This window comes from Cervus elaphus, chromosome 6, assembly GCF_910594005.1.
Source record: "Cervus elaphus chromosome 6, mCerEla1.1, whole genome shotgun sequence".
Taxonomy (NCBI): Eukaryota; Metazoa; Chordata; class Mammalia; order Artiodactyla; family Cervidae; genus Cervus; species Cervus elaphus.
In genome coordinates, this window is record NC_057820.1 from 29,839,503 (window position 1) to 29,911,591 (window position 72,089).

Genomic DNA, 72,089 nt, shown 5'->3' on the forward strand with positions numbered 1-72,089 from the left:
AAATGAGCATTGTTTCATGGGTTTACAATTCTGAAAGGTATGATTGGGTAAGCAAATACAGGGTCTGCTTTAATACTGTCAAATTGAAACATGGCAGCTGATATCCAGCAGCCAGCAGTTTCTAACTGCAAGTTTGAATTTATGAAATAGCTGAACGTAATGAGATAATATATGTATTATAGACATAATCTGTAACTTATATGTTAAACCCTGGTAGCTTGGGTAAGTAAGGACTAAAAGAAAAAGTTGACATAAAATACAATTGGAACCTTAAAGGGCTTTACTTCTTTCCTTTTCCTTCTCTCTGCTTCATTAATTTTTCCAGGTACAACAAACACCATATTATGTTTCATTTGAGTATGTTGTTATCTAGGTAATAACATTAAGAATCCATGTTTGAACATTTTTAATGGGCTCATGCCTTGAAATGATTAATCTTTTGATTTAATTATATAGAATAAATGTAAAATAAAAAGTGATTGTACCAGAACATAGTTTTGGGGAATATTTTGGAAGAAACTACGTAAATCTGAGCCATAATATCTTTCCAGTGCAGCATTTAAATTGCAGAGTTCAACCGCAGTTGTGATCTTAGTTTGTTAGCTGCCTGGAGTGTTATTTTAAGAAAGCAGAAGCCCCATCATTTGCACACTCCTTATAGATCACACACCTTAACCCTGACTTCTTAGCTCCAGTTTTTCAAAAGAAGTGAAGTCAAGATGAAGAATTGTTTGCTTTTTTGGGGAGTCCTGGCCATTTTTGTTAAGGCTGTTCTTGCGACAGGTATGTGATATTTTGAGCATGAATCCAGATAAAAAAAAAAAATAGAATACAGATCTGTTCTTCAGATTAAACATTTATGTTTGTGTTTTGGTTGGACAGCTAGCTGGCTGTTTTTCTAACATGTCTTAATCTTTGTGTGGGCAGTGGTCTTTAACATGGAGAAGACTCATTGTAATTCTTTTTATTCTTTTTCTCTTATATGTCTGCCTATTAAAACCTAGAAAATAAGAAAATAGGTAATTTTTAGATAAGTATAGATAGTTATACTATTCAAATACCCATATTGAATCTTGAAAATCAGAATTCTCTCCTTGAGTGTCTCAAATTTATATTCTGGAGAAATGAAGTAATAATTGTTGTAAATACAGTATAGAGTGCATTGAGATTTTATTTCCCCAGAGAGGCTGGTATTAGTTCTAATAACTTTCCTGGATCCAAGCCTACAAATTTATTATGACCCTTTAACAATGTTTAGTGTTGTACAGATTTCCTGGAACTTGATGGCTGAGCTTCAGTTATCTTGTTTATTAACTTTTCAAACTATTGTAGAAAATGGATTATTTTCTGATATAAAAGTATAGTTTTAATAATCTTCATCTAGAACGGTATGTGAATTAGAAATGATATAATTTGATATATATTGTTTTAAGACTTACTGAGTTTATTCCTTTTTTTTTGAGCTTATTATTTCAGGACAGTATGATGTAATTAAGAATAGTAATTTTACATATACTTTTCACTAATTTAGTATTAAGAATAATGAATTTCTAATAATATTTAAAACATAAAGGTAGCAGTAGCAAACCATATATAATAAATGTACCTATATATAAAAGTATATGTGTTTATGAACACATTTATATACCTATAAGCATATACATGGAACATATATAGCCATTTATATATAGAAGAGCTGTAACTTATTGAGTACATACTATATTCTAGACATTATGCTAACTGCTTTACATATTCTGTTCCATTTAATTCTCACAGTAACCGTTTGAGGGTAAGTACTCTCATTATTTCTGACATATCCTTGAGCCCATTGAAGTTTAAAGAGGTGAAGTAACTTGCCTAAGGTCACACGACAGGCATGTGGTAGGTGGAGCTCAGGCCATCTGACACCATAGCCCACACTCCTATCTAATCTCCTGTTCTCCCTGTATGAGAGAATCACCTTTTTGGTAAACTCATTACATTCATAACTAGTACATGTTAAATCTGTTTTCTTACTTGAACTGAATTAAGTTGTTTAACAAACATTTATTGAGCCACCTACTCTGTCTCAGGTGCTCTTGGAATAAAGTAAGGTATAGTCTATAATAACAGGTGTATTAGGAAAAATATTTCCTGTTGATGAAACAGAAGTTAGACTCTTATAAGTCTTGGTGAATTGAATGTATTTTCACATTTTCCTGGTAGGTATATTAGGCTACCTAGTATTCTTATATAATAACAGTAAAGATATTTCCGCCCTAGGTTTCTGGCAAGAAATATAATATGTGCCATAAACAAAGCATATATATTTTCTATTTAAGACTTAATAGTCATGTCACATACTCAACTCCACCTATATTTTTGGTCAGGTATTGCCTGCTTATTAATGAGAAAAACATTTAAAAGTCACTAATACAGGAGTAGGGAAGAGGATACCTTTTAAATCATCTTTTTTAAAAAAATTAAGAATTATATCATTATTTTAAATTGACTTCATAATGGTTTTTCTCCAATACCGTAAGACTTTTATCAGAAGATTTATCAAGAACTTATGAATAATGACATAATAATGCATTATAAAGTACTTAAAACAATTATAAGTACCATAACAATGATCTTAAATTGTTTTTGTAATGACTGTATCATTAAGACTGAAATACTGTAGTTAGGTCCTTTCTGCTCTGAGATCATCTGTGGAATAATTTGATGTCCAGTTACAATTTATTTCCTTATTATTTAACCTTTATAACTTGAATTCATGTGCTAAGTCTTTTTTTTTTTTTGAGATTTGATGGAAGGAAACTTTAAAGCTCACTTAGCTAAAATTATAGGAATGAAAAAGATATTTAACATCATTATTATTGTTTAATTATCACTATTAAATAAAGTTATTTATTGTTACTTCCTGAAATATATGTTAGTTGATCTAAGTCCAGATAATAAGAAATTTTGTTAATTCTTTGCAGCACTTACCAGACATTTTATCTAATATTCAGATTGGACAGTAAATGTTGACATTTACAGTTACAATTTTAATAGTTATTTGTATATTCACTCATTTGATATTTTTTTCTGTACACATGCATGTTATATGAAATAGAACTTGTACCTAACAACATATTCTAAACTGTTTTAGCAAGTTTATAGCACTTTACGTCTAGAGATACTGTATCTTTAAAAATAAGTCTTATAAGAAATATTAATAAATATAGAACTTAATGGATTAAATCATTATGCCATGATAACCTGATTGTTATTATGAAAAGGAAGAATATAATTAAGTTTAGGGAAATTTTAATGGAGAATTTTAGTCTTACAAAATAAGGTTATCTTGGGGAAAATGTGCATGTTTTTAGCATAAGGGAAAAAAAGTATGAATGGGTGTTCAGGAAGGGTGTTTTTATTATAAAAAACCGGTTTATTTGTTCACTTTTGAATACATTTCTCTAGTCTGAGAGAAATTCAGTCTAGATGTTTGTTTCCTCTCTCATTTTGGCATTTGGCACTAATTTTTTTTTTTTACAAAGCTCTATCATTCAGAGGGTTGTGCCTCCATTAAAAGCAGTTGATTAAAACCAGAATTCTTTCAGTTCAGGTTCCCATAGACTGGTCCAAGGAAAAGTGAGAAAATTCCTTTTGGAATTCATTTGTATTTCCTTCACTATGCTGTGAGATTTCACTTAGCTACTTTAGGTTAGGAAAGAGAACAAATGGAGAAAGCTGAAACTGATCAATCAAAAAACTTTAAGTTTTCTGCTGGGAAGGGTGATAAATTAACTTGATACAAAGTATGAAATTAGACTTTTGGTTACCTTTCTTCTTAAAATATTTATCTTTCAAGCCCAAGATGAAAATGAAAGGATTGTTCTTGTTGACAACAAATGTAAGTGTGCCCGGATTACTTCCAGGATCATCCCTTCTGCTGAAGATCCTAGTCAAGACATTGTGGAGAGAAACATCAGAATTATGTATGTGATATTTCATGCTTCATTATTTCATTTTGTGAGCAGATACTTTCTGATATTAGTGGTTGTTTGCATATGATACCTATATCTTTGCTCCTCTTTTCTGTGGTTAACACCTTGGTGGTAGTTGTTTAGTTGCTAAGTCATTTCTGACTCTTGTGACCCCATGGACTGTAGCCTGTCAGGCTCCTCTGTTCATGGGATTCTCCATGCAAGAATACTGGAGTGGGTTGCCATTTCCTCCTCCAAGAGATCTTCCTGACCCAGAGATAGAACCCACGTCTCTTGTGTCTCCTGCCTTGACAGGTGGGTTCTTTACCACTAGTGCCACCTGGGAAGCCTAAGTATAACAGCTTACATGAGGTTGAATCGGGGTAATGGGCTTAAGCCAATTATGTACTTGGGAGCAGAGACAGAGGTTTGCAGGCAACCTAAAACCAGTCAGCTACATCCAATAATAACTGGAGGTTCGAATCTAGACATCAACATGCCCTGTTTATATGGAGTTATTTCAGTTTGAATCAGAACTTACAGTTGCCCTTGATCAGTTCAAAGTGAAACTTGAGATAATTTTGAAGGGCTTGTTTTGCACCACATATGGACCACAAAGTTCTTCACCTTGTATTCAACTTCATCTGTCTGCATAAAAGTAAGGTAGACTAATTAAATTTACTACATTGATTTCATCTCCACTTGTGCATTGGACTTCAGATACTCATTTCATTTCACGCATAGTCTCAAGTTTTAAGCCATGAGTCTTATTCAACAGCAAAAACACTAATAATATTTAAAAACTGAGATTTCTATTGGATCCAGTCATTAATGTCTCTCTTGTGAAGTACTTCTACTACTTTCAATAGTTTCCCTCCTGAATCAAATACCTCTTATTGAAATAGAATATAGCATTCAATCCCATGTAATCAATAGGAGAAGTATAACATGCTTAAGAATTTGTTTTGAGTTCTGGCTGTCACTAAATATTAGTAGCCATGTGCTATGGCATGCTAGTTACTTAACCCTTCTAAACTTGAACTTTCTCATCTCTAAATATTAATAGGAAAATAATATGTATTCATAGGGTTATTGTAAAGATAAATTGAGATCTATTCCTTTTAAAGACTATGTAGTTCCTGGCACACTTTCAAAAAATATTTACCGTTATTTATTCACCCAACCTATGTGCCAGTTATCATTATGCCACTACCCTTCTTAAAATCCTTTTGCTGGTACCCCAGTGTTGTTACTAGGATAAATTATGAATGTTTCAGCCTAACCTACAGTGCTCAGCATAACTCTCAAGCTCTTCCATGGCCACTTCTTTTTCACCTTATGTTTGAAAAATCAGTATGTTGCAGTACCTCTTTCATCCTCTTCTGCCTTTGCATAATCCATTCCTCTGCTTGAAGGACTCTTTCTTGCACCCCTCTTAGCCTGGTTAACTCCTCAGCCTGCATGTCTTAGCTTAGACATCACTTCTTTGAGCAAGTTTTCTTTGACCACTCAAGTCCATACCATTTAGTTCCCTGTTAAGTAAGTAAGTAAGTAAGTAAGTTAAGTAAGTAAGTAAGTAAGTGTTAGTCACTCAGTCGTGCCCGACTCTTTGTGACCCCATGGACTGCAGCCCACCAGGCTCATGTGCCCATGAGATTTTCCAGTCAAGGATACTGGAGTGGGTTGCCATTTCCTTCTCCAGGGGATCTTCCCAACCCAGGGATTGAACCTGGATCTCCTGCACTGCAGGCAGATTCTTTACCAACTGAGCTACAAGGGAAGCCCCAGTTCCCTGTTAAGGATAGAATAATTGGAGAAGCGTGTATCTTAACAGAATGGCATCAATGACACTGGCACCTAAACAGTGTTGAAGAGGAGTCTCTTCAATATAAGTCTCTCTTATATTTAAATCTCCAAGGGCAGATTTAAAATGATACTCTGGGATTCTCTGATTTATCTTTTTTTTTTTTTTAATGACATGATCCTTTCTACGATATTATGTTTACTGAAATCAGGCAGTTAAGTAACTTCATGCCATTTCCCTGACGTATATTGATGCTTCTTTAATCTTATTTCTGAAAGTTCTGTTACCGTTGCTGTGTCATTATGGCATTATTCCCAACTCCATCACTTGATGATGATATGACTTTGGGCAAGTTACTTAACTAATTTGAGCCTGTTCCCTAAACTAAAAAAAGGGATGTATATATACATATCGTAAGGTTGTGAGGATTAAATATGATAATATATAAAAGCACTTAGAACAGTGGCCCCCAGTGAAATACTCATGTGTGTCTGTTCTCTTACTTTTTCTCATTATTTAAAGCATTTTCTGGTATTACTAGAGATTTTGTAATGTAATAAATAATAGATATGTTCATTCATTCATTTATTAATTTGACAAACATTTATCGAGTGCTTCTGAAAGCCACTGAGGATTGGAGCTAGGGATACAATAATTTATATAAAACACAGTCCGTGCCATCAAAGAATTTACAGTCTAGTAGGGAACTGTAAATAATTGAAAGGCAATTACAATGCAGTATTGTAAATGCTGTGACAGGAATAGGTATAGGATGTTATAGGAGCACAAGGGAGGGGCCCCGAGTCCAGTCCCTGGGGAAAGTGGGAGAGAGTCAGGGGGAGGCTGGAGAGGGTATTTGGAGTAAGTGGTAGAAATGTGTGTGGGTGATGACAGAGTTGATAGGGGTTGCAGATAATTCCAAGAAAAGGAAACAGTTTCTGTGACAATTGTATGAGATCATCATGTTAACATGTTCATCACAGTACCAGGCACACTGTAAGTTTTTAGTAAAGTGAAAGTGAAGTCACTCAGTCATATCCAACTCTTTTTGACTCCATGGACTGTAGCCTACCACACTCCTCTGTCCATGGGATTTTCCAGGCAAGAGTACTGGAGTGGGTTGCCATTTCCTTCTCCAGAGGATCTTCCCAACCCAGGGATCGAACCTGGGTTTCCCCCGTTGTAGGTAGACGCTTTACCATCCAAGCCACAAATGTTAGGGCTATTCCTGTTTTTGTTATCTTTAGCACTTAGAGATGAGAATATCCTGGTAAGTTTTGTGTGATAGCAAACAGTTGTTTACATCTGACACATGGTGTAAAGAGGGTGGTGTGGTGAGAGATGAGGCTGGAGAGTCAGAGGTGCCTCATGCAGTGCCTTCTGTGCCATTTTATTGATACCTTGTTTTCTGTGGGGAGACACTGTAGGCTTTAAGCAGAGAAGGAAATTAGGCTTGTAGTTTAAAAAGACTGTTTTGGCAATAACGTGGCCAACGCATGGGAGGGGTCAAGACTGAAGGAAGGTATTGCTACAAATTAGGAGCAAAGGGTGGTGTCCTGAATCAAGTTCAAAGATGCAAAGTATTAGAGTCGACTGAACTGTGAGATGGATTTAGACCTAGGTGGTGACAGAGAGGGAAGACTGAGGGACAGAATCCAACTTTTTAGCTTGGATATATATGTGGATAACATTGCTAAATATTGAGTTAGGAAAACCTGAGGTTTTTGGGGATCTTTTGGTAGGGAGCAGTGCATATCAAGAGGAATGATGACATAGATAAAAAAATGTAAAGTTAATGAAATTGCCTGAACTAGTTGATATGTTATCTAATTTTTCATGGAAAACCTCCAACTCAAAAGGTCTGAATTCCAGTTCCAACTTTACTTCTTAGTACTTGTGTGAACTTGGGTAGGTCACCAACCTCTCTGATTTGTAATTACTACATTTCTAAAATGTGATCCTTAGTATATGTCTGTCCATTCATTCACAAATATTGGACATATTCTATATGTCACACCTATAGCAAGGCACTGGGATGTGTAAATGTTTTTGGCTCAAGGAATTTATAGAATCTAGAAACAGCTACTGTGTAGGTAAGCAACTATAATATGGCAGTATAGTAAAGGTATATCAACTATTAATGAGACTACAGATGAGAAGTTTATTGAGGGGTGGAAATGGGATCCAGGTAAAACTCGCAAAGAAAGTAAAACTTGAGCTTATTTTTAAAGGAAAAGCAGGGACTTACTAAGTAATAAAAGATTATTGATAGGAGTTGTTGTGAGGTTTATTTTGAATGAAATTGTTTAAAATGTAGCAATTACTGTGAAATGTGAGTAATAGTGTTACTAAAGAGTGTTTATAGAGACCTAAATGTCCTAAATGTCTGAATGAAATAGTAAGTACTGTCCTAGCAATATACCTATTACCAAAAACAGCAGTATCTGCTAATTTCATTATTCTTCATTTTCTTTTCTTTTTTTTTTTTAGTGTTCCTCTGAACAGCAGGGAGAATATCTCTGATCCTACCTCTCCAATGAGAACCAAGTTTGTGTACCATTTGTCTGACCTGTAAGAGATTTTCCTTCACATTAATAAAGATACCTAAGTCAATAACTTTTCATTAAACTTGTTAGTAAGAATGTTTTTGAAAACATATTGGGGTATAAACATTTACCAATATCATTTGAACTTTTGAATACATTAATTCATATCTTAATTATTGCTGTGCTGTCCTGTCCTTAGTCACTCAGATGTGCCCAACTCTTTGCAACCCCATGGACTGTAGCCCGCCAGGCCCCTCTGTCCCTGGGGATTCTCCAGGCAAGAGTACTGGAGTGGGTTGCCATGCCATCCTTCAGGGGATCGTCCCCACCCAGGGACTGAATCCAGGTCTCCCGCACTGCAGTCGGATTCTTTACTGTCTGAGCCGCCAGGGAAGCCCACGTTAATTATTAGACATCAGAAATTCATAAAATTTTATAAATAAAGGTTAGCTCTAAATATATTCTAAAGAAATAATTATTGCCACTAGTACAAGAAGGACCAATTTGTCTTTTTAGTTCAGTAATTCAGACCCATTAACTTGCAGGTATTTCTTTGGAAACCATAGAATCCAACATTAAAAAAACCCTCCCTTCTTCATTACTGTAAATAATTAATTTAATCCTACTATACAGTTGGGAATAAATTTAACAGAGTGGAAGTTACTGAATAGTGTACATAATCATATATATTAATTCTATTGCTTACTTTCAGTTAAAGGTTGAAAAATCACATAAATAATTCTGTATTATAGAGAAGTTGAAGTCTGAAAGGAGTCATCCTTTGTCAGAACTAACTGATTTTGGATAGAAATGTATAGTCACTCAGATTCTGAGACAACATTTGATGGGGAGTGTCTGATGTGTGTATTTGTTTTTCAGGTGCAAAAAATGTGACGCTACAGAAGTGGAGCTGGAAGATCAAATAGTTACTGCCAGCCAGAGCAATATCTGTGATAGAGACATTGAGACCTGTTACACCTATGACAGAAACAAGTGCTACACAAACAGGGTCAAACTTGATTATCGTGGTCAGACCAAAATAGTGGAAACAGCTCTGACCCCGGATTCCTGCTATCCTGACTAATTCAACTCATGCTGACTGCACAACTGCTTATTTTGAAGGGCTCTCCATTTTGATCCCAGGTAGTTAATATATTTACTCCTGATAAATTTGAAACCATGATTTTTTTGGGGGGGATAATATAAAATAAACTACCCCACCCCTACCACTGGCAAATAATGGAAATAGTAACACTGTTACATTTTTAAGGTAAATTTCTAGCATTTAAAAAATAGATGAGGGGAGAAAGTAAAATTCAAAAAGTAAAAAATCAGGAGGCATAATTAAATTTTGCTTTTTTTTTTTGGTTTTGCCGTAGAGAGCCTGAGCTTTTGCGCTTTCCATACTAGTCTCTTAAAAAAAAATCACTGTGCAGAGAATATTTATATGTAAATATAGGTCAATTATTTGTCTTCACTAGAAAAATAATAATTAGAAAACATGTTTTGGAAATATTCATAAAATAATTTAAAATGAGATCTCTAATATTTATGAAATAAATTAGCTGAAAGTGACATAATTAAATGTGTAATTGAAAAATACATTTTGACATAACAGATTTGGGAGCAAATGATACGGATTTTTTTTAATAAAAATTTCTTTGATAAGTAGAACAGTATAAGAAATTCCCATTGAAATCACCTCTGTTGTAACTAAATCTAACAAATTATGTACTCCAAAATATGTATTCTCTAGCACAGTTTGAACAATTAAATAGATTCATAAGCATATACCTGCGTGAAATAATTTATTGGGAAAAAGTTTGCTTGTGTTAACTTTGCTGTATGTAAGCTAAAATATCATTTATTACTGAGAAACAGGTTGTAAGTATGATATAATTATGCATTAATCACTAAGTTCAAACATGATATTTGAGATAGCTTTGTCATTTTATACCTAAAATTAAATAAAAAGACAAAGTCCCTTCTGACAAATATGTTTATCATGGCACATAAACTTTATGGCAGAAAGTCAAGACCAATTTGGCATAAATATATAAGGGTACTGTGGAAAGTAAATGCTGACTCTGAATTTAAAATAATGAGAGGCTGATTAGTAAAATCAGTTGCTTGAAGAGACATTGTTATGTTTTCTTTTTTCCCCCAAGGGTAATAGTCATTTTTAATAACTTCCACTGTGCTCATACTGATTAGTGTTTTCTTTTAGGGATAAGGCTCTGACACTGGTGCTTCAGTAGGAATCATAGTTTTGACATGCTAAAGACAGATCATTCTTGTCCAGTCTTCAATTTGGTATGTTGTTTTAGACAAGACCTTGAACTTTATTTAATCAGCAAACAATTATTGATTATTTACCACATGCAGGGAACTCTGCTAGATTTTTGGTGATTGAGCTGTGATGGTCACTGTCACCACTCACTTTCTAGAACTCTGCTCAGTTGGACCCCAGTTCGTTTTGGTGATGATTTTTTCCACGAAACTCATCCTGACCACTTTTAAAAAATTGCTAATCCCATTCCCTTATCTTGGTTTATTCCACCCCATGTACTTATCACCCTCTGGCAGACAACATAATTTACTTATATATTATGTTTATGTTGTCTCCCCTAACAACTGCATAAGCTCCACAAAGACAGTCATTTTTATTTTGCCCATTGATATGTCCCCAGCACAGGGAAGGGTGAAAGGGTGTCTGGTGTGTAATGGAGCTCAATAAATATTTGTTGAATGGATGAATATAAGTACAGCTTAGATGAGGAAAAAAGACATATGCATAATTACAGTCACTTGGCAGAATTGCATAAAACAAAGAAATAGGTTTCAAAATGTTCTGAGAATTTATGGGAGACTTCTTCCCCAGTTTTATTTAGATATTTTAAGGTATACAACAGAAGGACTTCACATACTTACCCATTGTGAAATGGTTACCATGATAAGTTTAGTTAACATCCATCACCTCATATAGTTAGTTTTTTTTTTTTTCTTATGATGCAAACTTTTAGAGGAAGACTGTTTCTGAAGAGGCTTCTCTGTTTTATTTCCATCTTGGCCTTAGTTTCTCTGCATACCCAACAGGAAAAGTTTTTGGGGCCATGCTGAAGATTCTTATAGAAGAGATCTCTGTGCCACTATAATTGCCTCATTAAATGCCAACTGGAAATCTTCCTTCTTTGTGAAATTTAATTATACTCTAGGATTATCATATTAACGATTTCACACTTACACCAACTGCTAGGCACTAGGCTAGGTGCTTTATTAAGAAATAACTCATTCAGTATAAATCTAGAGTAGTTGGTGACTCTTAAATGAGAGCTACTGAAGAGTGATTAAAGCCTTTTCTGTTTGTTGTTTAGTTGCTCAGTTATGTCCAACTCTTTGCGACCGCATGGATTGCAGCATACCAGGCTTCCCTGTCCTTCACTATCTCTTGGAGTTTGCTCAAACTCATGTCCATTGAATCGGTGATGTCATCCAACCATCTCATTTTTTGTCGACCGCTTCTCCTCTGCCCTGAATCTTTCCCAGCATCAGGGTCTTTTCTAATGAGTCAGCTCTTCACATCAGGTGGCCAAAGTATTGGAGTTTTAGCTTCAGCCTAAATCCTTCTAATGAATATTCAGGATTGATTCCCTTTAGGATTGACTGGTTTGATCTCCTTGCACTCCAATGGACTCTCAAGACTCTTCTCCAACACCACAGCTCAAAAGCATCAGTTTTTTGGCCTTCAGCCTTCTTTATGGTCCATGTCTCATGTGACTACAGGAAAAACCATAGCTTTGACTAGACAGACCTTTGTTGGCAAAGTAATGTCTCTGCATTTTAATATGCTGTCTAGGTTGGTCATAGTTTTTCTTCCACGGAGCATGCATCTTAATTTCATGGCTGCAATCACTATCTTCAGTAATTTTGGAGCCCAAGAAAATAAAGTCTCACTGTTTCCATTATTTCTCCATCTATTTGCCATGAAGTGATGGGACCAGATGCTATGATCTTTGTTTTTTGAATGTTGAGTTTTAAGCCAACTTCTTCACTCTCCTGTTTCACCTTCATCAAGGCTCTTTAGTTCTTCTTCCCTTTGTGCCACAAGGGTGGTGTCATCTGCATTTGTGAGGTTATTGACATTTCTCCCGGCAGTCTTGAGTCCAGCTTGTACTTCATCCAGTCCAGCATTTTGCTTGATGTACTCTGCATGTGAGTTAAATAAGCAGGGTGATGATATACAGCATTGACATACTCCTTTCGCAGTTTGGAAGCAGTCTTTTGTTCCATGTCTGGTTTTAACTTGCTTCTCTTCTGCAAAGGAGGCAGGTAAGGTGGTCTGGTATTCCTATCTCTTTAAGAATTTTCCACAGTTTGTTGTGTTCCACACAGTCAAAGGCTTTAGAGTAGTCAATGAAGCAGAAGTAGATGTTTTTCTGGAATTCTCTTGCTTTTTCTATGATCCAGCAGATGTTGGCAGTTTGATTTCTGGTTCCTCTGGCTTTTCTAAATCCAGCTTGAACATCTGAAAGTTCTTGGTTCATGTACTGTTGAAGCTTGATTTAGGGAATTTTGAGAATTACTTTGCTAGCATGTGAAATGAGTGGAATTGTGCAATAGTTTGAATATTCTTTGTCATTGCCCTTCTTTGAGATTGGAATGAAAACTGACCTTTTCACATCCGTACGTGACTACTGGAAAAACCATAGCTCTTACTATATGGACTTTTGTCGGCAGAGTGATGTCTCTGCTTTTAAATATGCTGTCTAGTAGTTTCATTCATACATATAAGTGAGAAATTTAGTAGGAATTCATAAGGAGTCAATGCAGATGAAGCAGCTGTGAAAGGAACCTCTGCTTTGTCTTTGCCTTTGTATGAGGTTCCATGGTCTGCTCCCAGTCATTGATGATTGAGTGGGGCGAGAATACTAAGACAGGCTTTGGGGGTGGCAGTGTAGTATGGTGGGAAAATTCATGGCCTAGCTTAGAGTACTCTATGCTTAGAGTACTGAGGGAATAATGATAAGTCACTAACGGTCAAGTTTATTCAATTTCAGGTTGAAAAATGGAAGTAAAAATAGTTCTCTCATAAAATATCTCATAAAATAACTGTCTTATAAAAATAAGGATATATGCCATTGTGTATGTTTATCATTAAGCACAAATTTATATAGCACTCACTAACCTTCTGTAAATTCTAGTTGGTATTATGTGTTAATTGTCTTTTGGCTTTTCTCTGCCCAGGCAACAAATCAGAGAAAAATGTGGACATGTATTAATTCAGTGATTCTCAAACTTTAGTGTGTGTGAGACTCACTTGGAGAACTCCTTAGGACAGATAATTGAGCCTCACTCTCAGAGATGGGATTAAGCAGTTCTCGGATACCACAGGAGAAATCGGAGGGTGCAGAAACCCCAAATGCTGCTGCTGCCTGGGAATTGCTTTAGAACCTCTCCTTTAGAATTATTACTATAAACCTTCATCTCCACCTAGTGGTTGATTTATGAAATACAATGCATATGCATTTTATTACATTTCATTTAATCCTTGTTAAGTACCTCATAAAATAAGTACTCTCTTCATTTACAAATCATGAAACTGAGAGAGTCAATTCCTAGGCAGATTGATAAGAAGTCCAGTGGTCCCCAAGGAAAGAGGGGTCTGGAATTCTCAAGGGGGAAGGAAGGACAAACTTCCCTCTACATTCCTTAGGATTATATAACAATAATGTGTCCTGCTTGAGGACAGTCTCTGGAAAAAACCTTCTGGCTAATCCTATTATCTTAAAATGTAAATTATGGGAGTAGGTCTAGTGAGGTCTTTACAATCTCCAGACATTCTTTTGATTCACTGTAATAACTAATTAGAGAGTATATCACGCCATGGCTAACACTAGCAGGGGGGTACTCTTTCTGCCCCCTTCTGATGCCCATGTCAGAAGCTTTCTCCATCTCCTTTATACTTTAATAAAACTTTATTACACAAAAGCTCTGAGCAATCAAGCCTTGCTTCTGGCCCCGGATTGAATTCTTCTCCTCCGGAGGCCAAGAATCCCGGCGTCTTTTCGTGGGTCAGCAACAACCTTTCAAAACTAAGATGCAAAGAGATAAAGTGATTTTATTAAAGTTTGACAAATAGTACATGGAGAACTGCTAATTGGATCCAGACTGTGAGGCTCCAAAGCTGATGCTCTCTTTCAGTTTGTTATGTCTAAAATACATTTTCCAGATCATTTCCTCCAGTAATTCCACTTCTGAGGAAGTAATCAGAAATATGGACAAAGAGGCATAAAGATATTTATCACAACATTATTTATTATAGTGAAAATTCATAAGAAACTTTAAGTCCATCATTGAAGGGAATGATGATATAGTATATACTTCAGAATATTTTACAGGCAACAAAAATGAAACTTTAAATATTTTTAATTGTATGGAAATTTCTTGCATAATGTCAAGAGGGAAATGTTGGCTAATTCATAAAATAATTACTTCAAAATCCTCCCTCCAATATACATATAAAAGAGAAAATAGGCCAAAATATTAACATTGGGTAGTGAAATTATGTGTTATTTTTATTTGTTTACCTTTTCATTATTTGCCAAATAGTCTATGATGAGAATGTATTTTGGTAATGAGAAAAATTCTTATTTTAAATCAATAACATTAAAATTTGGGAAATTCTAAATTTCTATCCATTTACAACATGTAAAGGAAAAGTGACATTTATTTAGCATCTGCTCTGTGCTCAGCAAAATGGCAGTTGTGAGGAATGGTTACATGAGATGAATAAGAACTGAGTCTCACTTTCTCTCTTCTATAGATAGGTAGAACTAACAGGGAAAAAACAGCACATGGTATAGAACAGTGAGGGATTAAATATAAAAAACTATGTGCTGTGAGCCTTGAGGGAAGCTGGGGAGTTTAGGGCTGGTTCATCTTGGAGGAGCTATAGCATTAACGGAATAGGGCCTTCATGGATAGAAGTAGAACTTTTTAGAATAGAACTACATGAGCCAAGCAAAGAGACAGAAAGAAGCATAACATACTTGCAGGAACAGAGACAGGATTGGCCTGCCCCTCTTTCCTTGTGTCCTCTTATCAAGCCTGTCACTTGCATGTTTCATTTATACACATCCCCTCAAATTAGTAATATTCTGTGTTTTCTGTGATCAACACCTTTCTGTTTCTTTTCTGGTGAGTGCTTAGTTATCCCTTAATTATAGGAAATAGCCTAGGACTTTGCCACTCCAGCTTTGATCTATTGATACCAACTGGCTGATTTATTATCACCTGGGAGTATTTTCATAATACAGAATTGCAGACCCCACTCCAGATCACAGAATCAAAGCCTGCATTTTAACAAGACCCATGTGCACATTAATGCCTCAGAAACTCCGGGGTAGCATGCGACACTGTCAAGAGCAGCTTGAATCCTAGGTAAAGGAGTCAGTTACCAACATGGTTTAATGGCTGAGGGACTGACAAGGTCCTGACCAAACAAAGTTTTCTACCAATATCCTTCTCTAAATATGCCGTGATCTGACTCACTCTTTAAGGGCATGACTACATATTAACCAACACTGGAGAAGGAATGTTTTTGCCAGGTTAACCACAGCAAATACCTGCTTTATACAGTGCAGAAAGGAATGAGGCACAGTTATGTGATTAAGTGCAGAGGAAATTACTGTCCCATTTTGATGAAGCACAGACATGGAGGATGTGTGTCCTAAGGGAGTTGACATGGAGCGCTATGATGGCAGAGGGTCTTTGACTGGGGAGGTGATGGGACACTGAGGACAGCTTCATCTGTTTCACAGTTATATCTGTGTTGACCAACAGCTTAGTTTCCTCCTTGCTCCTTTATTTGAAGAGTTCTGCTCCATCAGTATGGTGTTCTGTTTGTTACCTGTTTATTCGTGGTGAATTCAAAGAGAGAGAAGATCCAGTGACTGAGATTTCTGGGCTAGGGATTAGGTGCAGAGGCATGGAAGAACAGGTAGACAAACCAAGAACTATAACTCATTGTGAAATGATGATTACCTATTTTCTACCAAGTGCAGTTCTTCTGAGTTTTAGCTGGATACTTGGCCTGAGTCACAGTGAAACCTTTGAGGTTTTGTGAAGGAGACAGCTGTTGATTTCAAGTCCTTTATTTCTAGTTCCCTTTTGGGTTTTTAGAAATAAAGTTTGGTTTCCTGAGGGCAAGATGAATCTTCTTTATAGTCCTCAGGGTCACGACTGAGGGAGACCAGTTAAGTGAGGCCAGAGACATGTCAAAACAAATGATAAAAGACATGTCATGTCTTGTAAATTTCTTTTAAGATATATAAAGTTAAGACTGATGTTAGTTCAGGGAATCCAAAAAGCCAGGGAATAATCTCTGTGATAATGGCTACTAGGCTGAAGTTTAAGAGGTGGTTCGACCGTGTATTTCATCATCCTGTTTTGCTTTTTGCTCAAAGTAAAAATATATATATCTTCCTCTGGCCAACTGGCTCATTGCCCAGGTACCCCTAGAGAAATCTGTTATAGGCTGTGAGACAGAAAAACTTATAAGGCAAGTGTTTGTTAGCCTCGCTGAATTATTTCCCATGTTTGTTATCCTCAGATATTGTTTTCTTCTTCTTTAATTTATCAATGAGTCATCACCAGGATATATCTAGTTATTTTAGAATCAGTAGGTGATGACCACTAGACATAGGAACTCAGCACAGAAATTGGGCCATGGAGGTGGGATGGGGGCACTCAAGACAAGAGGGCGTCACTTTCAAGGCCTGCCATCACCACTGTGTGCACCTTCATCTTAGAGCTGATTTTTTGCTTAGCAAGGGCACACAAAATAATTTCTTTACTGTAAGAAACTCAGCCCTGGTGTCTGAGTTTATGGAAGAATACCTGTGGTAGTAGTGATGATGGTGGTGAGATGAAGAGTCGTCTTACAGAGATGTTCCCTCCCCCCTTTCTCACTCTACATTCTCAAATTCAGTAGATGTTTTTGTTCCACTGTGCTTTTACATTTTATATTACAGATGTCTCAGATGATAAGTTAAAGCTGTGGTGCCTCATAGATAAAGATCAGTCGACATATCTGCCAAAAAAATATATGATCTGTGCATTTTGAGGAAATACTGGAGTGAATGAATGTTTTACAGTGAAAGTATTCGTGTCTAGATTAAAGAAATCATTTGAAAAGAAGTAGTGAAACATAACAATGTAGTTTTATTTTGATGAGGATAATTCTTGAGAGAGAGACAGTTTTATATAGAATAAGTTAATAATTTTTCAACATGTGATTAAAATCTGGTGGTAGTGCTGGTGGATTTAAGCAACTGGTGGATTGGTGTAGATAATCTACCTCTAAACCCTGATGTTCTATAATGCAAACGTTGCTGAGTATATAAAGCTATGGAGTATGGCGGCTCATTTAGCATCCCAGATGGTGTACCCACAGGACAAGCTTACTGTGGTATTTTCATGGGAGCTTTCAACGCTGTTTAAAAACCAATAAATATTTATTGGCTATCTACTATGTGCAAGACACTGTGCCAGGGACTCAAGAAGACTCAAGGGGAAAGATTCCTTTTCTCAGGAAGTTTTCAATGTATTTTCCCAAGTGTCTGAGATCTTACACAATCTGTCCCAGGAAACTTTCTCCTAATAAACTCCTAAGAGCCAACAGGTAACTTTCTGGATAATTTGGAGAATTCTTCCTCTCTGGGAAGGAATATACAGAAAGTAGGCCAAAGTGCCATTAATAAAAACAACACAAAACACCTAGATGTATTCTAAGCAAGGCAGTATAGAAATATCTACTTCACAAAATAATTTACACTATTTAATCAAGATACAAAGAGAGTGTAATTTTGAATAATTCTACCAGGGCATGAAGAATAAGTCTATGTTAGTAGTAGACTACACTGGTAGGACCACTTATACTGTACTACTAAAGAAATTAACCTTTGGGTGTTTCTCTTGTTAGGATAGTGTTACCCTAAAGATACTCTCTAGATCCTGCAGATTATGAGTTGATGATGGGGTACGGCAAGTCCTACTTTTTTATCTGGATGCTCAGTTGAAGAGAGGGAGTCCTTCCTTCTTTACCTTCCCAAGTCTTGTCCCCAGGCTACTAGGTCTGGGTAAATATCCTCTTTTCCCTTATTCTTCTTTTTGAATGTGTTCCTCTCACTGAGCTGTGTCTACTTGGTAAAGACCATACAAAAGTTAAAAATAAAAATAGGTATCAGTGTCTACTATTTCCAAAATATGTTCTGCAGTGATGGTTAGGCTGGGCCAAGAAAAAAAAAATCAGTATGGAATTTAGAGTAAACACAAGGAGGGAGTGAGATGTGTATGCAGTCTTAAGTTATGCAAATGATATAGCAGAGAGAAAAATGAAGAAAGGAGTCAGAAGAAAGAGATTGACAAGTGATACACTGGGAAACAGAACAGAAAGCTGAGAAGAAAAGACAAAATTGAGAAATTGGATATAAAGACTAGTGATAGTTAAAGGTATCTTAGTACATAAAAAGAGAGTGAAAAATGGGGAAGGAGAAATAAAAAGCTACACACAGAGAGGTTGATAGAAATAAAGAAGGAAGATTAAAAAAGGAAATGATAAAGGTGAAGAAGGAGGTAGTGGAAGAAAAGTTCTGAAGGAGAATATTAACCAGGAAAAAGACCAACACAAGGAAGTAAAAAGTACAGTGCATTAGGACTATATTGATGTATAGATCTCCATACATAAAATGGCAAGTTCATCTGCTTTTCTGTCTTTCAAATGCAGACAATTTTGCAAGTATGGAACTTTGAGAGGGAAAGGAAGAATCAGCAAGCACAAAGAAACTAATCCAGACAAGTGGATTACAAGTTTCAGGGCAATGGTGGTCAGAGCCTTCCTTTTTTTTTTTTTTTTTTTAAAGTCTGTGCTAATTAGTGACAATACTGAATCTAGCAAACCCCAGAGGCCCAGCCTCCTGTGCTGGAGTGGGGAAAAACTTAGGGATCACGAAAAGGTGAGATACTTAATCAAGTCTTGGGGGAGAAAATGTCTGGAAACCACTGTAGCACAGCAGGTATTTTCCTTCCCCAGAGAATACTTGCTGGAGATGATTCCTAGGCCTGAAGTAATAAGCAGTCTTGAACCTGGTCCTGTGGATTGGTCCCTACTTGAAGAGGATCAAATGGAGTGTGATCATCTGCATTGAGTGGGTCTACATTTATATTCTGAAACTGTGCCCCAGTGGCTAATTCAGCCAATGAGTTAGGAATTTCAGTAGGCATAATTGAATCCCCATCAAATGAGCCTTGCCTTCCAAGACTAGATGGAGTCCCAGTGCTGGAGGTGTAATACTTCCTTAATTTGGAGTCAAAACATGGTAACTGTAGGATCGTAGATGGTCTTTGTTGCTGCCTTTTGCCCTCATTTCCTTGCACTTCACTTGGAATTCCTTCTGGCTTGGGACCTTCGTCAGGTGTATCCATAACAAGCTGCTCAGGAGTAAGATCAACAGGTCTTTCATTGAGCTGGTTGCCTTCAAATGTTTGTTCCAAAACATGGTTTCCATCTCCTCCAAGATCACTTTTGAGGCAAGGTATATTCTTTGATTGAAGGGAACTGGCTTCAGGAAGGGGCCTAATTCCCCTTTGGCTCAATTGGTTATTTATAGAACATGGTGTGTTCCTCCTCAGAGTGGACACATCATCTCTGAAAGGACTTGGGTTTTGACTTTCTCCAGGCAGTCTTTTCTCTGAGCTGTTTCTTTGGCCAGGTAGGATGCTTGTTGGGGAAATAGTATGTCTTTCATGCTTAGTATGACTGTCTTCTGTATAGAGAGGGCTGGTGTCTTGGTTCACCCCTGGTGCAAGACCAAAAGATAGAATATAGTCTTGTAGAGCATGTGGATTGTCCCTGGGCCCTGTGGAGCCACCAGCACAGCAAGAGCCTCTCTGGCTTAGGTGAAATAGACGTGTTTCTTTTTGACTTCCTGGGTAATGTGGAGGAATTAAGTCTGGAAAAGCCAAATGTTCTCCCTCTGGTGAATTTAACCTAGTGATTTGCATGCCATAATTCAAATTCTCACCTTCATGCCATGTTGGATTTTTCTGAAACCCAGTTGGGGAATTACTGGAATAAGGCTGGTTCTCCTTGTGGTATGGTGGACTAGCAGGGGCTTTGGGTAGATTCATTGGCTGACCCCAGAAAGTTCTGGTAAAATATGGCCTTCTTTCTTTCTGCCCTTGGACTTGAACCATGTGGTCCCAGGAATTCCAAGAAGGAAACATAGTGTTTTCTTCTTGTCCAACAGCATTATTAGGATAATAGGCCCTGTTCTCCACAAGCAGTGGTATAGTGGGAGCAGAATTATGTGGTGGAAAATTCTCATCTGGGCTCCAGGGGTAAAATTCACCATAAGGAAAATACTCCCTGGGCTTTGATAGATTATCTAAGGAATAGGGAGGGTATTCCTTTGGTTGGTTTGAGGTATATTGCTTGCCTTCATACCTAGCTGTTGGGTCTCTCTTAAAGTTCAACTCCACACCCCATCTTGTTTGTCCTGGGAAAGGTTCATCTCCAGTTGGATCAGTTGGGTCTTCTTCATTATAAGGGATTGTCTCTTTTGGATCTGGAGTAGTCATGGGATAGTGTGGATTTTCAGGTTGCCCCATTGTATTGGGAGGACCATTTCTTTCATCCCAGGTATTACTTCTAAGGTATGGTGGGTTTTCCCTGCGGTTATAGGGGTTGTAGTCAGGGTAGTAAATAAGTCCTCTAGAGCCATGGGAAGGATGAGATAAGTGTTCTTCCTTCCTTCCAGGATCTTCCTTAAAAAGTGGAGAGATTTCTTGTTGGTTCCAAGTATTTCTTCCAGCAGGAAAATGTTCCCTTGCAGGGGAAGGAGATCCCACAGGGTACACAGGCTGATATGTACTGTGCTTTATTTCTGGCTGATTAATTTCTGATTCATATGGGATTCTTCTTGGTTCTAAAATAATCCCTTTGGGCAAATTCTGGCTTTGAGTTTGTCCATTAGAATTTGGGGTTCCTCTGGAATCTCCTCTTGGGTAATAAGAGTTTTCACGTTGATCAATAGAATTAAAATTTGGGACTAGAATGTTACCTTCACGGTGAGGCAGTTTATAGTTTGATTTACTAACTCCATAGTCTTGAGAGTTTCTCCAGGGGCCATTTGGATCCCTCGTAGGAATAACTATTCTTTCTTTTTGACTTACTGGCTTCTCTTTTGGATTTTGGATGTTTTCATTGTGGCCAGTAGTACCATGTTTGGGATCCAGAGGGGCAATGGTTCCCGCAGGTTGTTTACTGGGCCCCTCAGGCTTTCTTCTGAAATTTGCTGGATTTCCTGCATAATTGGGATAATTGCCCCTTGCGGTGGAGGCATAAGCTCTGCGATATACTGGGTATCCTGGAAGAATTGCTTGTTTGCCTTCCAAAACAAAGGCGTTCCACCGAGGACCCCTTTGAATTTGTTGATTTCGGTAAAAAGGCCCATTACGTCTATGCCCCATAGAGGTACCAGCAGGACGCCATTGTCTTCCTGCAGGAAAATTTCGGATGTTAGGATGTGGATAATTTTCATGAATATTTGTCTGACTTGGTCTCCATGGGGTTTGACTTCTTGGAACTCCTTGGCCTGAAACATTTACTACAGGGTTGTTTTGAACTGTAGGGTTGCCCACAGTGTTAGGCCCCTGACCATTGTTTCCTACTGGGCTGGTGTCATTTCCGCCTTGACCCGCTCTGGGACTGGGTGCATTTGGCTGGGTAGAGTTAGTCTCAGGAATTGTTGAATTAACTGAAGGATCAGTGGCTGGAGTCTCTGTTTTAGGAGGATCTTCTTCTTTTGGTTTTTCATAATCTTCAAACATCTCTTCTGAATAATAAGGAGGACGGCCCCCAAATCCATGATATCCAAAATATCCAAAGAAAGGGTTCTGTAGGAAGAAGATGGAAATTAATAATTACTCTCTGTTTCCCACTGTGGTGCTGCTTGGAATTTTTTTGAAGGGATAGAAAAATCTATTAGTGATATACTTTTAAAATTACCACTGGTTATGCTTTCTTTCTTGAAATTTAATTCTTCCTTGGTTTCCATCACCTTTCTCCCTTCTGGTACTCTTATTCTCTGAGCAGTAAGTAGTTTTCTCTTCTTAGACCTGGATTCTAAATCTAAGTTTTTTGTTTGTTTGTTTGTTTTTTTAAGAAATCCATCCTCTATCCACCTTATTCTGTTTTCATTTAACACACCTGCTTTGCACAATTTATTGCAGGCCAATTTTTCAATATGGATACATGCTAGTGACTCATAAAGCCATAATTCCGGTGCATGACTCTCTCCTGAGGTTGAGACAGCAAGACTGCTACACTTAAGATCTTATGAGTACCTCTAACTGTATGTACCCAGACTAGACTCATTTCCCCCACACCTCATTCTCCAGTGTTCTATATGTAATCGGCGTTCAGCACTATCTACCCAGTTTCCTAAGTTTCCACTCTGTTTCCCCTTGACAATTAACGACCAAATCTTTAAAATCTGAGCTTCCCTGGTGGTTCAGCTAGTAAAGAATATGTCTGCCAAGTAGGAGATCAGGTTCAGTCCCTGGATCCGGAAGATCCCCTGGAGAAGGAAATAGCAACTGACTCCACTGTTCTTGCCTGGGAACTCCCATGGACAGAGGAGCCCGGAAGGCTTCAGTCCATGGGGTTGCGAAAGAGTTGAACATGACTTAGCGACTAAACAACAAACAACCCAGTTTCCCAAGTTTTCACTCTGTTCCCCCTAGACCAAATCTATAAAATTTAAACCTCTGCCTTTGCCCCACCCCCTTTGTCCCCAATACCCCTGTGCTATTGCAACAGGTTTCTCACTGGTTACTCTGGATAAAATTTTACTTTCCTCTAATCTTGCCTCTCCATTGCCACCAGAGTAGTAGAGGTTGGGGGTGGGTGTTTGGGAAAGTTCTGTCATTTTCCTCAAATACTAATTAAAGTTGCCCTTACCTTACAGGATAAACTCTAAACTCATAGCATAACATACAAACCATGGTGCTAAAGAGTGGGGCTTTAGACAAATATAGGTTAAAATGTCTATTCCACAAGTCCTAATAATATGACTCTGGGCTAACCTCAGTTTATTCATTTGTAAAAGGGAAATAATAAAATAATAGCTACCTCCTAGATTATAATGCATCAAGTGAGGTCAGGCACTTAAATGTTATACTATATATTATTATATTAAGCAGTATACTATATAATATAGTTATATATATACATATATATATATATAAAACACTTGTCAGGCACTTACTGAGTACTAGGCACTGAGTTTTATATATGTTACCTCAGTCAATGCTCATAATAACCCCATGAGCATCACAGGTTCTATGAAGACCTACATGACCTTCTAGAACTAACACCAAAAAAAGATGTCCTTTTCCTCACAGGGGACTAGATTGCAAAAGTAGGAAGTCAAGAGATGCCTGGAGTAACAGGCAAGTTTGGCCTAGGAGTGCAAAATTAAGCAGGACAAAGGCTAACAGAGTTTTGCCAAGAGAACGCACTGGTCATAGCAAACACTCTTTTCCAACAACACAAGAGACAGCTCTACAAGACATGGACAACACCAGATGGTCAGTACCAAAGTTAGATTGATTATATTCTTTGCACTTGAAGTTGGAGAAACTCTATACAGTCAGCAAAAACAAGACTGGGAGCTGACTGTGGCTCAGATCATGAGTTCCTTATTGTCAAATTCAGACTTAAATAGATGAAAGTAGGGAAAACCACTACACCATTCAGGTATGACCTAAATCAAATCCTGTACAATTATATAGTGGAACTGACAAATAGACTCAAGGGTTTAGATCAGATAGACAGAGTGCCTGAAGAACTGTGGACAGAGGTTTGTAACATTATACAGGAGGCGATGATCAAAACCATCCCCAAGAAAAACACAAAAAGGCAAAATGGCTGTCTGAGGAGGCTTTACAAATAGCTGGAGAAAAGAGAGAAGTGAAAGGCAAAGGAGAAAAGGAAAGATATACCCATCTGAATGTGGAGTTCCAAAGAATAGCATGGAGAGATAAGAAAGCCTTCATAGGTGATTAATGCAAAGAAATAGAGGAAAACAATAGAGTGGGAAAGACAAGAGATCTCTTCAAGAAAATTAGAGATACCAAGGGAACATTTCATACAAAGATGGGCAGAATAAAGGACAGAAATGGTCTGGACTTAACAGAAGCAGAAGATATTAAGAAGAGATGGCAAGAATACACATAAGAACTATACAAAAGAGATCTTAATGACCCAGATAACCACGATGGTGTGATCACTCATCTAGAGCCAGATATCCTGGAATGTGAAGTCAAGTGGGCCTTGGAAGTATCACTATGAACAAAGCTAGTGGAGGTGATGGAATTCCAGTTGAGTTATTTCAAATCCTAAAAGATGATGCTGTGAAAGTGCTGCACTCAATATGCCAGCAAATGTGGAAAACTCAGCAGTGGCCACAGGACTTGAAAAGGTGAGTTTTCATTTCAATCCTAAAGAAAGGCAATGCCAAAGAATGCTCAAACTGCTGCACAGTTGCACTCATCTCACAAGCTGGTAAAGTAATGCTCAAAATTTTCCAAGCCAGGCTTCAACAATACATGAACTTCCAATGTTCAAGCTGGTTTTAGAAGAGACAGAGAAACCAGAGATCAAATTACCAACATCCTCTGGATCATTGAAAAAGCAAGAGAATTCCAGAGAAGCATCTACTTCATTGACTACACTAAAACCTTTGTGTATATCGCAACAAACTGGAAAATTCTTACAGAGATGGGAATACCAGACCACTTTACATAACTCCTGAGAAACCTGTATACAGGTCAAGAAGCAGTTAGAACCAGACATGGAACAACGGACTAGTTCCAAACTGGGAAAAGAGTATGTCAAGGCTGTATATTGTCATCCTGCTTATTTAACTTATATCCAGAGTACATCATGTAAAATGCTGGGCTTGATGAAGCACAAGCCAGAATCAAGATTTCCGGGAGAAATATCAATGACCTCAGATATGCAAATGACACTAGCCTTCTGGCAGAAAGAGAAGAACTAAAGAGCCTCTTGATGATGGTAGAAGAGGAGAGTGACAAAGTTGGCTTAAAACTCAACATTCAAAAAACGAAGATCATGGCATCTGGTCCCATCACTTCACTGCAAATAGATGGGGAAACGATGGAAACAGTGAGAGACTTTATTTTCTTGGGCTCCAAAATCACTGCAGATGGTGACTGCAGCCACGAAATTAAAAGACACTTGCTCCTTGGAAGAAAAGCTATGACAAACCTAGACCTCATATATTAAAAAGCAGAGACTGGAAGCTTGGAACTTCCCTGGAGGACTTTGCCTTTCCATGCAAGGGGTGCAGTTTCTAATCCCTCATCAAGGAGCTAAGATCCCACTGCCCAAGTAAACCAAAACCTAAAACAGAAGCAATATTGTAAAAAGTTAAAAAAGACTTTTGAATGGTCCACGGTAAAATAAATAAATAAACTTGAAAGCTTAAAAAAAAAAAAAGCAGAGATATTACTTTGCCGGCAGAGGTCCATCTAGTCAAAGCTATGATTTTTCCAGTAGTCATGTATGGATGTGAGAGTTGAACCATTAAGAAGGCTGAGTGCCAAAGAATTGATGCTTTTGAATTGTGGCGTTGAAGACTCTTTAGTGTCCCTTGGAGTGCAACAAGATCACACCAGTTAATCCTAAAGGAAATCAATCCTGAATATTCGTTGGAAGGACTGATGCTGAAGCTGAAACTCCAGTACTCTGGCCACCTGATGCAAAGAGCCAACTCATTAGAAAAGACCCTGATGTTGGGGAAGACTGAAGGCTGGAGGAGAAGGGGAAGACAGAGAACGAGGTGGTTTGATGGCATCACCGACTTGATGGACATGAGTTTGAGCAAGCTCCGGAAGTTGGTGAAGAACAGGGAAGCCTGGCATGCTACGGTCTGTGGCATTGCAAAGAGTCGGACACAACTGAGTGACTGAAGAACAGCAACAAAGCTTCAATTTATTTGTACAATGAGGGTATTAGATGATCACTTAATTCCGTCCTGAGTATAGCATTCTAAGGTAGTTTTTCTTCATTCCTGTTGACTAGTTGTTCCATCACTGTTAACAGTCTAGGTCAACCTTGAGCAAAGGTTATTAGGCTTGCTTTTCAGAGAGGGGGCAGAGAGAGAGAGGGAGAGAAAGAGAAATTGGTTTCAGTACATGTAGGGGAGAAATGATACATCGCATTTATTTTAGGTTACTTGGTTAGTTTCACTTTTTAAAAAATCATGGGTGCTTGAGCTTACAGATTCATGTGTTGGATTTTAACTTTCTTGTTAGATAGGGATCAAAAAAGCAGAGACTTTCAGAATGTAATACTCGTGAAGAACGTAGCTTTACTTGTACTTACCCCACCTTCTTCATTGCTACTTGGTGGACGTCCAAAACCTGGTGGTATCCTCTGAAAGATGAAAAACATAGTGAACACAGAGAAAACCACTTTTTGTGCTGCCATTTGATTGTAAATGCCAAGATGTTTTAAGAATAGTTTGTCAGTGTTAGCACTATTGCTGGCTTTTAGTTTCCGAGTCATTTGTTCTTATAATCTAGCTATTAATAATTATGACATAACCATCAATGAATTCTGGTAAATACAAAGACCTTAACTGGATCCTTGGTTATGTTACTCAAAATACTATGTGTGGCTGCATCTCCTAGCAGTCGTCTTGTCCCATCACCAACACACACACGCGCGTGCTCACACACACAGAAAGGAGAGAGAGAGAGAGAAAGAGAGATTTGAGTGCTATGAGGATCCAAATATCCACATTAGAATATCTAATAATGGAGATTAATGATGTTATTTTTAAAATGTTTACATTTAAGATGACAAACTGACAACCCATCCTGGATTATTACTATAATATGGTTATACTAAAAACCAAGGTTATTTTCCTAATCAAACTTGGAGGTTGAGTTTCTGCACATGGGAGGGTTTGGAAAAGCAATTCAACTCCCACAGAAGTTTTATGTAGATTAGATTAATAGCTATTTCAGCCAGAGAATCATGTTTATCTGCTTTTTCAATCTTTACCTGGTACTGCCTTCGTTTTCTTAGTTCATTATTGCCAGTAAAAAGGATGTCACTCTTACAAGGAAAAAAAGAAGTAAGGAAGTTTTACTCCTTGAAATTTTTCCTTGGTGATAAGAAGCCTTCTTGGTTGTAGAGTTGTAGACAAGAAAAAACAATGCCATAGCTGAATGAAGCATCATCAAATATTTATTATTGTTGTTTTTGTTAGTTCAGTTGCAACTGACCTTTAATATTTCTTTTTTTTTTTTAATATTTCTTTAGAGAGTTTATTTTGCAATTCATATTTTGTAATGCTTGTCATGCAATTTCATTATTTTGTTTTATTTTGATGATTTTACACTTTAGAGGATTCTTTTTTTTTAAGAGGATTCTTTTAATTATTATTTTGCAAGATTCCTTATAATGAAGTATCTCTAGCTCGAAATAATAAGATATTATGGAAAGATCTCAGTCTAGTCATTGTTTTGAAACTCTATTTGTCCTAATTTCCCTGTTACATTGAATGAGGATAACCATTGTATTTTCTAATCTCTTGGGTGAGGAATAGTAGTGAAGGGGCACAGCCCTTGAAATGAATTCATTAAGTTTTTAGTAGTGTTGGATGATTTAGGCTCTGTTCATGTCACCAATTTGAGTAAAAGATCCATTTAAAACTTCTTCTTTTTCTAATAATACATTATTACTGATATGATGATTTTGTTTCATATTCTCTACTCATTGACATATGGCATTCCATTTAGAATGTATGAACTCAAATTAGCTTGAGATACAACATGATAATATTATTTTCAATTCTAATTTAAGGGAAAAATACTCACATGTGGAATATGCCACGGTGGCTGTTGATAGGGAAATAGCCCATTGCCGAATGGTGGGAATGCCTAGAGAGAACAAAAGAATCAGAGTGACGTGGAAGTGAGAATAAATGAAAATGAAACAAACCTATTAAAGACAATTGTTTGGAACTTGGAGGTCTATATCTTCCTTTGCATTAAACTGTGAACTTTTGAAGGACAGAGATGATAATAATAACACTTAGTACTATTGAGCACTTATGTTCTAGGTAATGTGTTGAGAATTTTATATTGGTAAACTCATTTAATCCTCACATACCAATGTAATAATGTGCTGTCATTATTCTCATTTCACTTAAGATTCTGAGGTTCAGAGAAATTGAGTCACTTGCCCCAGATCTCACAGCTGGTAAATGATTGAAGCCAGGATTCACACCCAGGAGTGTCTTTTCATTCAACTTTGTATTCTCTACAGCAGTAATAGGTCTGATAATGAAAGGTTAATCGACTCAAGACAATATTTTATAAGCTCTACACTGGATGAGATCTTGAGAAACCATATGCACATCTTCTTGCTTTACATCAGGGCTACACTTGTGCTATCCTGAAGTCCTGGAAGCAGTATTAACTTTCAGGGCAATGTTCTAGATCATTGAAGAACAGATCTGTAAGGGACTTGGAGAACATTTCATTTCCTTGTGATGAACGTGGAGTCTAGAAGGCAAAATGACTTGCTCAGGGTCATACAACTAATAAGGGCCAGGGTAAAATTCGAATCTGTGTTCCCTGATCCTCTGTTGGTGCCCATGTTCATACCATGTTGCCTGTGTAGTTTAATAGGAACCTCTTTAGGGCAACAGTACATGATTCTATTTTGTATATCAGTTCAGTCGCTCAGTCATGCCCAACTCTTTGCGACCCCATGGACTACAGCACGCCAGGCTTATTTTGTGCATAGTGATACCTATATTGGGGAGCACTGGAGAAAGTGTGTTTGTGGGGGTGGCGTTGTTCTCCCAACCCCTCTGAGGCCGTTTATGACTCTGGTTTGGAATTTTGCTGAGCGAGCCTCACCTGAGGTGTCTGGGTTTCCTCCTCTTGTGGCTGAGCTGTGGTGGGTGATGGCTGCTTTAAATGCTGGTTTGGTGGGGACTCGCTTGGTTGAGGCTGGTTGGGACTCGGAGTCTCAGGGGCTTGATCTGTCTTGCTCTGGTGTTTGGGTGCTGAGGGAGATGAAGGCTTCTGTGGCTGTTTCTTGTTGGGTGGTGGCTGAGGCCACATGGGCATCTGGTACTGCGGGAAGAGCTGAGGGAGCTGTATACCATTTCCATAAAAGGGGCCCAGGGGTGCCAGCTGTAGGGCAGTAAACAACAGGGAAGTCACACGGGGGCTGAGACTGTAGCTCTCCCCACCCTCTTCAGGCGGTCTCTAAAACTCAGCCCAGGAAACTTAAGTCAACGATGGAAGCTTTAAGCTCTTTAGCTGGAATTTCTTTACATGTTTTCTTACACAAGTGAATTTCAGTCTTTCAGAAAACCAACCAAAGCAAAAGGCACAACTAGGTGAAAAACTTCAGTTAAAGAATTTGGCTTATAATTTTCTAACTCTGAAGCCCTGACTCAGGTAAGAAATGTACAAGTCAGGTTACAGAGGAGTTGATATCAAGTTCAAAATTCCTGTGACTTGTTACAAAAAGGAGACAGAAAGGAGAAAGAAAAAAAAGAAGACAAAGGAAGTGAGAGTGTTAAAAAAAAAAAAGGAGAAAGAGAGAAAGAATAAAAATTTTATGTGTGTAAACATCCTTATATGGGGCTGTGCTTCTTGATTACTGGTGAATTCTCATAATTCTGTTTTCATAATGAAAATCTCCAAAATTACAAGGTGGCCGCTTCTAAAGGAAATCAACCCTGAATATTCATTGGAAGGACTGATGCTGACGCTGAAGCTCCAGTACTTTAGCCACCTGATGAGAAGAGCTGATGCACTAGGAAAGACCCTGATGCTGGCAAAGATTGAAGGCAAAAGGAGAAGGGAACAGCAGAGGATGAGATGGTTAGACAGCTTCACCGACTCAATGGACATGAATCTGAGCAAACTCTGGGAGATAGTGGACAGAGGAAACTGACAAGCTGCAGTACATGGAGTCACAAAGAGTTGACCATGACTTAGTGACTGAACAACAGTAACAACAGGGAAGCAAAAGTAGTTATAATCTGAAAATGGTAATGTACGAATTAACCTCTTACAACCGTAGTTCCCATTCAAACATTCCCTCTCTGATATATCGCCAGTCTCTATCTCCAGTCTTCATTAATCAGTCTTTCACTGTCTATGGTTGATATACACACAATAGTCTGCAAATGCCATGTGGATTAATGGAAGGTGAAATTGCAACCTTGCATTAAGATGTGAGATTTTATGATTAATTAAGTTGGTAAAAATTTCAAACCACTGGCAAAGTTGCTAAAACTGAGATTGAGAGTTTTGAAAAGTTGGGTCTCCCAATAGATAAAGAAGAAAAATTGACGATGATAATTTTAAGTGAGGGGCATTAAAAGAGAATGACTTGAATGAAAAAGATTAAAGTAAAATTGATGAAGTCGATTTATTTCCCCTGCAGTGGGTCTCATGATCATGTCATAAAAGTTGAAAGTAATATATAGTATTATTGTACTATCATAAAATCTTTTCAGAAAAATTATGCCAAAAATTTTGACTCTAAATTAATAATGAATTAATTATTAATTAGTTCTAAGAGTTAGCACATAGTGGGAAGTATAATCTAAATTTTAAAAATTAGATAAAAATTAGTTTCATAATTTTAGTGCTATCTTTCAAGATAATCCACATAAAACTTTACCCTCCCCCCCAGCATTGACCTATGTTATTTTTTTGTTCTCATTATTTGTAAATATATCTTGTGTAGTCTTAGAACCAATTTCTCTCAGATATAAAGAAGCAGCATAATTAATAAATGGTTTTTATCTACTTGAAAGTACAATAGATGCAATGATTTTTCTTCTTTGAAATTCTTATAACGACTGTTAAAACATGTGAATAATGATTGGTATCTTTATTAGCTGAGACAAACCATATAATTATCTGTATATGAAGAGGAAATCATAAGAATTAATATAAAGTGGAACTTACATGCGGGAAGTTCATAAAGTTGAAGTGACCATAGCGCATCATCTGCGACCAAAGGAATTCATTAATGTGGCAGGAAGTGAAAATTTTATTAAATGAAATCACAAGAAATAAGTTAATTTTCTGATTTTTAGGTACAACTGTCATAATGTATTTTACTAATTATGCATGAATTTAAAATAAGTATGCAGTTCAGACTTTTCTGGTGGTACAGTGGATATAGAGGTGGTACCTCTGCCTGCCAGTAGAGGTCTGTGAAGATTCCACATGCCATGGAGCAACTAAGCCCATGTGCCACGACTACTGAGCTCACATGCCCTAGAGTCCGCATGCTGTAATTACTGAAGTTTGTGCATCTAGAGCCTGTGCTCCACAGTAAGAGAAGCCACTGCAATGAGAAGCCCATGCACTGCAATGAAAAGTAGCCCCTGCTCTTTGCAACTAGAGAAAGCCTGCATGCAAAACAAAGACTCAGTGCAACCAACAAATACATAAAAATTAAAAATTTCCTAAAAAAAATAAGTATGCAACTGAAAAAAACTTCTGTGGCACTTTATTTTTAAGTCAGATTTTATTTTGACAAGAATCAATATAGAGTAATGGATAAAAATAGTGTCTGCTTTGAAGTTTTTTAATGTTCTGCTCTCCTCTTTTGGCCTTCAGGACTTAGGAATTTGATATCTATGAAAAGATGAAATGTATTTATATACTTAAGTGACTGCCTTCCAACAAGCCCTGGTAGAAATGGCAACCTTTGTCAGTTTTAAAACTTAATAAGGAAACTAACATCAACTATAACAAAAATTCACATTTATACCTTGAAAAGGAGAAGCACATAGGTGGGATAATGCTAGGGAAATAACTTACTTTGTCTTGATTTGAGAGTTTAAGAGATAGAGTCTCTACCTCTTTTATAATAAATTTTATATATTGGAAAGTTTTCCAGTAGTCTCCTTTTTAATTTTTATTATTTCACGCACTACGCAGCTTGCAGGATCTCAGTTTCCTGGCCAGGGATTGAACCAGGCCCAGCGTTGAAAGCCCAGAATGCTAACTAGTAGGCCACCAGGGAACTCCTTAGTATCCTCCTTTTCAAATGAACTCTAGGAAGGGCTCTGGAAAATGTCTCTCCTGAGACTGAACATACATACCTCCTCACTTTTACTGCTAAATCCAGGTATTCGGGGCATTTGCATTTGCAACTGGAAGTGAGAGAATATGTGTGACAAGTTCAGAACATCGATTGAAATAAGTCCAAGAACTGTCCTCAAGCTGTGCAACAGCAGAACATAAAGTCCTAACATTTTTAAAATACTCACTGGCATAGCAACGGAATAACCAAGCAGGCTTAGAAAGACCAGAAGAATCTTCATTTTTCCACTTGGTACCTGGAATGCAAAACTGGATTTTATTTTTGAATTTTGAAGTAACAATGCCGGGGTTATCTAAGCATTAGATAAGCACTTGGGGGTTATCTAAGCATTAGGTAAGCACTTGGGGGTTATCTAAGCATTAGGTAAGCACTTGGTGCTTATCTAAGCACTAGCCCATCTGCTTGTCAAGGAGAGTATAGATATACACAATCTCAGGGGCCACTGCTGCCATGTTTATTTTGCATTAAGAAACTATTAGATAGTTGTTACCTGGTAGTGTTCTAATCTGCTTAAAAAGGAAAGATGAAAGCCAGAGAGGCAGAGACAGAGAATACACTGATGCTTGAGAAAATGGTTCATAGCCCTGGAATGTGGAAATTAGAAATTAGGAATTTACCTTGAAAAATATAAATATTGGTGATTTTGAATTTCTAGTTGCTAGGCTAGTTTAGAAAGGCATAGTAGTGTCTGACTATATTCACCATTGAGGATAATCTCAGTTTGAATGATAGTACAATCCAAAATCTATTTTGAACACTGTATATTTAAAGTGAATAACCAACAAAGACCTAGTGTATAGCACATGGAACTCTGCTTAATGTTATGTAGCAGCCTGGATGGGAGGGGAGTTTGGAGGAGGATGGATACATGTATGTGTATGACTAAGTCCTTTTGCTGCTTACCTGAAACTATCACAACATTGCTAATCATGTATATACCCCAATACAAAATAAAAAGTTCGGGATTGGGAATACATGTAAATCCATGGCTGATTCATATCAATGTATGACAAAACCCACTGAAAAAAAAAATTAAAAAAAAAAATAAAAAAAACACAAGAGAACAAAATCAGTACTTTGAGCTACAGTCTAAGGTGCTGTAGACCACATTTCTTTATAAAAAGGCTAGTTATGTAAACAGGAATATTCTAGAATTATGCTTCTTTCTGCTGTTGTTTCTATTATTATTTCTATTATTTTATCTTTTTACAAATATTCAAGAGCTGGTAAAAGAAATGGAGAAAAAGGCAAAACTATAGATGTGTCTCTTTGTTAGACACTGATTAAGCACAGAGGAAGTTTGATACTATAGACTTATATATGAATTTTGGAGATTGTTTTCATGGATTTTATTTACCCCACTCTAGTTAATTATGCAAGGCTTGTATAATTAACTCTTGTATTTACATCTTTGAACAAGATTTATTCTAAAGGTAATTCCTTAAGAAATTGTACCATTTGCAACAAAATAGAAAGCCCAGAGATAAACCCACATACCTATGGACACCTTATCTTTGACAAAGGAGGCAAGAAGATACAATGGAGAAGAGACAATCTCTTTAGCAAGTGGTGCTGGGAAAACTGGTCAACCACTTATAAAAGAATGAAACTAGGACACTTTTTAACACCATACACAAAAATAAACTCAAAATGGATTAAAGATCTAAATGTAAGAGCAGAAACTATAAAACTCCTAGAGGAAAGCATAGGCAAAACCCTCTCCGACATAAATCACAGTAGGATCCTCTATGACCCACCTCCCAGAGTAATGGAAATAAAAGCAAAAATAAACAAATGGGATCTAATTAAACTTAAAAGCTTTTGCACAATGAAGGAAACTATAAGCAAGGTGAAAAGACAGCCTTCGGAATGGGAGAAAATAATAGCAAACGAAGCAACTGACAAAGAATTAATCTTAAAAATATACAAGCAGCTCCTGCAGCTCAATTCCAGAAAAATAAACAACCCAATCAAAAAATGGGGCAAAGAACTAAACAGACATTTCTCCAAAGAAGACATACAGATGGTTAACAAACACATGAAAAGTTGCCCAACATCACTCATTATCAGAGAAAAGCAAATCAAAACCACAATGAGGTACCATCTCACGCCAGTCAGAATGGCTGCTATCCAAAAATCTACAAACAATAAATGCTGGAGAGAGTGTGGAGAAAAGGGAACCCTCTTACACTGTTGGTGGGAATGCAAACTAGTACAGCCACTATGGAGAACAGTGTGGAGATTTCTTAAAAAACTGGAAATAGAACTGCCATATGACCCAGCAATTCTACTGCTGGGCATACGCACCGAGGAAACCAAAATTGAAAGAGACACCTGTACCCTGGTGTTCATTGCAACACTGTTTACAATAGCCAGGACATGGAAGCAACTTAGATGTCCACCGGCAGATGAATGGATAAGAAAGCTATGGTACATATACACAATGGAATATTACTCAGCCATTAAAAAGGATGCATTTGATATGGCTGATTCATATCAATGTATGACAAAACCCACTGAAATGTTGTGAAGTAATTAGCCTCCAACTAATAAAAAAATTAAAAAAAAAAAGGATGCATTTGATTCAGTTCTAATGAGGTGGATGAAACTGGGGCCTATTATACAGAGTGAAGTAAGTCAGAAAGAAAAACACCAATACAATATATTAACGCATATATGTGGAATTTAGAAAGATGGTAACAATGACCCTGTATGTGAGACAGCAAAAGAGACACAGATGTATAGAACAGTCTTTTGGACTCTGTGGGAGAAGGCGAGGGTGGGATGATTTGAGAGGGTAGCGTTGAAACATGTATATTATCATATGTGAAGTGGATTTCCGGTCCAGATTTGATGCATGGGACAGGGTGCTCAGGGCTGGTGCACTGGGATGACCCTGGGGAGTGGGATGCGGAGGGAGGTGGGAGGGGGGTTCTGGATGGGGAACACATGTGTGCCTGTGGTTGATTCATGTTGATGTTTGGCAAAATCCACTACAATATTGTAAAGTAATTAGCCTCCAATTAAAATAAATTAATTAAAAAAGAAATATAAAGGGCTTAGCATAGTGTCTGATGTATAATGAGTTTTTAAATAAATACTGTTGTTTTGTATTCAGCAAAAAAAAGAAACTGTTCTATTTGCATATACAATAGACAAAAATAAAGGTTTTAATCAGAATGATATATTTTCATGATTTAGTAGATGCAAGACGATTACTAGCATATTAATCAGGATATACACACCAATATTTGTTCATTCCTTTTGTTTCTTCTGTTGGGTTGGCCACAAAGTTCCTTCATGTTTTTCCATAAGATGTTGTAGAGAAACCCTGAATGAACTTTGTGGCCAACCCAGTATTTTCTGGGCATGAAATGATCTAGAAGTGACTTGAGCCAGTTTTCACCCTTCTGCTTGCTTCTCATAGAAGCACTATAATTAGAGAACACTTCATCATTTTCCTAAACTGTAAGTGTAATCAATTACCTTTTATGTATCAGAGAAATTGGAAGAGTGCAATTAAAGGGAGCAGTAGTATGTAAGCGCCTTTCCTACTAAATAAAGATTTTAGAATTCTAACATTGTAGAGAATTAAAAATAACTGAAATTAGTGTGTTTAATATAGGCTATTGCAACACAAAGAAGCTAATAAAGAGAATATTGGTAAATGCTTTCCTAAATCTACTTTCTAAGATTATGGCCCAAGATTTTGGGGGAACTTCTGTATGTTTAATTTCTCTCTTGCTTAATTATCCATCTAATTTCTATGGTAGCAGTCACTGAGATTCTTGATAACATTATACACTCATATAGGAATATGTGATCTTTTATTTTGTAAATACAAAATGTCACTCATTTTCTCTTTTTATAAAATTAACATATTATGTTAGATGACTTTTAAGATTTGTTCCATGTCTAAAAGTTCATGATCAGATGAAAGTCTATGCTTAGCTGTTTTTTCAAAAAAGTATTTTTAATTACTGTGATTGCTGTGGGATACAATGACTATGTAAGTTCTTAGCTCTAGTTCTAACATTCCATCTGTCAACTCAGATCTCTTTTTTTTTTTGACATGTTTAAATAGTTTTATTGTCTCAAATGTACTTCTGACAACATTTAGTTTGATATGTGATCTGTTTGTATTAGGAAAAATAAATGAAAATACTCACCAAGTAATCTAGCTTAGGAGAAGAGGCTTCATGCCTACACTGCAGCAGCATTTTTTCACCAAAATTTTCATAAGCCTTTAAGAAAAGTATAGATTTTGCATGAGAAGAAACCTAAATATAGAATTGAAGCAAATGAATGAAGGAACTAGTAGAAAAGCTTCAGATCTACCTTTATTAAAGAGTCTTCAAAATCAAGCTTAATCTTCAGTTGCTTTAAGAGTAGGGTGAAAGCTAAATCAGAAAATGACCCAAGCACCATATTTTGAGATACCTTTAGTGACAAAAGTTGACAAAATTGACAAAACTTGATTGCTTATTGGGGATGTGTACATTAGCCCAATGTTAAATGAAATCTAAGTAGTTTGGAAGAAAGCTTATAAGAAAAATAAATATACCAACTAAACCAAGAAGTTTGAAGTTTTATCAAAGATTAGGCTACATAAAAATAATTATCAGCCAACATCAAAGAATGCAATCAGGAAGTCAATCAACGTCTATGAATTAAGCTCATTTTGAAACTATATTATTTATGTTGATAATCTCTAATACTCACCCAATGCCAGTTAGACGCTCCAGTATATAAAGAATAACTTTTACCTGAACTTTGCTAACCTGTCTTTGAAATATATTCTTAATAGTCTACATTGAAAATAACTACAAGTTGCTAAAGCCAGGGAGATCTCAGGAGCTAGTCATATTTATTTCTTAATGATGAAACAAAAATTCTTCATAAATACGTCATGTTCTGTACCAAAAAGACTTAAAGTAAAAAGATTCCTCCTTGTCAGAAAGCTTGGGTCACATTTAAGCACTGTTGTAGACCTGCACAGCCAATCAGCTTTGAGAACGACAGTTTTGCCATCTCAAGAGTTTAAGGTGAAAAAACACATCCAATGTGAAATTTATAATGTGTTATTATAGAAGCTGTCAAATGAAGTCTCTCATTATGTATAATAACAGTCCAGGAAAATGAGCTTACAGCAGTAAGATTTAGAAGATGCTTTCCTTGATGAATTTGGGATTTTTCAAGTATAGAAACTTTGTTTATACAAAGATATTTAGGGAACAAAGGTGAATATTAACCATGTGCTATTGTCATAAATCACTGACCATCATCAAAAGGCAGGTCAAAATATGTAATTAATTTTATATACTTAGTATATATTTGTGTGTGTGTGCTCAGTCATGTCTGACTCTTTGTGATCCCATGGACTGTAGCCCACCAGGCCCCTCTGTCCATGAGACTTTCCAGGTGAGAACTTTGGAGTGGGTTGCCACTTCTTCCTCCAGTATATATTTAATATATAATTAAAATTAACTCATATTGCAACACCATGGAATATACAGTCCAATCTTCAGGCCAGAATACTGGAGTGGGTAGCCTTTCCCTTCTCCAGGGGAATCTTCCCAATCCAGGGATTGAACCCAGGTCTCCCGCATTGCAGGCTGATTCTTTACCAGCTGAGCCACGAGGGAAGCCCAGAATATTATTCAACTCAGTGACTTGATTTGATTCATATTACAGAATGTTATCAGGACACAGTGTTCTTGTTTGAAGTCAAATATATGTTAGTTACTGGGGATTCAGCGTTATTGAAGAGAAAAGCAAAATGATAAATTAATTCTCAGCTATTCATGATAATACAACCTCACAAAGATCTGAGTTGAGAAATTTACTGAAGGAATTATGTTATGGATGTTCTTAGAAGTTTGATTTTCCATAATAAAGATTTCACTGCTAAATAAATAAATAGGACAGTTATTCTTTTCCTTGACAAGAGCAAGCTTTGTTACTTTTACTGAATTTAGGTTCTCCTGTCCTCTGTGGCTCCATTTGTAGTGGTGACATTGCTGCTTGTTTTTATGTTGGCATTAATTAGTAAGAATTTTTGAATTTGATGCCCAAAGCTGGTTCCTAATTGGTCAGACATCAATTCACCCATGGGTTGTACAAGGTGCTGTTCTCTGAGGCATGAGAGGTGCCATGTTCTTCCTCTTGGGCCAAATAACACTGATTTTTTTTTTTTTTTTTAGCCCTTCAGCTCCCTGAATTTAGTACCACAAAGAACAAAATTGCGCCAGAATAGTTGACTTTAAATTAACCTCTAAATATCTATCCAAGTATCTAAGTATCTTTTTAGATTGTGTGTCCAAGAAGGTATGCAAGTTTATATCTGCTCCAAGTGTCTGTCTTTATCTGATTTTGTAGAAACTGAGTAGGAATTACAATACCGCGTGTTTGCTGACACTGGTTTTCAAGTGGTAGGACACCTAGAGGACGGTGTATTCACGAAGATGTAATGGGAATTGTGATGCTGGATGACCCTGGTTTCTGCTTGTAGAAACCTTCGCATAGAGGCTACGATTTTGAAACCAACCTTAGCCTTAGAAGTTGTTGGGAGTTGCCACTAAACCACACTTGACTGCTTTTCCATTTACCCTTGTGTTGTGTTTAGTTACTCAGTCTTTGAGATGCCATAGACTGCAGTCCGCTAGGCTCCTTTGTCCATGGGGATTCTCTAGGCAAGAATGCTGGAGTAGGTTGCTATGCCCTCCTCCAGGGGATCTTCCTGACCCAGGGATCAAACCCAGACTCACGCATTGCAGGCAGATTCCTTACTGTCTGAGCCACCAGGGAAGTCCCCATTTACCCTTTTCCCTGCCATAAGCTGGTTAGTGGTCATGGAATAATCCATGTTTGAAAAACCCAGCTAAGCTACTGAATGAATTTCCACAGTTTGTTGACATGGTCAAAGGCTTTGGCATAGTCAATAAAGCAGAAATGAATGTTTTTCTGGAACTCTCTTGTTTTTTCAATGATCCAACAGATGTTGGCAATTTGATCTCTGGTTCCTCTGTCTTTTCTAAACCAGCTTGAACATCTGGAAGTTCATGGTTCACGTATTGTTGAAGCCTGGCTTGAAGAGTTTTGAGCATTACTTTACTAGTGTGTCAGATGAGTGCAATTGTGTCATAGTTTGAGTATTCTTTGGCATTGCCTTTCTTTGGGATTGGAATGAAAACTGGCCTTTTCCAGTCCTGTGGCCACTGCTGAGTTTTCCACATTTGCTGGCATATTGAGTGCAGCACTTTCACCGCATCATCTTTTAGGATTTGAAATAGCTCAACTGGAATTCCATCACTTCCTCTAGCTTTGTTCATAGTGATGCTTCCTAAGGCCCACTTGGCTTCACATTCCAGGATATCTGGCTCTAGATGAGTGATCACACTATCATGGTTATCTGGGTCATGAAGATCTTTTTTTGTACAGTTCTTCTGTGTATTCTTTCCACCTCTTCTTAATATCTTCTGCTTCTGTTAGGTCCATACCATTTCTGTCCTTTATGGAGCCCATCTTTGCATGAAATGTTCCCTTGATATCTCTAATTTTCTTGAAGAGATCTCTAGTCTTTCCCGTTCTAATGTTTTCCTCTATTTCTTTGCACTGATGACTGAAGAAGGCTTTCTTATCTCTCCTTGCTATCCTTTGGAACTCTGCATTCAAATGGGTAAATCTTTCCTTTTCTCCTTTGCTTTTCACTTCTCTTCTTTTCACAGCTATTTGTAAGGCCTCTTCAGGCAGCCATTTTGCTTTTCTGCATTTCTTTTTCTTGGGGATGGTCTTGATCCCTGTCTCCTGTAAATGTCACAAACCTCCATCCATAGTTCATCAGGCACTCTGTCTATCATATCTAATCCCTTGAATCTATTTCTTACTTCTACTGTATAATCATAAGAGATTTGATTTAGGTCATACCTGAATGTCTAGTGGTTTTGCCTACTTTCTTCAATTTCAGTCTGAATTTGACAATAAGTGGTTCATGATCTGAGCCACAGTCAGCTCCCGGTCTTGTTTTTGCTGACTGAATAGAGCTTCTCCATCTATGGCTGCAAAGAATATAATCAGTCTGATTTTGGTATTGACCATCTGGTGATGTCCATGTGTAGAGTCTTCACTTGTGTTGTTGAAAGAGGGTGTTTGCTATGACTAGTGCGTTCTCTTGGCAAAATCTATCAGCCTTTGCCTTGCTTCATTCTGTACTCCAAGGCCAAATTTGTCTGTTACTCCAGATGTTTCTTGACTTCCTATTTTTGCACTCCAGTCCCCTATAATGAAAAGGACATCTTTTTTGGGTGTTAGTTCTAAAAGGTCTTATAGGTCATCATAAAACCATTCAACTTCAGCTTCTTCAGCATTACTGGTTGGGGCATAGACTTGTATTACTGTGATGTTGAATGTTTGCCTTGGAAATGAACAGAGATAATTCTGTTGTTTTTGAGATTGCATCCAAGTACTGCATTTTGGACTCTTTTGTTGACTATAATGGCTACTCCATTTTCTTCTAAGGGGTTCTTGCCCACAGTAGTAGATATAATGGTCATCTGAGTTAAATTCACCCATTCCAGTTCATTTTAGTTCGCTGATTCCTAAAATGTTGATGTTAACTCTTGCCATCTCCTATTTGACCATTTCCAATTTGCCTTGATTCATGGACCTAGCATTCCAGGTTCCTATGCAATATTGCTCTTTACAGCATCGGACATTGCTTCCATCACCAGTCACATCCACAACTGGGTATTGTTTTTGCTTTGGCTCCATCCCTTCATTCTTTCTGGAGTTATTTCTCCACTGATCTCCAGTAGCATATTGGGCACCTACTGACCTGGGGAGTTCATCTTTCTGTGTCCTATCATTTTGCCTTTTCATACTGTTCATGGGGTTCTCAAGGCAAGAATACTGAAGTGGTTTGCCATTCTCTTCTCCAGTGACCACATTTTGTCAGAACTCTCCACCATGACCCGTCCATCTGGGGTGGCCCTACATGGCGTGGCTCAGAGTTTCATCGAATTAGACAAGACTGTGATCCATGTGCTAAGATTGGTTAGTTTTCTGTGATTGTGGTTTCAGTCTGTCTGCCCTCTGATACCCTCTGTCAGTGCCTACTGTCTTATTGGGGTTTCTCTGACCTTGGATGTGGGGTATCTCCTCTCAGCTGCTCGCCACTCCAGCACCATTCAGCTGCTGCTCGCTGCTCCATAGCAAACTGTGGAAAATTCCGAAAGAGGTAGGAATACCAGACCACCTGACCTGCCTCTTGAGAAAACTATATGCAGGTCAGGAAGCAACAGTTAGAACTGGACACGGAACAGCAGACTGGTTCCAAATAGGAAAAGGAGTACGTCAAGGCTGTATATTATCACCCTGTTTATTTAACTTATATGCAGAGTACATCATGAAAAATGCTGGGCTGAATGAAGCACAGCTGGAATCAAGATTGCCAGGAGAAATATGAATAACCTAAGATATGCAGATGACACCACCCTTATGGGCAGAAAGTGAAGAAGAACTAAAGAGCCTCTTGATGAAAGTGAAAGAGGAGAGTGAAAAAGTTGGCTTAAAACTCAGTATTCGGAAAACTAAGATCATGGCATCCGGTCCCATCACTTCGTTGCAAATAGATGGGGAAGCAATGGAAACAGTGACAGACTTTACTTTTTTGAGCTCGAAAATCACTACAGATGGTGACTGCAGCCATGAAATTAAAAGACACTTACTCCTTGGAAGGAAACTTATGACCAACCTAGACAGCATATTAAAAAGCAGAGACATTACTTGGCCAACAAAGGTCCGTCTAGTCAAAGCTATGGTTTTTCCAGTAGTCATGTATAGATGTGAGAGTTGGACTATAAAGAAAGCTGAGTGCCAAAGAATTGATGCTTTTGAACTGTGCTGTTGGAGAAGACTTTTGAGAGTCCCTTGGACTGAAAGGAGATCCAACCAGTCCATCCTAAAGATCAGTCCTGAGTGTTCACTGAAATGACTGATGTTGAAGCTGAAACTCCAATGCTTTGGCCACCTGATGCGAAGACCTGACTCATTTGAAAAGCCCCTGATGCCGGGAAAGATTGAAGGTGGGAGGAGAAGGGAATGACAGAGGGTGAGATGGTTGGATGGCATCACCCAACTCAATGGACATGAGTTTACTCCCGGGTAAACTCCAGGAGTTAGTGATGGACAGGGAAGCCTGGTGTACTGCAGTCTATGGGGTCATAAAGAGTTGGACACGACTGAGCAACTGAAATGAACTAAACTGAAGCTACTGAAATGAGTGGACTCTTAGTAGTGGTGGACTGGATTGAGAAAAACAACCAAGCGTCGTTTTTTCTTTAAAAACACGAGACAAGTGCTTAATTCCAAAGAATGTTTAAAACCAATCCTTTGTTACTTTTTCTCCTTTACTCCAATTATCTTTACTTACTTTATAAATACTGTTTCCCTTCAAACTATTACAGCAGTTTTTGCATATGTTTGTGATTTGGCTTTTTAAAATTTTAGAATTTATCTCTTTCTGTTTTCCTTTGTATTTCCCTTTTTGTCCATAAAACAAGGCTGCTTATTAGGGCTCCAAAACCCCATGAAATTTTAAAAATTTGTGTGTTTGTATGTGGATGCATTTTTTTGCCCCCAAAGGAGAACCTGTATCCTCAAAAGTCTGTGACTTTCCCACTCTCCTAACATGATCTTATTGCCCTTGATTTTAAGTCACCAGGAGCAGAAAAACCTTTTGATTTTTATGGGTGGAAAGGGGCTAGCTTTGGAGTTGCCAAACCTGAGTTAAAACTTGCCATATATTTTCCAACTGTTAAATTTCCTGTTCTGTAAAATGGGGGTAATAAGTTTCTTTTAGGAAATAATTTAAATAATGTATGTAAAGTATCTGGCACCTAACAGGCACTGAATGATGATCAGTATCTGACTGATCAGTACGTTAAAGTACTTTTGTGGTTCCACATTACACTTCATAATTATGGACTTAAGAGTAATAACAGCAGTGATAATTCTCATTTCCTAAGCATGACTATCATGCTGAAGCCCTACTAATAATAATCCACTCAAGTTCTGTGGATTATTACTTGTAGAACTCCCCCACAATTCAAGATTACTGAACTTGGGACACTTGAGATAAACTAGAGTCTTTGGAATCCACCATTAGGTGGCCAAATAGTACATAAGTATCCACAGTCTTGATTTCTGTCTGGTTATCTTCAGGCCCTAAGTGTGAGAAGCTTTCCTTCATAAGGGAAGAGGACGTGTATTTTAACCTCTCAAAGTTTAAATGGTTAATAATGTTTTATTCCACAGACATTTCCCAAGCAGCCTCTTTATGCAAATCCCTAGGTGAGGTTCCCATCCATCCTGTATAAGCTATTGGGATAGAAATTTTTCCGAGTCAGAACTTAGTTGGTTTGAATTTTGGTTCCTACAACTTAACTGTTTTAAAATTTCAGTCAAGTGACTTACAGTCCTTAAGGCCTAGTTTCTTTGTTTGTAAAATGGGGGATAACAATAATATTTCCTTCATTGGTTTGTTGAGAATTTAATGAGTTAATTTGTTTAAAGTCTTTAGTACATAGCTTAAACAAATGCCATAAATAGATATGTAAATATTACCTGGGGTTATGATTAGAGCTTGCTCAGTAGCTGTTTTGTTACTGACCACTGATAGATTTCCTAAAGATTTTAAAAGATGTTTAAAAAAAAAATAAAAAATAAAAGATGTTTCACCTTGTTGTGCTTAGTGATGAAACAAGAGCAAAAAGACAGAAAGCAAACCAAAAAAACCTCTCAAGGAGCAATGAAACATCCACGTAAATAGGATATAGGAAAAAACTGGATAATAAAGTTTATCAGATTTATTCAGTTTAAGACTAGCTTTTGATCTACAAATGCAGAAGTTACTCCATGATGCCAGTGAGGTACTGCTGGTAGGTGGTTATTTATTTGGACCACCCTCAGAGGTAGTGTTTGTATGTACTGAAGGTCAGCTTAAACATGCCTGGGAATCTAAGAAGATTAGCTTGTTCTCCGTGTTCTCCATCTTCTTCGGTCTGAGAAGAAAATGTAACCCAACAGTTAAGAACATAGGCCTTGAGTTTCGAAATACTGAGTCATGCATATCCTGCACTTAGAATAGTGCCTGGCTCATAGTAAGTGCTTCGTAGGGTTAGGTGGTTTTCTACTTCTTATACCTCATGGAGGCTGGTTGTGATGTCATCTCACCATGGAAATAATATATATCTTGACCATTTACTGTATGCATTGGGTGCAGCTCTAAGCACTTTTCATGGCTTTATTCTCACTAATGCTCATAACAACCCTATGAAATAGTTTCTATTATTACATACGTTTTATTATAAGGAAATAAACACACAGAAAGATTAAGTAGCTTATTTAGTTACATAGTCAGTAAGTGGCTAAAGCCAGATACTCCGACTCCAAGGTCCCTGTTCTGTCTTCTACTCCATGGTGTCTTGGCCTGAATTGAAGCAGTGATGTTAACGGACAGTTTATTTAGCTTTTCTTTGATAACAATGACTGCCATTGTCCCTATTTGAGTATCTCGGAGTTAACTGGAGGTAAAAATCACAGGAAGTCAGAATATCTAGTTCCTAGTTCTTGATTAATCACTCACCAACCCTGGGACTTTGGGAATGTCCTTAGACTTCACTGCTTTTTGGTTTCCTTAAGAAGAATCTGCCTATTTGTTTCCCAAAGCCTGTGATATTGTCCTTCATCAGCAGAGTAAAATCCTAGTAGTCTGGACTTGCAAGCTAAAGAGAAACTTAAAATATTTGCAGTTCAGTTCTGCTGAAATGCCTGGTTGAGAGAAATGGATTTGGGAATAGAGCTATTCAGCCACCTTCCTGGGAACTCCTAGATCTGTGTCCAGGTCAGGTCACACTACTGGTAGCTCGTACCCTTAGATTAGCTTGGCTTCTTTGAAGAATCAGCTTTATTAGGTTCATTACTACAACTCACAAATGAAAGATGTAGGAAGTCTGTTCCTAGAAAGTGCCCAGCATGTGTGGTGGACACAGTGCAGGTGTGTGATATTTTGATTGGGAACACCATGGACAGAGTCTGTACCTTCATGGAGCTGTTTATTAAATAGCAGATCTAGACTCTGAGGTGTAGGATGTAATGCTGTATAGTAAGAAATAAGACTGGAGCAGTTCAGAGCATATAGGAGGGACTTTAAGGAAGGTGTCCCAGAGGAAGTGAGATACAGGCTGTAACCTGACTTCTGAGTTGAAGGTAGCCAGAAAAACCCAGAAACATGTTCAAGGCAGAGAATAGCATTATTGTGAAGTCTGGAGGAAGAATGAAGAAGGTGAATTCTAACAACTTAGAGAACTCTAGAATGGCTGCAAAAGAACTCCAGGACTGAGAGTGGTGAGAAATATGGCTAAAATAGGTGAGCAGGGCTAGTCAAACAGAATCTCAAGTCTAGTGAAGGACTTTCCCATAAAATATTGTTGAAAGCTGTACTATATCACTTAAATATGCATTATATAAAACTCTGCAGAGGAAATTTCTTCTAGAACTTTGTTTCAGGAAGAATCTTGCTGTTCTTGACATGTAATAACTTATTTTTCTGGAGTCACATTGCTAGTGGAGTATCTAGACCAGTGTCTTTACCTTCTACACCTTATTTTAGAAATATCAATCACTTTTGTTACAACTATCATTATGATTTATTTCATAGAAATATGTAACATTCTGTATTTTCCTCTCACTCTGGTTACTTGGAAAAGGAAATGGCAATCCGGTCCAGTATTCTTGCCTGGAAAATCCCATGCACAGAGGAGCCTGGCAGGCTGCAGTCCATGGGGTTGCTAAGCTAAATTTGGTGGCTTAGTTAACAGTGGATCCAGGTTATGTGAGGCTTTAGTTAGTGTAATTTTGGAGGCTTTTTCTTTAAGAAAAACAACACAAAATTTAGGTAAGAAAAAATATTTGTTTCAATAAGAGAAATTGCGAACAAATTTCAGATTTTAAAGAGTTGACAAATAGTATAGACATTACAAAATCTGGGAAAACAATGTTTCTTACTAACTGCCTTACCTCTATTATAGCATCCATACATGTGAAGCCCAGTTTCTCCTCTCCTCACATGTTGCCCGGCCAGCTTCCAAGACACGTTCATAGCACAATACTTTCTCTGGTCTGACACCTTTAGGTCACATGTAGAATGAGTAGGTATTGAGAGTTAGGCATGGGAAGAAGGGATATTCTTAGAAATCATTCCAACGAGAACATTTTAACTATATATAAAAGTTTACTGTGGATCACATAAAATATGTAACACTAAACCCAAACTAAATGTCTTCCACCTCAGCTTCTCAAAATGTCCAGGGCTATTCCAATGCTATTTGAATTTAGAAGAAGTGTGTTGAAGGGACTATGGGAATGGGAAGATACAGCAGTCTCAACCACTTGTAGGCAACTGACTCAGCCTCTGACCCTGTATTGAGCCTGTGAATGTCTTTTCTGCTTATATCTACCATCTAATGTTACTAACCTTATTACTATTTTTTGGGGGAATTTTTCTGTTTTTGTACTTTTAAAATGGAAGTATAGCTAATTTACAATGCATTAGTTTTAAGTGTGCCGCAAAATGATTCAGTTATATATACAGATTCTTTTCCAAATTCTTTTATATTATTGTCACAAGATAGTATAGTTCATTGTGCTATACAGTAGGTCCTTGCTGTTTACCTATTTTATATATAGTAGTGTGTATATGTTAATCCCAAACTCCTAATTTATCTCCCCCTTTCATTTTTACTATTTCATGCTATGAGCTGTCTAAAATAGTGTCTGAGAGGAGATAGATATAAAAAATTTAATTAATAAAATAAAATAGTAACAATAAACCCTGCCTAATTATCATTTCTTTATAGTAATAGCACCTTGAAATATATAACAATAAATAACTTCATTGACTGCATGCTGGGCCCTGGGCTAAGTTCTTTAGATGATTTATCTTATTGAATATTGACACAAACCCTATGCAGTAGGCACTATGATCCATCCACTAGTATTTTACTGTTGAAAACATGGAATCTTAATGAAGTTTAAGAATTTGCCAAAGGCTACGTGGTAGAATGGGGAGTTGAACCCAGGTCTGCCTGCAGTTAACTATTTCCCTTTAAATAGTGTAGACACATATGGTATGTATGTTTTCACCAGTGGTTTCAGGACACTGGGACCAAGTTTCTTTTTTTAAAAAATTATTTATTTGGCGGCATTGGGTTTTAGTTGTAGCATGTGGAAACTTTGTTGTGTCATATGGGATCTTTTGTTGTGGTGCATGGACTCTCTAGTTGTGGTGTTGGTTCACTGTAGATGGGATCTTCGTTCCCCAACCAGGGATTGAACCCATGTCCCCTGCATTGCAAGGCACATTCTTAACCACTGGACCATCAAGGAAGTCCCCCAACTTTCTTTTTTTTTTTTTTCCAACTTTCTATAAAAGGCTTTTTTTTTTTTGTAAAAAATAAAGTGGGATGTGAACTTATATAAAATGGGTTTGTGGAGTTTCAATTCCAAATACTGACATGAATTATGATTTTTTTAAAGTCCAGTTGCATGGAAAGTAAAAGAAAAATAAGTCTTGCTTTTCCTGAAAACAGGAAGCTGTCTCTTGGTATTTGGAGTGTAGTGTGTACTGGGCAAGATGAATCAACTTCTAAATAAACAGTTAGAGCAGACTGGATAATTGAGTAAGTGGAAGCTTGTTGAGTCTATCATCTCATTTCTTACCAGACATCATCTAATCATTTTTTTCAGAAATGCTAGCATTCACACTACACTTCTGCACTGAGATGACACACACATTTCAAGCTCCTCTTCCTCAGTGGTCTCATATACTGAGATGCAGCCCTCTGTTTATGCTTTTGTGTTGTATGGGTTCCCTTACCTACCTGCCAACCACCGACCTTCACCTATCTACTCAGAGGGAGTGGGTCTCGGAAACCTACCTTTGGGGTGCTAGACCAATGTGAACTTGTATTCTGAGGGTCTACCACCCATTTGTTCAGTCTGAGATGTAGGGTTAGAGTTGTATACTTTGGATAAGTTGTCTTTTCCTGGTAACTCTGAATGGTAGATATTAATACTGGTAGATATTTAATATCTAATGGGATTGGGGTGATTAACGAACAGAAGCCGAGGCTCCCCAGAGCATGAGTTTGCACCACTGTCTGTTGCCTCGACGTTCCAGTTGCTCCAGTATCATCGTCACGAGGCTAGGTGAAAGTCTGCACTGTGCTGTGCTTAGTCGCTCAGTCCTGTCTGACTCTTTGTGACCCCATGGACCACAGCCCACCAGGCTCCTCTGTCCATGAGGATTCTCCAGGCAGGGGTACTGCAGTGGGTTGCCATGCCCTCCTCCAAGGGATCTTCCCAACTCAGGAATTGAGCCGGGGTCTCCTGCATTGCAGGCGATTCTTTATCAGCTGAGCGACCAGAGAATGTCAGCACAAGGGCTACCCTTTGACTGGAGCCATCAGCGTTAGTAAGTCAAAGTGCTTCCCCCAGGGGATTTCTCTCTGGTTCTGGCCTGGGTTCCATCTTGGTTCTTCTGCTTTCCTTTGAGGACAAGATCATTCTGGGCTCACCAGCAATTCAGTATTTGCCTTATCTATAAGAAATGCAGGAATCCAGCCTAACTGAGTGTTCAAAAGGTAACTGGGAAAGATTGGTTTTTAAACAAATGGATATTTTTCTTTTTTTGTGTTTTTAAAAAGGTTTTTGTCATAGATTTTTCTTTATTGGAAAAGCTTCCTGAAGAGAGGCAGTAATGAAAAAGGGATACCATATATGTTCAGTTTTTTAATAAACTAGTTTCTGAAAGAGTGAAAGCTTCCACTCTGAAGGAAAAGTTTCTCCAAATCATAGAATCTCAGAGGCAGAAGTGACCTTCAGTTCATTTCTGTTGCTCAGTCATGTCCAACTCTTTGCAACCCCATGAACCGCAGCACGCCAGGCCTCCCTGTCCATCACCAACTCCCAGAGTTCACCCAAACCCATGTCCATTGAGTCAGTGATGCCATCCAACCATCTCATCCTCTAGTCATCCCCTTCTCCTCCTGCCCTCAATCTTTCCCAGCACCAGGGTCTTTTCAAATGAGTCAGCTCTTCGCATTAGGTGGCCAAAGTATTGGAGTTTCAGCTTCAGCATCAGTCCTTCCAATGAACACCCAGTACTGATCTCCTTTAGGATGGACTGGTTGGATCTCCTCGCAGTGGAAGTTACTCTCAAGAGTCTTCTCCAACACCACAGTTCAAAAGCATCAATTCTTCAGCACTCAGCTTTCCTTATAGTCCAACTCTCACATCCATACATGACTATTGGAAAAACCACAGCCTTGACTAGACGAACCTTTGTTGGCAAAGTAATGTCTCTGCTTTCTAATATACTGTCTAGGTTGGTCATAACTTTCCTTCCAAAGAGTAAGCATCTTTTAATTTCATGGCTGCAGTCACCATCTGCAGTGATTTGGGAGCCCCCCAAAATAAAGTTAGCTAGTTTCCACTGTTTCCCCATCTATTTGCCATGAAGTGATGGGTCCGGATGCCATGATCTTAGTTTTCTGAATATTGAGTTTTAAGCCAACCTTTTCACTCTCCTCTTTCATTTTCATCAAGAGTTCACTTTCTGCCCATAAGGATGGTGTCATCTGCATATCTGAGGTTATTGATATTTCTCCCGGCAATCTTGATTCCAGCTTGTGCTTCTTCCAGCATCATCTAAAGGGATGTGTCCCTGTCCTAGTCTCACAGACCCCAAACCTTGAGGTCATCCTTGACTCTTCCCCATTCCTTGGAAAATCCCAGCAGCTCTATCTGCAGAATAGATCCAGAATCAGACCACTTTGAACCTCTTCTGTTCACTCTGGCTGAGTCTTAGCACCTTAGTGGTTTCTCTGCTTCTTCTTAGCTCCTTTTCATTTTTTTCTCAAATTAGCAGCCAGAGTGATATGTTAAATATATAATTTAAATATATGTAGGTCAGATCATGAACTTCTTCCACTGGGCTCAGCTCAGCCTGTGCCCTGTGTGTCTGAACCCATCTCTCTGATAGCCTTCTCCTCCTCGTTTGTCTTCCTCCTCTCTCAGGCCACTCTGGCCTCCTTAATTTATCTTATTCATGCCAGCTATGCTTCTGCCTCAGGGCCTTTGCTGTGGGCTTTGCCTAGAATGCTCTTACCCAGAGTCTCCATGGCTTACTCCCTTGCCTCCTTTAGGTCTTCACTCAAATTTCACCATCTCAGTGAGGTAAAACTGTAGCTCTGTCATCCTTGCTAATCCTCTCTCCTGCTTTATTTTTCTGGGTTGCGCTCGTCATCAATTAAAGTATGTTTTCCTAACAGTTTTTGTCTATCTTCCTCTTTTGCAGTAAATGCAGGGAATTTTATGTGTTTTGTATATCAAATAATGATAATGGGAGAGGCAGTGAGCCAGAGGGAGAGAGAGAGTGTGAGAGAAAGCAGAGAGCCAGAGGACTTGAAAGAGGGAGAGATGGAGACACGCCCGCGTGCACACACACACACACACACACACACACACATACACACATGTCAGGGAGACAGAAAGGATATACAGGAAAGAAGGATATACAGGGAGACAGAAAGGATATACAGGAAAGACTGTCTCAGAGGACAGAGACAGTCCTAACTGGATTCACGCCTCCAACCATTCCCTAATTCAAAGATACCCTCCTACCCACTTCACTGCTGTCAGGATTAATTTAGCCCAAACCAGTTCCAGTCCCGTATCCCCATTCTTTGGGAGGTACAGGACAAAATGTAAACTCCCTAATTTGGCATAAAGTCACCCCATCTGACTCTTCTTGTTTTTCCTAACACAGCACTGAAGAATATTTCCTAACATCCTGACACTCTTGCCATATTGTTTTATTTCCCCTCCCTAGACTCTTCAGATCTTTCTAAATATTTGTCCATCTGCACTTGTGGTTTTCTGAGCTTAGAATTCTCTCTTTACTTCTTCCACTTAGAAAGCTCTGTATTTTTTCAGAGCCAGCTCAAAAATACCCTTCTCTGCGCCACTTCCTGCATCACTCGCCACAGAGTCAGCTTTTCCTTTGAGTCCTTGTCTAAGTAGCAGCATTTACAGCAGCATCTGAGTGACCTACTCATCTTGGTATCATTGTGTCTCTAGCGGCTAGCGCAGTACCAGGGCCTAGGAGGTGCTCAGAATGTGTTGGCCGAATGAATGAAGTCCAATTGCAGAGGTTTAACTGAACTTGACCCTTGTGATAAGTAATTCTGGGCAGTATAAAGTAGGGGACCATATTGATATAGCTGCTCATACGATATGAGTTAGGCTATTGCTTATTTAAAGCCTTCTCTTGTGGCAATAAATAGTGAGTCTAAATTAAGACTCACTAAGTAAAGATGTGCAACGGTAGTTTTTACTGGCAAGATCCTTACCAATTTTGCTTTCTTTTCTAAAATCTATAGCAATTATGCATTTTAATTCATTAAATCATTCAGTAAATATTTGTCAAGTCCATATTCTGAGTCAGGTACCATTCTAGTATCTGGAGACACTGAAGTAAACAAGACAAATAGCCCTGTCATCAGAGAGCTTATGGGCTAGTGGGGGGAGACAGATCTTAAACAAATATTACACAAATAATTTTTTTATTGCAATTGTAATGATAGGCAATGCTATACACATCAGTAGTTCTAAAAAGCACAGTAATTCCTAGTATTAATATTTATGGAATTCTAATATGCAAGTCACTGTTGTGTGTTCTAACATGTTGAATTTGATTACCTTTCTTAGCCTTGTCTGTTTTGTTTTCTTATAAGGAGGCTCTGGCACAGAATGATAAAGGAATGGGGTCACAAACCGGGAAGAGCAGAGTTGATGTTTAAACTACTGTGCCATACTGCTGTCTAATGAAATCCAGGCATGAGGTCAGGGTCAGTTCACACGGTTCCTTCTGCCTATGCAACACGAAGAGTGAGAAGGGGCTTTAGAATGGGGCAGACAGTAGCACAGAATGTCAGACTGGTAATACCTTGGCCTGGCTGGCTTCTGGTTGTAGAGCCCAGATTCATCTCTGTGTAACCTTGTGTGTGTGTGTGTGTGTGCGTGCGTGCATGTGTATGCACGCGTGCGCTAAGTCACTTCAGTCGTGTCTGCCTCTTTGTGAACTCATGGACTATATCCCACCAGGCTCCTCTGTCCGTGGGATTTCCCAGGTAAGAATACTGGAGTGAGTAGGCATTCCCTTCTCCAGGGGATCTTCCTGACCCAGGGACTGAACCTGTGTCTCCTGCAGCTCCTGCATCGGCAGGCAGATTCTTTACCACTGAGCCATCTGGGAAGCCCTTGTGTGACCTTGAGCAAGTTTTAACTTTCTGGCATTCAGTGTTCTATTTTTTAAATTTTAATGTGCGTGTTTGCTAGCTGTTCTCTAAGGAGCTTTCAGTTTTGCAGTTCAGATGTCGCCTCCTCAGGGAGCTCTCCTTAACCACCCCATAGTCTCCTTCCTCTTTCTTCCCTACCCTGTTTTAGCTTTCTTCACAGGGCTTGTCATTACTTGAAGGCACACCACAGGTTTGGTGTTCCCTTTCCTGTTGTTTTTGCAATGCCTGTAACAGTGCTTAGTGCATGGTGTTCACGTGGATCTTTGTTGGACAGACGTGCTTTCCAACAAACACAAACTGAGATGGATGACCACCCTCAGCACCCGCGCAGGATCTTTCACAAAAATACGTACTTGATGCTAACATTTCCAAAACTGCAAAAAGGAGCCAAGTGCTACATGTTCGACACCCACATGTTTGATGAACTCGGCTTGGCAGTAGCTGGCGTGGCCTACTCGGCCTTAGCATAGGTGTGAAAGTAAACCTCAGAGGGACTTAGGGACAGTCCCCGAGACAGAGGGACAGTCTCAGGGTTTCTGACTTTCTATCCTGCATTTTCTCCCCCCAAGCTTGCAACCTGTAGTGATGCTGTAGCTTCATCTTCTGGGACGTGGCTTTCCTTGCTTCGTGGAAGTAGCATAGCCCTGTGCGTCCGCGCGCAGTTGCTCAGCCAGTCATGACTGACTCTTTGTGACGGCATGAACTGTAGCCCGCCAGGCTCATATTAAAATAATGTCCAACCTGTGCTAGACACATATCTCCAGGACTGACTTGTTTATGTCAGTTTTTCTAAACACATCTTTAGATAACAGTCCCTCCCCACTACATTCCTAGTTTGTGAATAAATTAGAATGTAAATCCCGGTTCACTCTGGAAAGCCCACAGTCATTTCCTTCGCTGTGCTCATATAGCTTATCTTTAAGTCATTATCAAGCTGGTGGTTATGTGGGGGTCTGTTGGCAGAAAAGTGCTGAGCCCTCTGAAAGATGAAAGTGCAGGGAGAGAGCTGAAGGCATCAGCAAAAGGTATGATGACAGGTAACTTTGTAATGACTATTTCTCAAAACTGGGAATTTTGTTTCTAGCGTCTGGTTCTGTGGAGTGTGGTTGCAGGTATTCCCACCTCCCCCCAGTCTCCAGTGTTCAAGGAAGAAAGGAACTGTCTAAACTTCGGCTTTGGTGCCCCTCTTTGCAAAATGCAGCCCATCTGTGTGTTGATTGATGTCCTGTGACTGATAGTCACGTGCAGTCTGCGTTAGCTAACCCTTCTGTGTGAGCAGTTTTGGATGGAAGCTGAACACTCCTAGGAATTCAGAGCTTTCTTTCATGTGTTTGAGAGTTACCTTCCCAAAGAAAGTATTTTCAAGTTCTGAAAAATTCAGACTGTGAGTCTGGGTCAGTTTGAATATTTGCCTCCACTCATACAATACCGCATACTGGTAGATATTTGAATGATTAGACTGTAGGCTGTCTGAGTAATCACTGAAATTGTAGGCAGAATTTTATGAATATTCAGTTCAGTTCAGTAACTCAGTCGTGTCCGACTCTTTGTGACCCCATAGACTGTAGCGCGCCAGGCCTCCCTGTCCATCACCAACTCTCGGAGCTTGCTCAAACTCATGTCCATCAAGTCAGTGATGCCATCCAACCATCTCATCCTCTGTTGTCCCCTTCTCCTCATGCCTTCAATCTTTCTCAGCATCAGGGTCTTTTCAAATGAGTCAGTTCTTTGCATCAGGTGACCAAAGTATTGGAGCTTCAACTTCAGCATCAGTCCTTCCAATGAATATTAAGGACTGATTTCTTTTAGGATTGACTGGTTTGATCTCCTTGCAGTCCAGTAGACTCTCAAGAGTCCTCATTTCACAGCTTTCATTAGATTCTCAAATGAATGCTTGAATGTTGTGGAGAGTCTGTGTGAGAGCCAAGGGGAAATTTGAAGGCTTATATTTTTAACCTCTAATGCAAATAGAGTTTGAAAAAATACATTATCATTCCAGGCACGAGACCCCCTCACCTATAAATGCAAAGATTGAATTAACTCAGTGTTTTTATAAACTTTGTTCATGTACATAGTCATTTATGTACAATTGCCTTTGTGATTGTTGCTGTATCCTACCCTAATCTATCCATGCTAAGTCATTTCAGTCGTGTCTTAGACATTTCTGTCTAAGTCATTCAGTCTCTTTGCAACCCCATGGACTGTAGCCTGCCAGACTCCTCTGTCCATGGGATTCTCCAGGCAAGAATACTGAAGTGAGTTGTCATGCCCTTCTCCAGGGGATCTTCCCTACCCAGGAATCGAAATAGCATCTTTTATGTCTCCTGCATTGGCAAGTGGGTTCTTTACCACTAGTGCCACCAATCTGTACTATTTACTTAATTTAAAAAATTTCAACACTTAAAAAGTCATATAAAGAAACAAATATGAGTCAGTAGTTCAACTGAGGTAGGTGAGCGTAGAGCCTATTATACAAAATTTATCTTAAAAGAAACCTCATTTTTGCATCTGTAAATGAAAAACCATCATCACTTGATGTAAATACACTTATTCATGTGCTACATAAAAATTATTGTCTTGGGCTTTCCTGGTGGCTCAAATGGTAAAGAGTCTGCCCACAACATGTGAGACCCAGGTTTGATCCCTGGTTTGGGAAGATCCCTTGGAGAAGGGTATGGCAACCTAATCCAGTATTCTTGCCAGGAAATTCCCATTAACAGAGGAGCCTGGTGGGCTACAGTCCATGGAGTCTCAAAGAATCGGACATGACTGAGCAACTAATCCTTTCAGTTTCGCTTCTTTACACTGATGGCAGGCATGCTACATGTAAGACACATTGGTGTAATGCCAGGTATTGGTGTAATGGGTCTATTGTGTTTACCATTCCAGATTTATTCCCAGCCCTTCTCCACCCAGAAGGGCCTAGAAGACCCTTCCTTGACTTAAGGCATTGTGGAAAACTCTGTGGTTTTATCCTCTGTAGGGCAGATATGATGGCTTCCCCAGTGACTCAACGGTAAAATATCTGCCTCCCATTTGGGAGCTGCAGGAGGCATGGATTCAATCCCTGGGTCAGGAGATGCCCTTGATAAGGGGATGGCAATCCACTCCAGTATTCTTGCCTGGAGAATCCCATGGACAGAGGAACCTGGCGGAGTACAGTCCATGGGGTTGCAAAGAGCTGGACACGACTGAATGACTTAGCAGCCGCAGCAGCAGAGCAGGTATAATGATGGAGGCTGCTGCTTTGGAATATCAGTGGGAAATATAGGATTCTGAAATAATAGAGGCCAAGTCTCTCAGAGACAAGGAGGGTGCAATTACCACACTAAGTCACAGGATGGAATGGTAGTCAGGATGCTTTGACCAGCAGGGATCTGTGGTGGTGACTAAAAGATCATAAGTCTCTGGAAAACAATCTATGGACATCCTGTTAAGGTGCTGCTTGGCATAAAAAGGTAAGTTTCCAGATTCACTGAGCCTAACTCAAGTCACCACAGTGGAATTCACATTCTCTTACCTACTTCCCAGACCTGGAGCCCCTTATCTGAGGGGAGACAAGGTCTCTGTGAGAAAGACCGTGTATGTATGTTATGGAAGTTTCCCTAGGTCTTCTCTGGAGAGACCAGAGGCAGTTTACGATGGTGACCGTATAGAGTCGAGTCGGGGAAGAGAAATACCCAGGCTTTCTGGAGGTTATTAGACAGTGGTTCTGAACCTGAAAAGCCTAACAGTTTGCCAATTAAAGCTTTGGGAGTCAGATAAGAGACAGAATTGGTCCACATCCATCTAATGGTTGGAGGGGGGGCCGGTTCAGTGACTCTATCTTGTGGTTACTTCCCTAGACCCAGAATGTATAGTCAGAGGAGATATGCCTAGTGATTGACAAAATTCCACACTGATTCCTACACCAGTGGAATAAAATCTATAATGGTAGGACAGGCCAAGTGGAAGGAAGCTCCTAGAACTGTACTGCTTCCTCCAATCCCCTTGACAAGATGGTAAGACCTGTAGGGAGAATGAGAGCAATTAGTATCACCACTGAAGGCTTGAGAGAGAAAAGGAAGCGAAGATGACCTACCACATCCCCAATTAACTCAGTTGTTTGACTGATGCAAATGCTACATGGGTTATGGGGACACAGTGGATTATTGCAAAATCAATCAGGTGGTGATGCCAGTTGTAGCTTGAGTTCTAGATGTGGTAGCTTTATTGGAACGAATTAGTATAGCCATGGCATGTCATATGTGGTTATTTATCTGTCAGATACTTTCTTTCTATTCCAGTCAGTAAGAAAAATCAGAAGCAGTTTGCTTTTAAAGGGCAGGGACAATACAGAGTTAAACTGTCTTGCCCCAGGACTGTGTCACCTCTCTTGTAATCCATCATAAAATAGTCCTGAGGGTCCGTGATCATCTTCAAATCCCATTGGAAACCATGCTAGTCCATTCCATTGAAAATACAATGCCACAGGTTTTTATTAGCATGAAGAATCAAGCCAGAAGGTGGAAGATAAATACTGAAAAAGTATATGGGGTTCCTGACATTTCTAGAGGCCTAGGAGCGTGGGACATGTCAAGATAGCTAAAGCAAAATGCAAGTTGAGGCAGCTTGCACTACTGGGCAAGATGAGAGAAGTGCAATACTTTGGGATTTATTTTGTGTTTTGAGGACAACATATACTACATAGTGTATGACTTGAAATGTGGCCAGTTTTGAGTGGGACTTAGGTCAAGAAAGGTGTACATACAGTAGCATAAGCGTCTATGTTACAGGTGCATTATGACTTATGACTCAGGGCTCATGGAAGTATCTGAGGCTTTATGGGACCTCTGACAAGCCCTGACAGGAGAATAAGGGCATGGAACCTTAGGATTTTCTTTGTGAAAAGAAGTTCTTGCCTTGCTACTGGACCCTAATAGAACCAATGTGCTGACTTGGGGATGCCAAATGATTATGCTATTTGAGTTACTCATCCTGAACTGGATGATTTATGATCTGTTGAACCATAAAACAGTATAAACAGAAGTAATCCATCATAAATGAAAATAATCAGGCTTTAGAAGATTCGAAGGCCTCAAGTAATTTGTGTAAGCAACAGGTTCAGACTTTCATATACTTCCTCTTTGTAACTTGATGCCTTTCCCTCAATGCGTACATCTGGTTTCACGGGGCGTTCTGAATGACTAGAATAAGCAGATATCCAGGTTTGCCCTAGGTAGTACTGGTTTATACCTGTTATTATTCATCATTCATGACACCACTTTTCATTGTCAAAAATGTCCTAATTTGGAGAACCAGTTACGACTACCCTATATATGATCAATCAATGAATAGGAAGGAATGTGTACCTGGCTTATGGAATTTTGTACTCTAGCATCAGCTGGAAGTATACAGCTAATACAGCACAAGCCCACTGAGTGGACAGAACTCCAAATAGTATATCTGGTGTCTCCTTTGTGTGGAAGAACAAATGTAGATGTAGATCAATACCAAGTCAGGGTCAACACCAGACTGGTCAGCTGCTCAAGGCGTCAGAAAGAACAAAACTGGACAATTACTGATAAAGATGTCTAGAAGGCAGGCTACTTAAATGTTTTAGAATGGGCTATAGTAGGAAGATATTTATTTCTTATGTAAATGTCCAGTGGAGGGGAGTCATAGTGGAGGGAATTCTCAGTAATGAGGATGGCTCCTCCTGTGGGGTATATTGAGCCCGCCTTGGTGTTTGCTCATGGACTGGTGCTTGAAGTGACCGTGATGGTAGGGTATCAACAACTTGGTATCCCCCTTGTCAAAGTTGATCTAACTATTAACACAATTAAGTGCCCACCTGCCAATAGCAGAGACCAACTTTGAGCCTGTTGTATGACAGTATTCATCAGGGAAACCAGCATATGTGATCTTGTAAATGCTTGCTCTGAATTACAAAGGACAAAAGGGGTAGGGTGTGGAGTGTGAATGGAAAAGCCCAATTTCGTCAGATAATGGGAATGTGCCATTTCTCCACTGTTACTGAAGCTGTTTTGTTAGGTTCTCCTTATGAAAAGGATCAGTAGGAAAAGAAGGAAACTACTATGATGTGGCAATTTTGTTTGTGGACTTTATCTCATTTAGTTCTCACAGCAACCCTCTGGGGTGAGTTGCACTCCGACTCCCTTAGGGACACGAAAACACAGGAACAGAGAGACAAAGTCTCACTTTCAAAGACTCATAATTAGATGTGATGTCAAGGTTTGAACCCATACCTGTCTATATGTCTTTAATGGCGTTGCTTTTTAGGAGACTGTCCGGAATGCTAAGGTGGGTCTCAGTGGGCGTCTGCTGGCCGCAGTGGCCGTCGTTCTCTTATCCTCACACTTTTGCCAGAGCCACTCTGGGACACAGACTGAATTTTTATCCCCTACATCTCTCCTTCAGCTCCAGCCCATGGAGTGGGGATGAGCAGAGCTCTGCCCGAAGAGAGGGAAGAAATAAGAAGTGGCTTCATGGTCCTGTTAAGGCTCCTGAAATAGCCCAGGTGAGGAGGCATCTCAGGGCTCTTTTCCTTGGCTTCTCCAAAATCTCCACAAGAGATGGAGAGGAATCTGAGTTGCACAGACTCTGAGGCCTGGTCTGGGCATCTTGAGAGGAAATGGAGAGAATGAGGGAGGAGGTTACTTTTTAGGGGTGAGGTGACTTTCAGATCTGGCCTTGGAACCTCTTGATTTAGGCAAGTAGCCCTGGCTGATACAATCCTAGCTTTGGTGACGAGTAATGATCATTATCTGGGTTCCTTTTTTCCACATTATGTTTCACAGAAATGAGCTAATTCTCACATGGTGCCCACATGACTCTTGGGTTTCTTCCTCTCGGAGGTCTTATTCTGCAGATGCTTTCGATACTGTTCTGAGAAAACTTGTGTGATTCCCTCCCAGCCCCTCGCATACTCCTAACCTTAGCCTGGAGATGCCCCTAATCTCTGTGGTTCCCGGGTACTCTGTTCTTCACCTTGTTACAGCACTTTTCACATGTGTTGTGGGGTTGGGGGTATCTATTCTGCAGTGCTGATGTGAGATGATACGTGTAAAGTACTCAAGCTTGGTCTTGAGCGGCTGTTTTTGTTATTGTGTGCACGTGTGTGTGCGCATGCGCACGTGTGTGTATGTGTGTGTGTGCGTGTGTGTGTTAGTTGCTCAGTTGTGTCCATTTCTTTGTGATCCCATAGACTAGTCTGGCAGGCTCCTCTGTCTGTGGAATTCTCCAGGCAAGAATACTGGAGTGGGTTGCTGTTCCCTTCTCCAGGGAATCTTCCCCACCCAGGAATCGATCCCGGGTCTCCCTCATTGCAGGCAGATTTTTTACCGTCTGAGCCACCAGATTTTTGTTATTACTGTGGTTGTTTGTCTACTTGTCAATCACCCCTGTTGAAAGCTCAGAGGAAGGGGCTGTGTCCCTGTTCCCTAGCACAGTGCCGAGGGCATCGGTAGATACTCAATAAACTTGCCAGGAAAGGAAAACAAGTTGAATAAAATGAGTTAAAGGGTAGCAAAGGCAGGGCATGAGTATGCTTCTCTTAACCATTTAAACATATGTAAATAATAAGCGTATAATTCCTGATATTTTCAGTGAGAAAAATTCTTTATTTAAAATAGGCTAGATGTTTTTACTAGATTAAATAAAATACTCTACAAATGAGAATTTTAAATCCAGTAAACCAAACCCAGTAATACCAGTCAGGGATTATCGACCAGTCCCTGTTTAATAACGTTTGAATGAAATAACTTATAATTCTAAGAATATGTGCCTTTGCTTAAAGAAAAATTTCCAAAGTAGTGTCACATTTCCTGGATATAACAGTGTCATGCTAGCAGGAGAAATTCTGTAATGCCAAGATAGCTAAGAAACAGTGATTTTCAAATGCAGAGACCCTTTGACTTGCTCTGATGTTATTAATAGTATTTCTAAATCACAGAGACAGGCGGCACATTTTATTTCAATAAGAGAATGAAAGCAAGAAGGGGACCTACACTATTTCTAGCCACTTGTATTTATTAATATGTGTTTAGCACGTTTAATGCCTTTGCTGCAGAAGGGTAATAAGTGTTTTCGCAAACAGATATGCTATGGGGACAAAGCTGGGGAGCTTGTGCATACAGAAAGTAGCCGATATCTCCAGACTCTCAGGGCTCTTGGAAATGCCACGCATCGTGCTTGATTTGGGGCTGCTGGGCCTTGTTTCTTGGCATCAATGTGTGCTGAGTGTCAGGGGTTGCTGTGGAGTCCACGGTCGTTTCTTCCTGGAAACCCAGAGTTGTGGTCTCGTCAGCACCGTAGGTCTCATAAACCTCAGCTAATCCAGGGGTCATCAGTGGGTCGGCAGCTGCTGGGGTGACTGCCCTAAGGAATCCCCTTCTGCGCCCTGCAGGGCCCCTTGCCAGGCTGGGAATATTGCCCTCAGGATTAGCAAGAAGCCCTCCGAGGGTACCAGGTGCTAGCTCTGAAAGGAGAGCTGGGCTTTCTGGATCGGCTAGGTGGGCCTCCGGCACAGGGGAGTCTTGTGCACCTCCTTCTCCCTTCTCCGGGCCTTTGGTTGCAGCGACTGGGGAGTCAAACTCCAGAGTAAAGTCCCCACCCATGTCTGGGTTCTGGGGCATCCCTCCAAGGCTGGGCCTCATGCCTCCAAATCCTGGGAATATGGCTCCATAGGCCACGGGGCCTCCTCTTCCTCCCTGGAAAAAATCATTTACCAAAAACACTATGGTCACATACTGTTAACTATTCCATGCAATTATACCTGGTCAAATTCACTGAGAAGCCACAAAAAAACTGATAGGGAACAGGGAATTGGCTGACAGCTTCGTGTAAGCACATTTCTCGCTAAGTTGACTTCTGCATTTTTTCTGAGTGGGGTGCTCACTTCTTTGAAAGGGAGATGAAGACCCTTTGAATGTTTGCTGAAAGGGAAGAAGAGAAGCAGGGAAGTAGGGAAGAACCACGTCTACAGGCAAAAGGTAGTTTGAATTTAGTTTTAAGAAAACAATAAGCAGCTGAAATGGGCAGTACCGTCATAAAACAAACATAAATCTGATCTGTTCCTAAATTAGTTGAGCAGAGTTTTGGAGGACCTTGTCAATATCATTTCTCAGTATCTCTCAAATTAATGAAGCCCCATGTAATATTTTTTCTTTTATTTTTTCTTCCTTCCTTCTTTCATTCTTCTTCCCCTCCTTCCTTCTTTCCTCTGGAGAAATGGTAACATTTTCTTCCTGTGGACAGTTAAAATTCTAGAACTGACCATGTTTCCTTTTTTTCCTTTGTTGCAAAACACTTCAGAACCAAAATCTTGGGCTACTTACAATGGTTGTGCATGGCCTTGTAACTTACATATTTGTATTCTCATTTTGACTCATTTTAAAATTCTATCTTCAGTTTTTTTTGTGTGTGATATTTATTGTCTTTTTTATAAGCTATAGAAAAATCTTTTAAGATTGAGGCAGAATATAAATAAGTTAATTAAAATTATAAAATGAAAATTGACACTTGAATTTTCAACCTGTTTCGTAGAGTCAGTTATGTATGTCGTGTTATGTACTTTTCCCTCTTACCTTCTCCTGGCTCTCCACTCTCAGATTTTCACATCATTTCCTCCAGAGATGGTACCGTGAACCCCTGGGCTGTGACCCTTATCACATAATTTTCACATTTTCTGCTCTGGTATCTATTTTTCCCGCTGATTAGTCTGTAAACTTTCTTGAGATCAGAAACCTTATTTTATTTAACTTATCTCCAGAAGATCTTTTTAAGTGTCTCACTCACAGAAGGCATTCAATAATTTGAGATTCGAGTTTTCTTTTAATGATAGCATGCTTATGTGTATTTATTAATTTGACATGATCTGTATTTATTAATTTGATATGATTTGATAATGATTTGTTACTTTGGTATGGTTTTGTTTTGTGCTCTAACAGATATAACATAGAAATTTCTGAGAGAAAAAGTCCAATTGTGAGTCTGTTGATCTCAAATTTTAAAGTTGTAATATGCATGGATAATGATAACAGAGTAAGAATATACTTAAGTCATTAATGTACTTGGAATTTTACAATAATCAAATTTTAAATTTGGTTAATTTTTTTCTTTTTGATCTCTCAATTTTGAGGTCTAAATGATTTGTTATTTTGTTGAGTTTGTTGTTTTGAGGGGTTAAATTGTCTGAGAAGTAAGGGGAACTTCATGAACCATGTGTTTCTTTTTTGACTTGAAGCATTGGCTGTTCAATAATGATGGCTTTTCAAGAGATGTTGCTCCTGTGCTCCGTGCGTTCAAGAAATGGGGCAAAATCCTATGTGCAAGAATGCGCATCACTCAGAAGCAGTTATATGGGAAATGTGATGATTCTTTGCATGCTGCTTCAGAATCCAGTTTTTAGGTTTGGAGTGGAACAACCTGAGTCCCACGTTGTATATTCAGCTACACTCATGGCCAATGCCTCTTGAAGCCAGTCATCTGTGACTGTTCTCCCTTGGCCACTGTTTTAAGAAGAGTTTGAAGACATTACTCACCCCCATTTCTTCTGAGCTCATGATGCCAAGTCTGGCAGGAGCGTTCTGTTCAAAAAGAAACGCTGAATCATATTATGAACCAGCTGACTCCTATTATCTTTGTAGATACTCAAGAAAAAAGTCAATTGGTCTTTCCTTAAACTTTAATATTAATGCTGTGTCCAGAGGTGGAGTAAAGTGGAGAGATGAATCATTATTGAATAAAAGTAGCCAATTTGGATATTCTGATAGAAAATTTATTTACCTTTTCTTTAATGCCATTGTGTGTGTGTGTGTGTGTTTGTATGCTTGGCCAGAATCATCCAAATAGGAAGAGTGCCTCCTTGCCATTTCGGTTGCTAACTTCGGCAGTCAGAAAATATGGGATCTATTGTTGGAGACCTGGATTTTATAATATTATCTCCTAAGTTAACACTAAATTAACTAAAATAGGATAAAGACTTACCAGTTGATTTGCTCCGTAGGTCACGTAAAATATTCCTGGGTAAAGCTAAATATAAATACAATAATCATCACATAATGCATTCCCAAGAGAAAAGTTTTTAAATAAATCACAAACAGAGAAGTGGTATTAAAAAAACTTACTGGAGATGGTTTATTTTGTGGCATTGGTCCCCGAGATATCAAATGGGCTATTGGAAATATCTTTAAATGGTAGAAAGAGAATAAGCAATTCATATTTGCTATAACACAGCAAACCTCCCATTATAGACATTTCTAAGAGTTATATGAAATACATTTTCGGATGAACTACTATGATAAATATTCAGTGTTTAATATTTAAGAAAACAAAGCAACCCATTATACTTCATATTTATGAATAAATGGGACAATTAAAATTTTTTACTCTTCTTCCTTAAAGTATAGAGATGTATTCCCCAAGAAAGTATCTTATTGAGATTTGTACTTACCGGTGGATCTTGTGGATCAGCAAAATCCATTCCTGGTAGCTGCATTACAGATAAATATTAAAATTACTGAGCAATCAGAATAGACAAAATGAACTTAAAGGGTTCTGATCCTTTTTACGATTGCATAAATAAGCAATCTAAAATGAATTTCCATGTTTTTAGTTTCATTTCAGCTTGGAGGATACAACCTACAAGGTTACAATTGCCCCTTACTGACACGACTCAAGTGCACAGCAGGGGGATGTGTCATGTCTGTCACGAATTTGTTTGGTCTTGCAGCATAGAAACTAATGAATTTTGGGATCAGAGCCTGCCAGGTTGGTTTGAATCCTGGCCCTGTCACTTAATTTTTGTGTGATACTGGGAAAATTTTATAACCTCTCAGTATCTTTTTTTTTTCTCTTTAAAAAAGGATGATAATATCTATCTTTATAGGATGGGAGTCAGGATGATATCGGAGAATGTTAAATGCCTGCAACATACTAGTTACATGGTAACTTCCTTTCTGTCCATTGCTTTTTTCTCTATATTATCACATGATACTTTGGCTTGATTGTCTTCTCTACCACCAGATAGGAGTATCTCACCCCACGAGACAGGGGAGCCTGGTGCGCACAGTTCATGGGGTCGCAAAGAGTTGGGCACGACTAAACTACTAAACTACAAACAACAGCTACCAGACAGAGAACTAGTAATGCAGCAATACTACTTGCAATGCTGACGGATCAATCACTTTTCTCAGTCTTCTAGCCCTGAAAAAGAGCTTGATGATAGGAAGCCCAGACTTCTCTGGACTATCCTAGTTTCAGTGAAAGCTTTCACTTTTGCAACTAAGAGACCAATTTTAGAGGAACAGGATCTTTTAGAATCCGTAACCCCCATCTCACATGGCAGAGGGCAGGAATGGATATCAGTGTTCTACTCCCAGATATGTCAATTGCTTGGATACATATTTATATTTTCGTGCATTATACCCAAAGCTCTGATTATTTAAATGTGCTCTGCAAATTGGTTTTCTTTCACTAAGTTAATGGATGATCCTGACAGGACTTCAGAGAAAGGAAGTACCTCGGTCGTTGGTGGCTTTTCTGATGGCGCCACCTGCTGTTCAACCATTGGCCCCTCTGCTTGCTGCAAGGGCGGATGTCCCTGGTAAATCGGAGGCTGAGGTACGCCCTTCTGGACTGCGTTCTGGATGGAGGTGACAACGTTGGGCTGGAGGAAAGGTTTCTGTCCTGGCTGTTGAGGCTGCAGGGATGGCTGCGATGGGAGAGGTGGGGGATGCACAGGCAAAGAATATTCATACTGCAGAGAAATTTGAAAGGAGCGTCAGGAAGCGATGGCTCGCTGAACTGTGCGGTCTAGAATTTCTAAAGCGAAAGGTCTTGGGGAACTTCGGACTTGCAGGAGAGTCTGTGGGACTTGCCGTGAAGCTGTGTTACACAGAAAGCACCTATTTGCTTAAAGGCCGCGTTATTTGGGTAAGATCGGTAGGTGTCTACCGCCCCTGCTTCCACTGGGACTGACGACCACTGCTCATGTAGGCGGGAAGCTGTGTGAACTTCGGGGTAGAATGAGCCGGTTTCTCCTCTGGGTTCCTGCAACTGCCTCTGTGTATTTCTGTGTTACCACCTTCTCGGTGCATTACAGTGATTTATGCCATGTCTTTATTCCCTTATTCAACTAATACAGAATACTCTGTCTTATTTATCTTCGTAGTCCCAGGACTTAACTAGCTTCTAAGTTCCTGGCACATGATAGATGATAAATTTTTTTGGAAAGAGAAAGGATAACCAAATAAAATACCAATCGAATTCTTGCATCATGAATTCAATTTGGAAATAATCATGTGGAGAAAGAATCACCCTTAACGTAATTTACTGTCCCACTAAATGTAGCTTGGTCAGTAATGCTGTTTGTTGTGGAAAATAATCTGAAATCAAAGCTTCCTGTTCAGGCAACCATGGTTGGTTGCTCCTCTTTGAAATGACCTGTTGTGAATAAATCCCTATGATTTTTAAATTGGTTGCAACCACTTCAAAGTGGCTTAGAAGTTTCACCACAATGTCAACTCTGCTTTACCTGTTTAAGCATTTCCCGTCTCTAAACTCCCTGGCTTTCATTAGTACTTATACTTCATTCATTACTAATGCCTCACAGCTCAGCACCTTGTAATGTGGTTGTTTTGTCTTTTCTCCTAATCTGATGTGAAATTTCATAAACTTTACAGCCCTTCTTAAATGACTTCACTTTCATTCCCAATCTATGGAGTGAAAGCCAATCTATCATTTGGCTTATGTATTTATTAGGCACCAAATAAATAATAATAAACTGATTAATATATTTATTAATTGCTATAGGGCTCATGGTGTTTTAACTAGGACTTTGGCATCATTTTAAATGTGTCTTTTAGTTTTTAGGGAATCTTGACTAAAATTAGATTTTTCCAGGATATAGCCTGCTTTCATTTTGAGTCTAGTTTATTTACTTTTACTGTTCATATCTTTAACATAGGTCTGGTTTATTTTGGAAGTCATATCTTCCTATTTGAAATAGATATACAAAATGGGTTGAAATTCTGGACCATTTCATTTTAAATTTTCCTAAGTGCTAAAAACAGTTATAGATTTTGATTTATTTTATTTGGTTTTTTTTTTTATTCATTACTATTACCTGTCTGTGGTTAGTATAGGACAACTTAGAGAAAGCAAGCAGAGGAATATTTTAAAGCTTGAAGTTTCAGACATGTTGATGCAACTAACTTACCTGTTGAGTTTCATGTTCCCTTGGTCTCATCCATGGGAAGGAGGAATGTGGTGGGAGAAGACCATTCATCCACAAAGAATTAAATGATTTCCCAAAGCCAAATCTTGAATACTAAAGACATGGAGAAAAAAAATGTATGATTATATTTCTCTGTTGTCTTGGTTTTCATTTTCTAAAAAAATCACAGAAAGTGCAGAAATAGCAAAAGTTAGAGTGATATTCATTAATGTGGATAGGTAAGTCTTCCAGTAGATTTGCTTTCCATTCTGAGCCAGTCTGCAATATTTCCATAAACTTGTTTGAGATTTTGCTTTTTTAAAAGCATTCATATTTTAGGCTGTATAATAAAATTGATAATACAAAAAAGAATTTTTTTTGTACTAAAGAAAAATCATCATTATTTTTATTTTTCCCTACTATCCATACCTATCCTAGGTCCTGTATCCCTATCCTATATCCCTACCATCCTAGGTCCTTATTTTGTTTTAGGTTATTTCAGTTACTCTTTGCTCTTTTAGTAGTTAGGATATTGTTTATTCACAAACAAATTTTATGAATTACCATGCTGCTGCTAATATCACTACCACAAATACCATGAATATTTGCAGTGAGAAATATTTGAAAATACGATTACCTGAGAAAGCATGTTTAATCCCTGCAGACTTCCCAACTGTCTCATTGTCTATCAAGAAAAGGAAAAGTCAGTTAGTGTTTGCCACATATGTTCCTTTTGTGTATGACACAATTGATTTTTCAACATATCATAATATTAAGACAAAGTTTGGGGTGGGTCAATTTGAATAAGATAGGAGACACAAATCATCACTAAAAAGTGGAAATGTTAAATATGATTCTGCCATTGTTGTTATTATTGCTATTAAAATAGTGAGATTACTTTTTATCATTAATTAAAAGAGAGATAATATCCTTTAAGTGGAAGTCATATTGAAACATGGGAAAATAGCCCATTCAACTGAAATATCAATGTAATCATGAAGACATTGTCTCATTGACTCTTTTCCTCCCATTTAATTTACTTTACCTTTTACAAATCCAGCCCAAAGAGAAATTTGGAAAAAAAACACACACACACACACAGGCAAACAAACTAAAGCAAATCAAAACAAAACAACCCTACCTACTTCCCAAGTTAAAAAAAAAGCCCTCAAAATAATAAATATAAAAAATGCTGGGGAAAATGGTAAGTATCTAGATAGATGGTCAAGAATGCTGCCAATCCTACAGAAAGTCAGTTTCATTTTTTCCTGGGGAGAGGTTTAGAAGGCTTTGAGTTGAGGTTAAGCTAGAAAGTAAGAAAAAAAGTAACTCAGTGAAACTAGCTTCCATGTGAAAAAAGCTTCTAGCACATACAAGTATTGATTACCCTCAGACTGTCATGATATAAATAAATTTTGTAAGACCTTGTGAAAAATTTGTAATCTCATAAACATTTTTTCTATTCTTAACTGTGTATGTTTTCTACTGATACCTGAAACATTTCTATTTTGTTGGCATTTTCTAAGCAGAGTATATATTAGTTATAAGAACTGCAATAAGACAGAGTCTATGCAGGAGGTAGCATCTTACAGTGTTAATGCGGTTTACAGTCCCCATACACAATTAAATTTTGTTAAGATAAACTTTCCTCATGGGAACTTTGTCGTACACTGTAATGAGAAGGAACTAAGTATGAACTATTTGTGAATTCAAAACAATGTGTTTTAATTAATGTATTAAGCATTAAATATTAGTATTGCTTTGATTTGCATACAGGTGGTGTTCTAAAGACCAAAACACCTGAAAATTTAAAACTGCAGTAAAATTATAAGGTGAGGTTCTAATAAATGTCATAAACTTCTCTAGAACTTCACAGGAGGACAACCACTGACTTCTGGCTCAGAAAACTGAGAAACAGCCCTTGTATTTCTCTCTTCTCAGAAACAAACCTATGTAATGATTGTATGTAAATACTCTTTGACAATACATACCTCAAGGCTCAAACTAGCCATGCCTGGTATCCCAGGTTGCTGAGGAAATGCCTAAATGGAAATAAGAATAATTGGTGTTCTCTTTCAAGAGAAACTCCGCCCCCCCCCCAGTTTTTTTTTTTTTTTAATTGATGAGAATCTTCCTTACACACTGAAAATAGAAAAACACACCAGTACATAGTTTTCCTTTGTGCGCAAGAATTTCAGGAACATTTTTCTGAGCATATGTTATCCACTTCTTACTTTCTAACACAGGGAAAATCCCACCATCTGAATCATGGTGCAAATTTCTCCGAATAATTCAATTTTGCAAATGGATAGAAGGAAAAGAGCTATAAATGTGTAGCAAATACTCCAAGAAGAGAAAAAAGTTAGCTGTGTAGGCAAAAAGAGTGATATGTGTGTGTGTGTGTGGGTGGGGGGTGGGTGGTGAGTAAATTGTTCAGAATTTTAGGGAATGTGAGAGTTGACCCTTCTTTCCTCCTTTTGGCCAATGCAAAAATAAGGTAACAGGAACATATTCAACTACAGGACAAAGAACACTTTGCTTCTATTTATCCAAGTCATGCATTAATGAACAATATTTACGTGAATGTAGATAGAGGATATCTTCCCCAGTGGGAAGTAAAAGGAGGACATCTGATTGGGCAGGCAGTCAGTTGACAATCCTAAGCAATTGTTCTCTTTCTCAAAGTGGACCTGATTGACACAGTTGTGGACAATTATAGGTTCCAAGAGTGTCAGGGTGTTAGATTGATGGTTGGTGGCTGAGGTGACCCCAATGTCAGGATCATACAAAGGTCAGCTAAGGTGGCAGCTTCAGTTTTTCTTTCATTTAAAATTCACATTGAGCAATGGAAAAGAAACTTTTAATTTATAGAATGGAGGTTTTCATCCTAGTAGTCAGTTTTCACTGCCACCCCTCTCCTTTCCAAAATATTTTAAGACACCCAAAGAACTTTTGTCTCAAAGAACTTAAATATTTAAAGTTCATTTTGAGGCCACTTACAAGTTCTCAAAATAAGAGACCACGTCACATTTATCTTCGTGTCTCCAATTCCAGCATGTTGCTGGATTCATGGCAGGTGCTTAGTCAATATTTTCCAAATTCATGTAGGAGCTGAATAAAATCTGCACGTAAACTGAATCACATACTATTGATGGGAGTAGTTCAGTGCTCAAAGGATGGTATTCATATTAAAACATCTCAGTATATGAGAGGATGTGCCAGGGGTAGGACTGCACACGTGCCCCATTGCCATGGCATGTTTTAATTTAAGAAACTTAAGCTTTCGGTCACCCAGTATCTCCCTATAAAGCAATTCTGTTGGTAATTGCTAGCTTCAAATGGAATTATTTAGCTCAGTTTTGTAACCATAGGAATTTGGCTAATATTGTTCTTTTAAAAATGAAGAAGAAAATGTACCTTTTTTGGAGAAATTTCTTCTTTCCATTTCACTTTCATAATGATAGCAGGTAGTTGATAATAAATCTGTGCTGTGACATCATTGGAGACCACATACATCTTATAACTCTGAGTTGAATAAGACCGAACTCTGAGTTGAATAATAGGAGTTGTCTTTGGAATATTTAAAATATCTTTGTGAATAGGAAAATTACATATTTGGCTATTGCTTTTGGATGGTAAAGCTTTCCCCTGTGGCAGAGTGGTAAAGAGCCTGCATGCAATGCAGGAGACCCAGGTTCTATCCCTGGGTTGGAAAGATCCCCTGGAGAAGGGAATGGTAACCCACTCAAGTATTCTTTCCTGGAGAATTTCATGGACAAAGGAACCTTGCAGGCTATAGTCCATGGGGTTGCAAAGAATCAGATAGGCTGAGAAACTAAAACTTTCACTTTTACTTTCTTTTTGGATGGTAAAGGCTGACATCTAAGCACTGGATTAGTCCCAATGAGTCCCTTTGTGGACACTCAGCTAGGTCCTTCAGTGTTGTCTGCTGTCTGGTGATGTCTCTACTAGGGTACCCCCAGAGGACTGACTTACCGGCACTGCAGAACTCAGTTTCAGGAGGCACAGGATCAGTATCACGTCCTTCATTTTGAAAAGTGGGATCTGAAACAGAGTTGGATTGGAGAATCAAATCAGATTAATTTTTAATCTCAGAATGGTTTAAAGACAATATTTCCACCAGCCAAATCTCTGCTTTTCCAAACGACTGGTTCAAAAACAAAACAACTAAATATTGCTAAATAGCTAATTTTTAGAATGAATTGATGAAGAATGTAAAAATTTCTAAGTGCATTTTGTTTTTTTTAGCAAAGCTACCACCTAAATGAACATGTGGGCACACTTCCATGAATATTCTATAATTTCATTTCATAAAATGTATTATGAATTAAAAAATCCCTTCCCCTATGTGAAATGTTCATCTATAGAGTTTGAGTCACAGAATTTTATACTTTGTTTCCTTCCAGAGTAAATTTTGAAATGCATTCAAACAACAGTCATTTCATAACAAGCCTTTATGTGTGGGTATAAAGGGTATACCATTCTATGTTTAGCTTGTCCAGGAAACCATGCCAAAAATGATCTTTTAAAAATAAAAATGAACTAAATATTTTAATTTCCTTTGATATTAGTGTAAAATATGTCTCTAAATAGAGTTTTCCTCTTTCTAAAATGAATTCTCTCTCATTTATTCTGTGAATTCAAATGGCACTTTACATTTACACAAACAGAAATCTGACTAGTCAAGAGATTTGCTCAACTTCCTATACTTTTCCAAATTAGATACTGTCACTAATAATCACAAATAACAAAAAAGTCGAAAGATAAGTCTTTTCCCTTAGCTGAAAGGGTATTAGGCATGTCTTCTTGGGAACATGCTAATAATGGTTCACCATAAGCTACTATTCAGCTTATGGTGACAAATGAAGATAAAAGCT

General features: G+C 38.4%; 3 protein-coding genes across 4 annotated transcripts in view; 1 reads left to right on the top strand and 2 right to left on the bottom strand.

The window, feature by feature from the left end:
* The first annotated feature begins 592 nt into the window (after positions 1-592).
* Positions 593-10,097, top strand: JCHAIN (joining chain of multimeric IgA and IgM). Its single transcript, XM_043906546.1, has 4 exons — positions 593-783; positions 3,842-3,968; positions 8,251-8,331; positions 9,186-10,097. Exons 1-4 carry the CDS (start codon positions 720-722, stop codon positions 9,388-9,390), a joined length of 477 nt encoding a protein of 158 aa, XP_043762481.1. The 5' UTR covers positions 593-719; the 3' UTR covers positions 9,391-10,097.
* A 9,324-nt stretch (positions 10,098-19,421) lies between these two features.
* ENAM (enamelin) lies at positions 19,422-36,776 on the bottom strand. The gene is made up of 8 exons (XM_043905852.1): positions 36,726-36,776; positions 32,723-32,791; positions 32,555-32,605; positions 31,407-31,448; positions 29,331-29,609; positions 28,281-28,343; positions 26,779-26,829; positions 19,422-22,262 (listed from the first exon to the last, which is right to left on the bottom strand). Exons 1-8 carry the CDS (start codon positions 36,774-36,776, stop codon positions 19,422-19,424), a joined length of 3,447 nt encoding a protein of 1,148 aa, XP_043761787.1.
* Positions 36,777-60,779: 24,003 nt separating this feature from the next.
* The window catches only part of AMBN (ameloblastin), an 11,470-nt gene continuing 160 nt past the window's right edge, over positions 60,780-72,089 (bottom strand). The window contains exons 2-11 of one of the 2 annotated variants that reach the window (XM_043906547.1): positions 71,188-71,256; positions 69,183-69,233; positions 67,829-67,876; positions 67,195-67,305; positions 65,497-65,733; positions 64,429-64,467; positions 64,103-64,162; positions 63,963-64,007; positions 63,518-63,562; positions 60,780-61,684 (exon numbers count right to left, since the gene is read on the bottom strand). In XM_043906547.1, the coding sequence (XP_043762482.1) occupies positions 61,136-61,684; positions 63,518-63,562; positions 63,963-64,007; positions 64,103-64,162; positions 64,429-64,467; positions 65,497-65,733; positions 67,195-67,305; positions 67,829-67,876; positions 69,183-69,233; positions 71,188-71,256 (1,254 nt within the window). In that variant the 3' untranslated portion in view covers positions 60,780-61,135. The remainder of the gene's footprint in view (positions 61,685-63,517; positions 63,563-63,962; positions 64,008-64,102; positions 64,163-64,428; positions 64,468-65,496; positions 65,734-67,194; positions 67,306-67,828; positions 67,877-69,182; positions 69,234-71,187; positions 71,257-72,089) is intronic. The other variant, XM_043906548.1, reaches the window with a different exon arrangement.

Coding starts and splice junctions, on each gene's coding strand:
- ENAM (XM_043905852.1), bottom strand. CDS start 36,776: ATGCTGCTGCAGTGTAGGCATGAAGCCTCTTCTCCTAAGCTAGATTAC. Junction 32,792..36,725: donor CTCCTAAGCTAGATTACTTG/GTGAGTATTTTC, acceptor TTTGCATTCCAG/GTACCAAGTGGAAAAATGAA. Junction 29,610..31,406: donor ACTTTATGAACTTCCCGCAT/GTAAGTTCCACT, acceptor ACTGCCCTACAG/CTGGCACCCCTGGGCCCCTT.
- JCHAIN (XM_043906546.1), top strand. CDS start 720: ATGAAGAATTGTTTGCTTTTTTGGGGAGTCCTGGCCATTTTTGTTAAG. Junction 3,969..8,250: donor GAGAGAAACATCAGAATTAT/GTATGTGATATT, acceptor TTTTTTTTTTAG/TGTTCCTCTGAACAGCAGGG. Junction 8,332..9,185: donor GTGTACCATTTGTCTGACCT/GTAAGAGATTTT, acceptor TTTGTTTTTCAG/GTGCAAAAAATGTGACGCTA.